Source organism: Convolutriloba macropyga, chromosome 14 (genome assembly GCF_964194025.1).
Source record: "Convolutriloba macropyga chromosome 14, txConMacr16.3, whole genome shotgun sequence".
NCBI classification, from domain to species: Eukaryota; Metazoa; Xenacoelomorpha; order Acoela; family Convolutidae; genus Convolutriloba; species Convolutriloba macropyga.
This window is the reverse complement of record NC_134481.1, coordinates 12,048,083-12,120,171: the sequence shown is the minus strand read 5'-3', so window position 1 is coordinate 12,120,171 and position 72,089 is coordinate 12,048,083. Positions and strand designations below refer to the sequence as shown.

Genomic DNA, 72,089 nt, shown 5'->3' with positions numbered 1-72,089 from the left:
AATCGGTTCAGAGAGCATGTTTATAAATACAATATCGGTGAAGCCGTTTCACGGATTACTGTGACCGGTTCTCCCTAATTAGATATAAATTAGGCTCTAAGCAAAAGTGGAGTTCTTTTTATATAAATACTAGCAAAATTGTGGGTGTGCGGGTATGCGGGTTTAAAGCTTAATTTTGATTTCATTTTTGATAGTGTATATAGTAAGGGATAAAACAGGGGTTCCAGTTGTCAGTTCAATTTGTCTCATTTCTCCGAATGCGGCTAGCGTGAGAGGGATGAGACAAATCGGGCTGGTGACTGGAACCCCTATTTTATCCGCTACTGCTCATTGATACCGTAGTTGTCTATATCTTTAACATTAAGAAAAGGTTGCTTTTTTTAATGTTTGCCGAAAACAGGCGTTTTGAAAAAAAAGTTAAAAGGACATTTTCTGGGAAGAAAACATTTCTCAGATTTGTTTTAGATAGCCTTGTCCTCAATTCCAGGCGGCTATTATAGCGCTCCTAAATTTTTGTTTACAATTCAAAGAATTTGAATTGTATTGGGGCGCTGTGTTTTTTTTAAGATGTGTTCACACTTTTTCAATGACTTTGATCTTTCAAAACGCGATAAACAGGTAAAACCCACAGGGATTTCATTAGAGGCCAAAAAAAGGTTTTAGTCGTCCTTTGAGAGTTTAGAGTGGTGCAGTTGGTGGGATGGCTTTAAATTGGGCCCAAAATGGTGCAATTTTTCATTTTTGTTGTGGTTTTTTTAGTTTTGTGAGTGATTAGTCTTAGGTTGAAGTTTTTAAGAGTTGATGAAGGCCTTTCGCCTGACAAAATTACTTGTTATGACCATTTTATGAGCTATATGTTTTGGTACCACAAACACGCAAAGTGGTACTAATTTTTGTAGTTTTTTGTCAAGTTCTTGAAAATTTTTGACATTTTTTAAGTTTTTTTAGGTTCTGGGGCCAAGGAACCTCCTTAGAGGTTTGGTAATAGAGCACTGAAGATTTCCTAATAGTAATGGATTGGTTTTCCACATTTTAGAGCCTCGAGTTTTAGCATTTTTTCGATAAAATTTGAAATTTGTTTTTAATGTTTTCTTAAGTTTTTGTCAATTTTTGATATTTGTTCATTCTGAAGTGCCAGAAAACTTATTCCTCAGTGGGAAAAAAATTACTGTATGGTTGTTAGTTTCAATAGATTTGTTTTCAACAATTTAACCTTTCGAATTTTAGGAATTGTTTGATAAAATGTTTTCAAGCTTTTTTCAAAATATTTGTATTTTATTGTTTTTTGCCTCAGTTGCCAGGTAGCCTCATCCAGGGTTTGATGGAATGTTATTAAATAGTTTCTCGGGGGCAATGGTTTGGTTTTCAACATTTTAATGGAACAAATTTCTTTTTTTTGAATTTTGAAATTTTTTTAAAATATTGCCTATCGATCTTTGAGCCCATGAATTTTTAGGTCTTGGAATTGGGTTACTGTATAGCCTCTCGAGACACAGAAGTTGTTCTGAAGATATTATTATCACAATTTTCATCAACAATTCATTTAAATTTGCAATTGATTTCACTTTTTTAATGTTTCGGTCATTTTCGGGTTTTAGGGGCCAATGATTTTTTTTCAGGTCATGCAGATATAATACTGGTCCGATTTCGAAAATTAAATTTGGTCGTGAACATATATTTGAAATAAGTATATGTAAAGGGGTCAAATTTTTCCTAAGGAGTAGGAGCTTCAAGAATTTTAGCAATAAGTATATTTTTGCTTAGTTTGTTTGATTTAGTTTCTCAATTTTTGAGATGATTTTGTTTGTTTTGGCTTGCATTGTTCAGTTGATCTGCTGGTCAGGTGGAGTACTTCTAAGTTTTTCATTTTGTTCTTTGAGTTGTATTTCAGGACTTGTCCTGCTATGTTTTTTTTACTTCGTCTAACAGATTTTTGTTTCGGCTTACCCTGACTTCTTGGAATTGACTTTTTCAATGACTTACCACACTCAAAAAAGTGAATTCTGAATTCACTTATGGAACTTTAAATTTTATGAACATTTACTTATTAAAGGTTAATAGTGTGCATCTAAGTAGTGCCAAACATATATGCCCTAATTCTTGATTATTAGAGTGTTGAGTTTTTGATTTCGTAGATTAATATTGGGTTCTTCTCCGTTTGTGCCCCCAGTGCGTTATGCGCCCCCCCCCCCAGTTACAGAGCACGTGATAATTACATAGTGAGTCATTATGTAAAAAAATTGCACGTGCATCTGAGGGGATGCAAATAATATGCGCCCACTAAGCTGAGGGGGTAGAAACGGAAAAAATCCTAATTTTGAAAAGCCCTATTAGGGCTTTCTCCTTATAGGAGCTATGTGTCTCTTAAAAATGACAGACCGATGCTAACCCAAAAAGTCTAGTGGTCTGTTAAAGGACTGGTGGTCGATCTGTCTATCTAATCTCTTTAGTTGTTTCAATTCATAGTGGGCCTCAAGCGTCTATCGCGGCTCTCTTTCGGCAATCTGCCGGCTATGTTTCTTTAGATCAAACGTGGTGCAACAAATTTTTCGTAAAAACGTTTCTGATTGATGTTTCAGATTTTGTAGACAAAAAATAATTAAAAAATGGTTAAAAAGACGGAGATGCGGTTTAGCAAAATTACTTCTAAAACTTTATTAAAAGAATCGGAGTTAACTACTATCAACTTTCCAATTTTCCCAACATTCAAAATCAAAAACGTGCAATAGGTTTATAACAATGATGCTCAAAGATAGAAACAAGGCAATAATGGTATCCTTTGAGTCCAGTGAAAAGTTTCCCTTCGGTGAGTGTAGCGTCAAAAATCAGTCTTCGAGTTTGGTCATCTTTTTTCACAAAAAATTAAAAACTGTCCTTTCTTGATATCTTTCCGATTTCAGATAATAATTTGTCATTAAGTACTTTTTCCCATTTATATATGAACAATGAGAACGTAAAGATGCATTTTTCGTAGATAAAAACTTCTTAAGCGGCCAGGTTTCAAGAATAATTTTAGGGACAGTTTTTCCAAGAAGTTTATTTTGAAGGTACTTATTTTGAAGGTAGTTTTTAAAAAGACGTTGTTTTTAAATCTGAATTATCAAAATCAAATTTACAATAATTGCTCGTTTTTTTCGGATCAAATAAGTGACACAAAAAAAAGTGTTTTGCAACCTTTTAAAGCTGATTTTTAACAAATCTTTGCAAAAACAAATTTAGTTAGAAATGAACTTGTTTTTCAATCAACTTTTTTAGTAAACCAGAAAAAATTTTCTGAAAGAAAAGACCTTTCAGCATAGCAAATAACAAATTCGAAAATATTGATAACAATTAGATTTTGCGACGAAACAACTTTAAACACTTTAATTTGTTATTTGAAAAAATGTCTCATTTGCTCCAAAATTGCATATTTATAAACAAATTTACCGAAAATATAACTAAAAAATCTCTTTTGGGAACTGATCTTTTTTTTATTCAAAAATTTTTGATGAAGAAACAATTTTTATCAAAATCAAAGTGATAAAAAATAATTTTTTTGTTCAATTTTCTTTCTGCTATGCAGTTTTGTGTATGACAATTTCCGACAGAATGTGTCAAAAACGATTGTTTTGAACCACGATTTTGCATAAAGTAGAATTTTACGGATCCTCTATTTTGAAATTTGGTCTTGCTTGCAAAAAATTTGACGGAAAACCCTTTTCGTCAAAATTACACATTTAAAAACAGAATATATATCTGGAAAAATTTAAAGTTTTCAAGTAGTCAATTTCAAGCAATATATGTTTTTTAAAAGTAATTTTATTACATTTTAATAATCAAATTTAGTTTTGAGAAAATTGTTTTTTTTTGCAAAAAGCAGAGTTTTTAGAAGAAAATTCAAAATTGCCCATAAAAAATTTAAGGAGCATCTTTTATTGCAATTCTCTTGGACGAAACATTATTAATAAAGCATATTTCTACAGATATCTGTTTTTGAATAGACTTTAAGTTTTTGAATAGACTTTAAAAGACTTCCAATAAAACGCATTCTTTAAAACAAAAATCTGCAAATTGCACTATTTTACAAAAGTTAAAAGTTGTTTCCAAAATTGTAATTCTTTGCAAAACAAATTGAAGAAAAATAATTTAATGGCAAATATACAACGAATAGTAATATATTTCGAAAAGGAAAATTTAGATGTTACAAAAGAAGCATTTCGCCGCTGTAATTTGTTTTTCAACATGATCTTCTTTTGAAACGCGATTTTGCAGAAAGTAGAGCTTAATCGATACTAAAATTTCGAAATTTTTGTACAAAAGTTTTTTTTATCTACAGTTTTAACGACGTTTTTTTCCGAAGAAGGACAAATTTCAAACATTTCTCTCAATTTCAATATAATCCACTCTCTTCGTTTGTGTCAATATTAGTTCTTTTCTTGACCTTCTTTTGTGTACGGTACGCATTTCGTTGAGATATGATAAAAACTTTTGCCGAACTTTTTTCGCATATCTAAAAAATTTTTATGGACTGGATAATCCTAGTCTCCATTGACTAAGGCAATACCTTAGTTTCTTGATAAAATCTGAGAATTTTAAGAACTAATGCTATCTGTTCCACCTTTTTTAGCTCCATACAATGATAGCAGCAATTTGAGTTAGTCAGTAAAGTGTGCTAAATTGTTGATTGTTTTGCTATCAAGCTCTCGATAAATTTTGTTTTCTTCTTCCTCTATACAATCGTTAGCGCTCTCAACAATTGATTCAATTGACCACTCAACAAAGTATTGTTCACGCCTCAATTCCTGCTCAAAGTCATCCTTGTCAGAAAACCAAAAAGAGAAATTTCAACTCCCTCTTGTCCTCATAGAAAACCAAGCTATTTATACTTTGGTTTACAGGACGCTTAGAAATCCCAGAGCAGAGCACCGAATGAAGCTGCCCTGATACATGTTGTCTAAAACTTGTTGGCTTGCGGTTGCGAAAATAAAACTCCACGGAAAAAAAACCAAACTCTATTTTAGATAGGAAGTAAACCCCCACTTTTCTATTAAAGTGTTGCCCATTTAGCGCGTTTGACCGTGCCTCGCGGGCCATGGCATGCCTCAGCGGCCCGTGGGACTTGATATGAAACTATCACAACCAAACAAACTATCATGACCGAAATTCATTTTTAAAATGGGGGCTTATTTCCGTGGGGGTTTATTTCCGTGGGGGTTATTTTCCGTGGGGGTTTATTTCCTACGAAAAGTTAAGTGGGTTTTTCCGTGGGGTTTATTTCCTAGACCCGTCGGCTTGTGTTTTCCCTCCAATAGTTTGCAAAATTAGCTACCTATAAGATGAGATTTGATATTGGTCTTTCAAAAATGCTTTTCATTCAACAAAACAATAAAGGAAACAGAAAAACTTGAACGGGCGCGCATTTAACATATTGCATCAATTTACTATCAGAAAAACAATATTTTATTGCAAATCAAAAGATAATAATAGTAGCAAATTGTGACCCATTCTGTTAATTTTTGTTAGAGAACCGCATAGACTAGATTTTTTGAAGGGGACCGGATGATAAATATTTTCCATCCGAAGAATTAGAGTGGAGAACATAATTTTTTTTTAGTAAATTCAAGGTTGAAGAAGTCTCGGAATTGCATAGATTCTGGTTGTCTCTTAGTAACTGAATAGATGAATGGGAATGTATTGGGTACATTGGTTGTTGAGAATTGGGCATTTTTATGAAAAAGTTTACGATAAGAATTATTCAGTTTCTGAACGTTGGTTAATTTTGGATAAAAAATGGTAAAATTTAAGAAAATCCTGCTATAATTCATTTATGTTTAGGTTATTGCTTGTAACCTGTGGATGGAATTTGGTAAAACCAGTTTGATCATCCTATTGGGTACAAATTGTGTAAAATCAGTAAAATCTGGACAAAATTGTTTTTCTTTCCCCAAAAATTTGAGTTAAGTTAGAAAACATTACGACTACATTGTGTAATTTTTTTTGTACATTTGAGATCACTTCGGTATATTTGGCGTCTTCTTGATAAAGTTTGAAAAGCTGCGTTGTAGTCTTTTTGTAATTCTGAGCAAAACTGGCAAGCAGCTAGCTTTTTATGACAACTTTTCCACTATAAAAATGTCATCATTGGTTTTTGTGAAAAAAAACACACTAAAAGACATGGTGTAACTTTCAGCTCCAAAAAATTACGGTTCTCCTTTTCAGAGATGAAATCATCAGTAAAACTGTGAACGTTAAGTTTTTCAAAATCAAACACGATTTTGAAATCAGCTATCAGGCGACGGCCATACCATACCTCATTGGGAAAATCTTTTCAAGGCTTTATTTCAACAACAAATTTTTCTACACCAGGATATGAATATGGGTAAAAATGAAACCTTTCGTTCATTTTTCCACGCCGTAGTAGTCGCCATAATAATCTGCATCAAAAAACCCTATAATCGAAGGTTTTAACATTTATATACAAAAAACAATTACGGTGTCAGGTTTCTGCTTCTAGGATTTGCGATTTGTTTTTCTGGCCGTAATTAGAACAGTTGAACTATTCGTTGAATATAACGGAAAATGTCATTTTATTTGAAGTATAGTATTTCTTTTTGAAACTGAAAACACCGAAAAACAATCTTTGTTGTGCACTTTTAAAATATTTCCACAGAATGGTGTCTGAGGAAATTGAAAAGTAAGACTTTTAAATAGTCGATTTTTTCAAAAAAAAATTATATTCTTAATGACATTTTTAAGTCAATTTTAAACAAAGCAAAACCCATTTTTTTGAAAAAACAGGACAAATAAATTGATAATAAAAATTGAAGAAATTACTTTGATTGATTGATTTAAATTCAGATGGTAGACAATACAGAGTATTTTATACAGAATGTTTAGTTTAATCAATTTACCACCTTGGACACCATACGAGTCAAAAGACTTTACAAGAGGTGCCCAGAGAAAAAACGTGCAATACCTAATAAAACATATCGAAAACATCTTTATTATCCAAATAATATGCCCTAAGTTTAGTTCTAATCGAAAAAATTTCTTTTTTTAGCTACTTGTTTAGGTAATAGACTTTCTTTACCAAGGTAGTTGAACATTTTTATTATCGAAAATCTCAAGGATTTCTTCTGAGTCTGTGTTTTGACTTTTGGCAAAGGAATGAGTGACTTAATGGGCACCCGCGTTTTCGGCTTGCTACTGTCAACATCAAGAAAATTCAGAGGAGAAAATTTTGCAATCTGATTCAGTATCTTTTTGACAAGAGCGTCAAAATATAACTCAAAATCTGACAGCACGTTGTAACGCTTGAAAAGATAGCATACATGGTCTTCTTTCTTCTTGAAAAAGATAGTTTTTAAAATGCGTTTTTGTAGACAAAAAATAGAACTGAGTTTTGTTTTTTTTTGCCGACCCGTAAGCTAAACTGCCATACGATATCATTGGTTTGGCATAACTATTATACATTTGTAATAGAAAAGTTTTCGAGAAAAAGTTTCTTGCTCGGAACAGCATTCCGTTGAATTTTTGCTAATTTTTTTCCAACACGTTCAATGTGTAGATCAAAATTGAGATGCTTATCTATGAACACTCCTAGATGTTTGAATGAAACTACTTTTTCAAGCACTTCGCCTAATAGCAGATTTTTTATTTTTGTATATTCCGGCCAAAAACCCACAATTTTACATTTCTTACTGTTACTTATCGAAAAAAAACATGGTCCTTTAAAGGAAACTATATAGCTCCTTTAATTTTAATTTTGCCCAATACCATTTTGATTTCTTAGTTAAGTGTAGGCTGAACTTAAATTATTGGTGCCTAAAACTTCTATTAATTACAGTATACTGGTTTCTGATCAAGCATTTAATCTAATTTGACAAGTATATTGTTTCAACTCTTATTTTCAGATGCTTTTTCTATACCTAGTTAAAACTAGTCGTTGAAAAACCGATGAATATAGGCCAAGGAAAGTCCTCTCTCCTGCCTTGCTCTTCTACTGGTAGTTGTTTCAGAAAATCATAACACTTGAAATAAAGCAAAAAATAAATTGATTGAGTTTCTTCTGAACACAATCGCGGATAACGTTTCATTCTTCGAAAATAGCTACTTTTGAGGAAGTTTCATTTTGCATCCCGCTGAAACCGGAAAAACATGGCAAAAGTTGATCAAACAATCCAAAAAAAGCCTAATAATTATCAGAGTTTTAGTAGGGCTTTTTTTCTTTTCACCACGATTTATTTCGCCCCTATATTTTAATTTTACATCTCGCCCTTGCATCTTTTAACCCTACAAATTTTTCGCCCCAAACCCCATTTTCAAATGTAAATTGTACTAGTGAAGAAGCAAAATATATTTACTGAAAGGAATTTGTTCATTTGATTTTTATCAAGCAATAGTGTTAATCATAACGAAAACAATAATTAATCTACACTCGAGATAAAAAGAAGACAAACAAATTTAAAGCAGAGGAAACAATTAAAGCCCGTTGGATGCGTATATTCGAGATCGTTAATAGCCTGGGTTGTGACACATGTAAGTCAAAGTCATCTTTCACAATTCTGAAGTGTCCTAAATTTTTCAGCCATATCTGGTATGATAGTTGGTTTTAATGGTTTGCCAGCTAATCTGGATAACTTTAATTGCTGCAACTTTTCACACAGTTCACACGAAGCTTTAGCGCCTGTGCGTTCATACCTGTAGTATTTCCTCCACTCGTGGTATTTTTTCATCTTCTTTTCATCTTTCAGTAGGCTTTCTAAGTATTCTGCTAATTGAGACGCATTTGGGAATTCGTTTACGTGAATAAAAGACCCGGGTAAGAGCTCTCTGTAGGTGTCCCACCACCCAACGACAATTGGAATCGCCCCGACTTCGATTGCATTCATAAACTTTTCAGTTACGTAATCAGAACAGTTGGAGTTTTCAAACGCAAAGTAAAACTTACAATCTTTGATATATTTTTGGGCTGTGTCATAATAAACTACACCCGCGCCCGGAACCACTCCGTGATTTACAATGTTGGGATGGCTACGATTTATACACCCACTTTTGTGGTTGATGGCGTTTCCCCAAAGATGCACTTTCCTGCTCAGAGACCGAAACAATGAATCTGCAACTTTAAATCTAGTCCATGAAAAAATACTCCCACAATTCGAAACCATCCAGCAAAAATCTTTCGACTTGTTCTTCAAAAGGGAGTCTATTTGCGGTTGTACAGAAATTTCATCCTCAGTTTTTTTGTAGATGTGAACAAATTTCTTATGAATTGTAGCGTATCTTGATTGAAAAATGGTCCAATTGAATAGTTTGTTAAGAACAGGATCGGCGTCGTAAACTCGAGACGAACGTATGTCACGCGATGCCTCCTCCGAGTAACCAGCCCATATTTGGTCCCTTTTTCGTGTTTGAAGAGTTACCGATCCGTTAATTCTTGAAATGTCACTCCTGAGTAGAAAACGAAACTGTTTCCTGATTGTTTTTGGTTAAATGCAGTTTTTTAAATATTACGATCAATTGCGTTTCAAATTGCTTTCAGAACTCATTTTCCTGATAAATACCTACTGAAATTAACAAAAAATCTTTGGCCCTCAATGGCTATTTGTTCCGACCCCCACTTTAGTGGGGAGGGAGGAACTATATTCTCAAATGGTTTTTTTTTGTTAAGTCAATTTGGGCCGAACGATATAATCATCGTAGAGAGTTGTGAGTGGTATCATTAGAAAGCCAGTCCGGCGTAGAAAAAAGAATTGAAAAGATTTTTTCATTTTTCGCTTTTTAAAGGGAGTTATCGAGGTTTAAAGTTTTGTGAATAATTGCTACTTTTATTCACATTTTCAGTTATTTTGAGCAAATTTTTGTCAATTTTGCTTAAAAAACTGTAAAAATTGTTAACTGTACTGCTTTTTTTCATCTCTAATGATAAAAGAGGGTTGTTGAGTTGTTTGATCCGAGTTTTTTGGCTAGAATTTGTGCTAAATTTTTCAAAAATCAGACTTTTTTCGAGAAAAATAGGACTACATTTGCTTCTTTTTAGCCCACTTGCTTTTAATTCGCTGGAAGTAGACACCTTAAAACTGCGGTCAAAATCTTCTTAAGCTCAGAAAGGCTGCTAGATGTAATCCGTTTGGATATATGAGTCTTCTGGATCAAAATTTTGCGAGCTTTCTGCAAATTTAAACTCGATAATTACAAAAAAAGCATTATTTTTTTTTGACAAACTGAAAATTTTGTTCAAAAATTGATCTATTTCGCAATCATCTGAACAATCGAATGTTTTGTTAGACGCGCAGCAATATCTGGGTTGATATCGATCTTACCGTGGATCCTTACGTTAAAAAGTTTTTTAGATTTGAATGGGGCGCGACCTTTTTCTCAAAGCATTTCCGCTATGTAAATGATTTTATGTAAATTACTGACCTGAATCTCAAATCAGGGCTCAATTAATGACAAATACTATTTGGAAAAAGATTTCCACGAAAATTTAATATGGTTTAAGAGTTAAGTTGATTGTTTTTACGGCTTTGACTAATTGTTTTCGTAAAAATTTTATAGACTTCTTGAGTTTTGCATTTATTTGTTATACTTTTTTAGCCCAACAACTTAGTCTCCCCAATCAAAGATGCAATAAATTTTTTAGGAGGTATAGATGAACCTTGACAATACCTTCAATTGTTATCTAATGTCTCTTATGACTTTGAATAAATTTGTTTTAGGAAAATATCTGTGAATTTTTGAACTCTGCCACTACTTTATCTTATTTCTCTCAACTTCGGGCGCAGCCTCAGTAAAAACAGGCAAATGCGACTTCCGTGTGAGTAATAAATAATTGTTAGAAACGGTTTTTTAATGTTGAACTTATGTTTTCCTTGGTTTGGTATTACGCGTTTTCAAATAATTTTTATTTCATTTTCTTCTTTGAGCATAATTGCAATTTTTATGAGTCCATTCCGTTTCCTTCTCAATTTATCTCATTGCTGGCAAATCTAATTGAAAGAAAGCTTGATAAGAATTTCGAAGAGCGTTGAAAAAGAGCGTTTCTGTATATATTAAGTGTTTTTGTTGAATAATTTATGCTTTATTGGGCTGAGACCAAGTTATCTCGCAAAAATTTGTGTATTTTTGCTGTCTTTTCTATGTTTCTCTTTCCTTGTGATGCTGTGAGCCATATACTTGATAACGATAGGTCTCAATTGCTTCCCCAGGATGTATAATTCCACCTAGATAAAGATTGCAGTTTATAGCTGTTTGTTTCAATGACTTTAAAACTAAATTTTTTAAAACAGTTTTTTTTTCAACTGTCTCTTTTTGCTTTCAATTTGGTCACCATGCAACTCAATTTCACTGATTATAAATCTCATTTCCGTTTGATGATTCAGCCACTCTTATTGCGCTTTGCTAAACATTTTGATTGATTGCTTCGACCAATTATTTTCAAAAAAATTTTTCGAGATTTATATACTGTTCAATTTTCGGGTTTCTTTTTGTTGTCGTGTCTACGTTGTTCTTTTATAGGGAAGGCTCCTTGATGTTCGTATGTGAAGAAAAGGATGATTCAAATTTCTTGCGGGTAACATTTTATAAGTATAGTGCTTTGCATAGAGTGATGTCGTAAAAGTGTTTGAAGTTTTGGCTTCTTTGTGTGTTTGTTATGTATTTGTTATTTTGTGGGTTCGCGGCGTGGTCTCATTATTAACATGCTCAATTGGTTTTCTGGGGTGTTGCAACTGAATTTATCGCTCTTTGTTGAAATCTTAAGTTTGTTCTGACTTTCGGAAATATTTGTTTCCAAAACAAATTTGGGTTTTTGAGCTTTGTCATTTTTTAAAATAGTATTTTGGTCAAATTGTAGTTTAGTTTTTGTAAACACAGGTCACAACTCCTTTGCAGTGAGCTATAAATTAACCTTTTTAACAGTTTTAGCTTCAAACTTTTGTTCCTCGGCTTTTTTACTACTTTTACTACGAGACTTCATAAAATGTTTGAGATATTTATATATTTATACATTTTAGAGGATTTATGTTTTCTTTTTGGTTGATGACAATAATCGTAAGTCCCATTGTCTTAAAGATATTGCGAACTTGAAGATTGGATTCTGGTATGTCTCAGTTGCTTCCTATGGAAATATTAATCAAAATTTTAGTGATTTCAGGTGATATCTTATGACATTAATAACTGTGAAGTTAATTGTTTCTAAAAGTAGACACGCATTTTTTAACTTTGCACCTCTTTGCTATTTTTTTCACTCTTTTTGTCAACCTTTTAACCATTCGCATTGAAAACCGGTCCCATATTTTTTCTAATGAAGTATAGGTTAAACTGTTTAGATTTTATCTGACGCGAGTTTGATTTTGTTATTATTTTTATTGTAGACATCGAGTTGTGGTCGTAAATAATGTTTGTTTTTTGATTTTTTAATGGTACTTTTTAGTAGCTCTATTATCAAGAACTGTCATCGGCCCTCTAGCGTGGCTTTATTATAGTCCATTGGTTGTTTATTGAACGATATCTAAGTTTTTGATCTCTTCATCATTTGGTAGTCAATTAAGTTAAGAATGTGGATGAGCGGGTTCGGAACATTATGTGCGTACGCACATTACCGAGCCTCCTAGTTGAATTTAGCGTTTCGTCTTCAAAATTTGACAAATATTTGTTCATTGTATTTGCAAAAACGATTCAAAACACCATTTTATCAATGGTTTCAAAGGTGGTTTAATAAATCCCACAATGGAACAATAAAAAGACTAAAGAAGTCTATAATTGGAAGTCAAAGTTAAAATTTAACCAAAAAATAACATTACTCAACAGCTTGTTCAAAAGTTTGAGTTGAAATTGGATGCAGAATATAGCAAAGTGAACTATAACTTACTGCTTCGAAATCACATTAACGTACTGAAATGAAGTTGTGAGGGCTGTTTTCCCATTAACAAAACCAAATAATAACAAGAAGCTCAAGCGCAAAAATGGAAACAAAAAGCTCAAGTACAAGTTAAATCATACATTAAACAGACAATATTTTGTCATTTTTTGCTATATTACTTTACGTAGCACATACTTACAGAACATCGGACTCTATTCAGAAAACAAAATAATCATCACCGGGAGTCTCTGGCCTGATTCAAAAACTAATATAGTCAATTGCACGGCTGTTAAAAGAACACTTAGAGAGTCGCTCTCTGAAGTGTTTATGGAAAGAAAAACTGTCATTGACACGAGAATTGGGTCAACTTGTGAAGAAGTGATATGGTGTTCTTTTGGCACAAAACACGGAAAACAATAGATTTCTGTTTGTACAGAAGACCCCTTACTTGTTTTTTTTGGGACATAAAATAAGAATGTTGCATTTTTTGAGGTCCATGGGGATCATTTGAGTATCCACATGTACAATCAACGAAATCAGTTCACCAGAAAACTTTCAAAACAATATTTATCTTGCTTGAAATAGCTTTTTACACAAATTTGGTACGCTGATAACAACAAGTTTGATTGCCTCTGGTATTTTGTTAAAAGTTCCTCAAAACAGTCTGGTATTTTTAAAGAAATTCCTCAAAGCAATCAAGTATAATTCCCTAGTTTATCAAAATGCACCTGTACCCAAAAAACTATCTCATAAAGTGTGGTAATAAAGCAAACTTAAGGCAAAAAATTTGAAAACTGTTTACAGTTTTGCAAACAGTTTCAATTATCTTGCAAGTTTAATTAACTATTCATGTAAATAATTAGTGTGAAACTCTACTTCTGTTCTTTTGTGTTCCTTAACTTTGAGAAACTGAAGAAAGTTTGTGAAGTATTCCGTAGAAAACGTTTTCAATTAGTTGTTTCCGAAATTAATAAAATTTTCCCAAATTAAATTATACTTTATACCTACTTAAAATGTTTCTGAACTTTGAGCAAACTTTGATTTGTTATCATTAGTCAACAGGATGGAAATTAAACCCATCAATAAGCAAGCAGAGACACTTACCTTCAAAAATTTAAATGTGCTGGCAGGTAAAAATTTACCAAAACATTGTGATTTTTCAAAAAATTTCGTTTTGCAGACAATTTTTTTGATCATTTCAAAATCTGAATTGTAAAAAATTCTATACCCATAAAACAAAAATAGATAGAAGTTTCTAGTTAACTAAATCTTTTGTGAAGAAATCTATGTTTTGTTGTTCAATTTAAAAAAATGTTGTGATAAAAAGTCTCCTGTGCAAAATTTTTGAAAATAATTTTTTAAAAAAAACTGCTTTATCAAAATTAACTAAAATTGTTTTCTTTAAAATCTTTTCTGCTGGAAACGTTTTTAAGTTACAAAAAAATAAAAATTTTTTTGCTTTCAAAATTGTTTTTCGACCGCTCAAGAGGGGAATGGGTGGTTTGTTAAGGTAGGACTTGAGAAGCGTTTATAGTCCAGTATCGTTTCATCAAAAGAAAGAAAGCAAGCAGCAGATACTTCTGTTATTTTCTTGAAAAATGTACCAGATATGGTTTTTGTTGTATTTTATCCGGCACGTAGTTATGAAAATAAATAGGGGGGGGGGGGGCTAGCAGTAAAGAGCTAAGCAAGCTAACTCAAAAGAATTGTTCCGTAGAGTGGAGTGAATTTCTAATACTGCCTAAATTATACTGTGAAATTTTACATTGAATGAAGTTTTGCAGCAGCAGCATAAGCTTTAAATGTAGTTTACACACAAAAAATAGGTTCTAAATCAATTTTTTTTCTAGCAAAGTCGTTATTCTATGCTAATGTCAGAGGTCATGATGATATCAACAAAACATTGTTTTGTATAATTTTAGCTTCAATGTAGCACAAGTTTTTATATAATGCGTCGCAGGAAAAGCAATGTTGTCACAGTTTTAGATAATTTGCACACAGTGAATAAATTTTTGACCAAAAACAGCCTTTGTGTCAAATTTCAAAACTTTATCAAGTTGTCGATTGGTGACCTTCAAGAAGCATACTACAAGCTATCGCAAATTAAACATATTTTTACTGGAGTTCTTACTTAGGATATGATGTACAAGTGTTTTCTCGTTAAACTAGTTAGGATAATTATGAAATTCTATTTTGATAATTATGAAAACTTTAAATAATGAAAACTAAAATATGGTGTTAGATATTTTGGAAGGAAACAGTTTCCTTAAAATCGACACAGCTTCGTTGCCAACAACCACTGCGTCCATTGAGTAGAAGAAATCGGCTGTAATTCTATGGTTATGTCTCACTTTGAAATTACAGTCAAAATCAAGGTTGCATTCTTGTCTGAAGTTTCCATCAAACTTTATATCTCGTATACCATCTTTGAAGTTGGTGTTAATTGGGTATGCCAAAACACTGACAGTCACATTGGCGTTTTGTATTGACAATCGGTCATCCAATTTTGGTGGGCCAGACAAAGAGGGCAGATTCGATGATATAATTTGTCTATTTATTGGTCTTATTTCTAAATAGTAGAGGAAATTATTGTCGAAGCTGAGCATATTAAACATATATAACAAACGCAGTTATGAGCGTAATACATAGTATAGTTAAAGTAGCCTAAACAGATAAATTCGTCACTAAAAGCTAATCGAAGGCTGCCTGATTTGTTTTTGATTTTTCAGCTAATTTGACGTCACGGAAATCTGTTCAAAATTTGTCGACGTGCTTATCTGCAAATAATCCAAGTTAAAGTTAAAATAGAACTCACGTGTTAAGCAGTACAGAAACAACTCAAAGACTACCACAAATCTGTTGAAATCTCTGACGTTTGTTCATTAAATTGACACACAGTGCGTAATAAATCGCAAAATCTTGAGCGATAGACTATTCGTTGATGTTTTTTTTTCAGTAAATCAGTCTAGTGATTTTACAATTCTAAAAATATTTTGTATTCTCATAAAAAGAAATAAGTTTGATATTCTCAAAGTTTCTTACCGAGGAACTAATTTAAAAAAAATAATTTATTTGAAGTAAACCACCATTTTCTCTTACTGACTGACAGTAATTAAGCTCAGTTTCATTAATTGCTTTGTGGAGCAGCTGAAAGAAAATTCACAAGTGAATTTCTCAAAACAATTATTGTTTGTGACTTTTTTGAAAAGGTATTTAAAATTATTTACAAATCGGAAAAAAAACAGATAGCCGTTTCTGCACGTCACTGGCTAGAGCGATACGTGGGGGAATCGTGCAAATTTTATTTATAGCCTGAGTTTTAAATAAAAAGTTCCAGCAAATTGTGATTGCTTCACTTCAAGACTTTTCTAATCTTCAGGCAAAATAATGTCAAGCTATCAAAGCCGAACGATTACCTTTTGAGACTAAATGTGTACAAGGCGGCTCTGTAATGTGCGACTGCACATAAGTTTCCGACCCCGCTCATCCACAATTTTGGCATAATTGTCTACCAAATGAGGAACAGATGGAGAAACACAAAAAATTCAGGCATTTTTCAAAAAAAAACTGGTGTATAAACGAAAAGATAGCCTCCAAAGCAAATAACTCAGAATGATGCATTAGATTGATGAGACGCGCAAAATCTTGAGCGATAGACTATTCGTTGATGTTTTTTTCCAGTAAATCAGTCTAGTGATTTTACAATTCTAAAAATATTTTGTATTCTCATAAAAAAAAATAAGTTTGATATTCTCAAAGTTTCTTACCGAGGAACTAATTTCAAAAAAAAATAATTTATTTGAAGTAAACAACCATTTTCTCTTACTGACTGACAGTAGTTAAGCTCAGTTTCATTAATTGCTTTGTGGAGCAGTTGAAAGAAAATTCCCAAGTGAATTTCTCATAACAGTTATTGTTTGTGACTTTTTTGAAAAGGTATTTAAAATTATTTACAAATCGGAAAAAAAACAGATCGCCGTTTCTGCACGTCACTGGCTAGAGCGATACGTGGGGGAATCGTGCAAATTTTATTTATAGCCTGAGTTTTAAATAAAAAGTTCCAGCAAATTGTGATTGCTTCACTTCAAAACTTTTCTAATCTTGAGGGAAAATAATGTCAAGCTATCAAAGCCGAACGATTATTTTTTAAGACTGAATGTGTACAAGGCGGCTCGGTAATGTGCGACCGCACATAAGTTTCCGACCCCGCTCATCCACAATTTTGGCATAATTGTCTACCAAATGAGGAACAGATGGAGAAACAGAAAAAATTCAGGTAATTTTCAAAAAAACTGGTGTATGAACGAAAAGATAACTTCCAAAGCAAAAAACTCAGAATGATGCATTAGATTGAAGAGATATGCCGATATTAAGAAAGCGAGCGAAGACGAACGGCAAAATCAAACAACAACCATAAACATTAATTACATCAAAAAAGTAATGTCCGTTTTAAAATAACAAAGTCAAAATAGCGGCAGACAAAAACTGAAAATAAACCAAAATAACTTGTAATTCACCAGGAAAACAACGATTATTCACCAGTTCATAATAAAGCTTGGTAACAATTAGACAAAAAAGAACAGAAACTTTAAAGTTAGAAAATTTTAAAGTAATGAAAAACAATAGGAATCAACTACAATATCCCATATGGTTTACAATTACCGATGCTTCTATAAAAGAAAATAAGAGCTCTTGGTATTCAATTTTTTATGCAGTTACAAATAGACAACAAACTAAAAATCAATTAAAACTTGCCAGAAAATGCTTTGGAAGCTGTAAAGCCATACTTTGGCCCTCCAAACAATGTTTCATTGCACCTTCGTCGAACACCGATAATGTATAATGTGGCCGCTCAATATTGAAAATAAGCAACAAAACGACAAAAAAGAAAAAAAAATGCAAAATTATGTAATACTTGTTTTTTTTCGAAAAAAAATTTATTTGCAAAGACATAAAAGCCATTAATTAAAAAAAGAAAAACTTGAATAAGTTCAACCAATCTTCCACAGAAAACCCTCGAGACCTGCAATTATCCAGAATATGTCTTACGTCTACAAAAAGAACGTCAAATAAGACAAAAATTAAAAATTCATTTACTTTTTCTTGTGAAAAACCGGTGTGGAAGCCAGTAAAGTCATAACGAATTCTCTTAAAACATTAGATTTTGTGACACCAATCCGCTTTGACAACTTCCCTTCAAATGTATTATTTGACTTCTCATTAATGAAACTAGGTAATAAATAGACCAAAAAAAAGCAAGATTATGTAATACTTGTTTTTATCGAAAAAAAATTATTTCCAAGGACATGAAAGCCATTAATTAATGAAAAAATTTTACAGTTTCGTTTATTCTTCCAAAGGAAGCTCTCGAGACCTGCAGTTATCCAGAACGAGTCTTACCTCCACAAAAAGAATGTCAAATATGACAAAATTCAAAAATTAATTTACTTTTTTTTGTGAAAAACTCGTGTCGAAGCCAGTAAAGTCATAAAGAATTCTTTAAAAAGATTAGATTTTGTGACACCAACCCCTTTTGACACCTTCCCTCTACAAAAATAATATCATTTTTAACCTTTAATTAACGAGACTAGGCAACAAACAGACAATAAAAGGAACAAAATTGCGAAGTTGAAATGTTTTTTTTTTCATTTTGGAAAACAATTGTTTTCAAAGTCATGAAAGCCATTATCTATCTTCTAATATCAGAAAATTGGCTCATCCAGGCTTCCAGGAAAAGCCAATCAAACCGGATCATTGTACAGGAAATTAAATACGACTAAAAAGACAAAGTAAAAGCGACAGTAAAAACAAAATTAAAAAGTTCAATTAAATTCTTCGAGAAAGTACTGTCGAAGCAGCAAAGAACCACAATCTATATATTTAAGGATTTAAATAATATCAACTGTGCGTTATTTTGAACGCGAAAAATGTGATATATGAACTGACAATAACGTGATGATTTGACAAAACTAGAAAACATGAAAAATGGCAAATACATAAAAAATAAAAAAAAATTGTGAAATCTAGTAGTATCAAAGCCAGAACACAATAACTTAAGGCATAAAACCGCAATAAAGACCAAATTTGAATTCAGCAGAAAGAGGGAGCACTTTTTGATTGCTGACACTAAGCTACAAAATGACTAAATTAGGAGAAAATGGAGGAAAACTTCAACAGGCCATTTTTTATTTAAAAATCAAATATTTTAAAAGTCAAACCATAAGCTTTCAACCACTCAACTCGATAAATTAATTTCGAGCTAATTAGGAAACCAATAGGACCTATCACTAGTGAGCTTTGATATGAAATGTTCTGTTATTTAATTAATATAAAAAAGGTCGAATTTTTTTTATGAAAAACCGACTGACGACAATCCTAATTATTTTTTGGATTGTAACGGTCCAAGGTTGGTACAGAACTAGTCCTGCTAATGCTGACTTTCATTGTACCTTAGGAATATTTAATTTTTGGAATGTCATTGATATAGATATTTTGTTAGTTAAAAAATCAAAAGTAAATGCTTCGTTTTTTGATATTCAACGAATAAATTAGCAAAAAACGGCAAAGTTTTATTTACAGAGCACTCTCAACGGAAGTTGAAGTGGAATTAGCCCCCTTTTCAGTCTACAAAGATTGTGTTAGTGGTGTTTGGGTGTGCACTTCCTGCAAATTTAATCAGAGTGGGCTAAAGAAACTTATTTCGTGCTGTTTTTGATGAAAAAGTCTGAATTTTGTGAAATGTTTATCCAGAATTCGTGACAAAAAAATCAATGAAAATAGCCGACAATTTATTTTGTCTCTAAACGTAAAATCAAAAACCTTTCTTGAAAAATTTTGTTAAATTTTATCAAAATTGGGGAAATTTTAGTCAAAAATTCCAAAAAAAGGTGAATGAAATCAACGGAATTCACTCTATTTTCTCGAAAGTTTGAACCTCGATATCTCCCTGTCAAAAACGAAAATCAAAAAAATCTTTTTAATTCCATATTCTACGCTGGACAAGCTTTCTAATGATACCAGTCTCAACTCTCTACGATGAATATACCGATCGGCCAAAATTGCCTGAACAAAAAAACCCATTTGAGTATATAGTTCCTCCCCCCCCCCTCAAGAGGGGTCGGAACAATTAAGCAGAGCAATAACACTTGATAATGGATAAAATAGTGCACGAAATCTAACTGAAAAAACGTAAAATCCAGGGAGGTTTGATATTGCTAAGATTAACTTGGCGGCATGAAGCTTCGTTTCTCGTTATTAGTGGGAGGTCAGCCTTTACATTTGTTCCACCAACATTGGCTGCTGAATACACACTGCCGTGCTATCTGATACGGAAAAATTTTCCGGAAATATCTTCAGCAAAATCAAGACACGAAGACGCCTTTTATTTCTGCGCCCGAAATTACATGGTTTGGTCAGCCTCAGAACGACGGAGGGTGTGAACAGACATGGAATTCATTGCAGGTGTTTCTGATCACACGGGGTTTTGAACTCTTTGGAAATCGGTCAGAGACGGATTGAGCGCACTTAGGGCTCGTCGAAGACGGTTTCGAGCGCAATTCACTTGTATCACACAATATCATGTGCAACTGGATCTGATAAAAAAATTTCCTGCGCCCTTGGTCTAATTGGAAAACACTTCGTGCTGAAAAACATTTTTTTTCGGTTTTTGCGCTAGAGTGACTTAGAGCCGTTGGCTCTGCCAAGAGTTAAAATTACAGCCATTTCGTCATCAGAAACTCATCTAAAGTTTGATACCCGAGTCGAGAAATTTTCCGAAAGTTATGTAAGATATGCGCTGAAATGCGCTGATTTTTCAAAAAGTTCAGCGCAAAAACCTTACATAATAATGCGCTGAGATGTGCTGAAATGCTCTAAAATTTTGTAAGAAGTACGTTGAATGCATTGAAATTATGTAAGAAGTGCACTTAATTGGCGCTGAAATTTTGAATTTTCAGCGCCTTTTCAAAGATTCAGCTCATTTCAGCGCGTTCAGCGCATTTCTTACATAGTTTCAGCGCATTTAGCGCACTTCTTACAAAAAATGCGCTGAAACAGCGCTGTGATACACATGATTATCTATATTTATCGAAATCTCTACGTGTACTAAATTATCAGTTATCCTCTATTTTAATATTTATATCATGCAATTTATAACTAAGGTCATGACTTCTTATTATTCACGTATAAATATATTCCCGCTAGTCTATTAAATTAATTCATATTTTGTTCACAGTATTTTATTATAAGTAATCATAATTTCGATAAGCATTCTGAATTCAAGTTATCATTGTAAACGCTCTTCATTCTCAGAGACAATTTCTAGATTGGATTCGCACCGCGATTCTATTAAAAAAAGTAATACGTTCCGCGTAAATTCGGATTCGCACCGCAATTCCAATATAATTCTAAGACAACGCATTCTCAGTGCTAAGACAACTCTAATTGCTAAACGCAGCTACAACATGGCAGAGTCAGCATTAAAGGACAGTGGAAAATCTCCACTCGGAATTCAACCCTTCTGGGAAAAAGCAACTCTAGAGCCTCCACTTCGATGGGAATACTGGAGGACACAACTCAAACTCGCAATTCTTGCCCTTGAAGGCATTGTAGTGAACATTCTCCTGGCTGACCCTCCAGATCATGTCATTTTGCCCCCCGAACCGGCATAAGGAGATGCAGTCGAAAACCCTACTGCACAATCCGAACGAGATCGACGCACTCGTAATGAGCAGGCAAAGACTGCGTGGAAAAATCACTGCCAACGTGTTGCGGCGGTAGGCATCCTATGCGGAGATAAACCACGGCAACTTTGCGATCGAAAAGCATCTTCACTGATGTATTTGAGTTTGGGAACGGAAGGGCGACGAGTATTTAACTCTAAAAACTCGACTGTTAATCTTGACGAAATTTCAACACGGAATCTTTGGGATGTCCTGAATAAAACATTTATTCGAATCCATAATATAACGTTCGACCGATATCTCTTTCTTACACGGAAACAGCAAAAGGGGGAACCGATCGAAAAATTCTACGGCCAACTTATAGAACTCTCTGAGAATTGTGATCTCGGTGAAAAAGGGGATACAATTATTAGAGACGTTTTCATCGCAAATATGCAAAATAAAGACATCCAAAAAGAACTTCTCAAAGAAACGGTAGAACCTGATAAAGCTTTAGCGATAGCAATCAATATTGAAATGGGTACTCTTAATCAACTTAAACTTAATGCAAACAAAACTGAACTCAATTCAACAGTTAATCAAGTACAACGGATGCGCATCGCGAATACTACTCCCTTTTCTTCTATGAATACTACTGCACGGAAAAAGCCCACAACCTATCACTTCTGTGGAATGAGTTGGACCCCAGAACACCGCAATAGAAGCCCACCACGCGGGAAGAAATGCAACAACTGTGGTATTGAAAACCATTTCGCAAAGGTCTGCCGGAAACCTAAAAATCCCAACTCTTACCCAAAACCGAAGCCAAGAGTTAATAATGTTGAATAAGATGATCAAACTGATGATGTTAATCATATCTCGGCTGATTTTGATCCTGATTTGGAATCAAACTACTCATCGGATGAAGACAATTGTGTAGCTTCAATATCTTCGGCAGACTCTACAACTTCTGTAGAAGCAATTAATCTCCCTGTAGTGTTTGGAAACACAGCAACAAACGTTCTGGTGGATTCGGGTAGTGTATATACACTAATAAATGAGTCATTGGCGGACTCAATCATCTCCCAAGATCTAAACTCGAAGTGGATACGCGAAGCGAATCCCGAACAATTGAAAACTTTCTCTAACGAACCCATTCAAACGCTAGGCATCCTTCAAACGTCTATTCGAAGCAACAATTGAAATGCGAATCCTATAGAAATTCAAGTAGTGACGGATGGTCATCGTCCTCTATTGGGTAGAGATCTCTTTCCTGCTCTTGGTCTTTCTATCCAACAATCTAATAATCAAAAGACAGTTAATCAGGTAGATCACGAATACTGCCCAATCAAAAAGCAAATCGCAACTGATTTTCCTGATCTAATCTCACGATTGGTAAGTCCAAAGTGCATACAGTTCGTTCAAAATTTCATCGAAATTATACCTCATCACACCAAAAAGGCCGTCGTGTCCCCATAAATTTATTAGACAAAGTATCTGATGAATTGAAAAAACTTTCAGAACAAGGACATATCGAGAAATTGCAGGAATGCTCTGACAAGAACTTTGTTTCCCCGATTGTAATCACAGTTTAAAAATACCAGTCCGTAAAGTTAGCTCTTGATTCTAAAGTTCTGAACAAAGCTATTCATAAAAATAAGTACCAAATGCCCAACATAGATAGTCTTATTGATTCGATTTCACAACATATTAACAATTCTAATCATGGTGATAATGTTTTTTTTCAACGATTGATTTAAAATATGCATATAGTCAAATCTATTTGAATCCGGATACCGCACGCCATTGTAACTTTGATATTATTTGTCGCGACGCAACAGGTACGTATCGCTTTAAAACGGGATTTTATGGTCTTACGGATATGCCAGCAGAATTCCAGAAAGCGATGGATTACACACTGGTTGGTTTGTCTAATACTTACTGTTCTCTCGATGACATAATTGTAGTCAGCAAAGGCACTAAGGAATCGCACCTCAAATACGTTTACAAATGTTTGCAGAAACTCGATGCTGATAATCTCAGAATTAAATTAAGCAAATGTCACTTCGCAAAACATCAAAAAAATTGGCTTGGTTTCACATTTCCGCAAAACGGCGTTAAACCTGTAGAATCAAAAACCGCAGCAATTGCAGGAATTAAAGTACCTAAAACACTAAAACAATTACAAGCATTCTTAGGCAGTGTTCATCATTTAAGCAAATTTATTCCCAATCTTGCTAAAATTTGTCACCCTCTCCGACCCCTTTTGAAGAAAAGTGAAAAATTTATTTGGACTGATATTCACCGAAAACATTTTGAGTATACTAAAACCGTAATCGCAAACGCTACAGAGAATACTCATTTTAATCCAAATTTGGAAACGCGAATCAAATGCGATGCATCTCGCCAAGGACTAGGCGCTGCGCTTGAGCAATTGGATTGTGACGGGTGGAAAACGGTGGCTTTTGCATCTCGCTTTCTTAATAATACTGAAGAACGTTACAGTATAAATGAATTGGAATTGCTTGGTGTGGTTTGGGCCATCGAATATTTTAATTATTGTCTTTTTGGAAAAAATTTCACAGTTTTGACAGATCATAGAGCACTTCTGTCGATTCTTAAATCTCATCGTTGAAATAAATCCTATAATAGCCGGTTAACACGATGGATTGATCGTTTGTTACCTTTCGACTTTAATATAGAAGATATTCCTGGTACTAGAATGGGTTTAGTCGATTATATTTCGCGCCAACCAAATCAAAGAGCAAAAAGCATCACTTAATATGATGAGGAATTCATGGTAGCAACAATTTCCCGCATTCGCGACCCAATTACATAATTTTTTTGTCACCCACATTAAATTCCTTTCCATAGGCAGCACACTACCAGCACACGCAATTTACAACTAAACACGCCGCGCGTCCACTCTTGCAAACCTGCTAAAAAAAGCACGCATATTTCAAATGCCTCAAATAATTCATTCACTACTCGAGCAAAAGTAAACAATTACAATTCTAAATTCATTTCTGCTTTTAATTGCCACGCAAATCACTTGCTTCAAAATAATACTAAACCCGCAGCGCAAATCCACTCACAAAATTTCAATTGTCGTTCTATCACAAATCCTGATCAGCAAATACATCACATAACAAGGTCTGCAAATGAGTCGCCGCAAAACAGCCCCACAGGATCCCCACAGACTCCCCGAGTGACGTTCCGCACTCAGTCAACCCCCATAGCAACTACTAGTACAAGTCACAGTAACACCCAGGCCTCATCATCACCCGACAATCAGGATATCGAACATTCTTGGGAGGAGATTTTCGAAAACAACCCTAATCAGTTGTTTACCAAGTCCTTCCTTGCGATCCTCACTAGCAAGGATGCGGTGTTAAAAGAGATCCGAGATTGTGTCATTCAAGACGACGAGGCTCGATGTAAGGAAGTCAGTCCTTATGTCCACTCCTTTTGGAAAGACCATCATGTAAAGTCTGGCTGTTTGTGTGTCGACCAACGCGTCGCCATTCCCAACTCCATTAAGGAAGCTGTATTGGAATCAATAAATATGACACACCCAGGTAGTTGGGGAATGATCTCTCTCTCTCTCAATATGCATGGTGGCCATACATGCATAGGGAGATTTTGGCCAAAACTTCAGATTGTGTTCCGTGTACGGATATTGGGAAGAATCTCAAACCTATTATCCCAAAATGTAAATGGTATCCACATAAGACTTGTCAAGAACCTAATGAAGAAATTCAGATTGACTTTGGGGGTCCGATACTAAATGATCAATATAAAAATATATATTTCCTAACTTGTATCGACCGTTAATCAAAGTATCCGACAGTTAGAATTTTTGAAAAAGCTAATGGCGCAAATGTAGTGAAACTCCTTCGAGACTATGCATATACTCACGGCATACCACGACACATACGTTTAGATCAAGCAACTTAATGGTTGGTAAACAAGTTACGAATTACTGTAATGAAAATAATATTAACATTATTGACGCTCCGGTTGGCGATCATAGAGCTATTGGATTAGTGGAGCGAATGATCCAAACAATAAAACGCCGTTTATCTTGCATGAAAGCTGAAAATAAAGACACATTTTCAACATCTAAAGCCATTAAACAAATAATTTCTGCTTTACGTTTAACAAGGCAGAAAACTACACAGATAAGACCGTTTGAAGCTCATTTCGGTCGTCCTGCAAATACTCCTTTACTGAATATTAGTACTACTCCGTCAAGTCTAAATCTCACTTACGAAAAAATCATTAATCACTATTTAGATGCTGATACAGTTCCCGCCGACGAATTCCTGGACGCAGCTGAATGGGTCAACCCGAACCGAAGTGACACTGAGATTGAAAAGAAAATGTGTCAGGCATCACTAGACGCGGGCTCCCGTTATCGAGATTCAGATGATAAGGAATCTCGATTCATTACCCACCCAAAACTCACAGACCCCATTCCCCGGACAGAGAAGTCTCTCAGCGTCAAATTAGCTCGGAAACTCCCGAACAAAAGGAGAGCGAAGAGGCAATTAGCTGGCCTCTATGAGGTCCTTAAACCAGGATCATTCGTAACGAAATCATCACCTACGACGACGATAATTAACGAACCTGGACGATCTCCAGTAAAAGTTTGCGATAGCGATGTGGCCAAATTTGGAACCAAAGCAGAGCGATCAACCAATCTCTGGATGTACGCGCAACGACGTCCCGCACCTTATGAACAGACGACTGAGAAAAAGATCGCGAAACACAGTAACGATTTGAAAAGACAGAAGAGGGGATAGATAAAGATTCGCCACCGCCACCGTGACACTAATTCTGTAGTTTCCTCAGTAAATTCAAATGTTTCGCGCGCTCTGACAGTCCGAAAACCCGTTAAGCCACAACCTAAACGTCGTCGTCAAACAAATTTAATTAAGCCAAGCGATACTGCAACGACCTCTCCACAACAATTAATTTCCATTGTACCTGCTCCACCGGCGCCTACTACACGAAACTATCAGGAGCCACCCATGTCTTTCACCTCCCAAGATCAGACTGAAGGTCGTAAAAGAAAACAGACTCAATTTTACGGCTTCACAGACGCAGATATCTCCCCAACAAGTTCTTTGGCTTCAACTAGTTCGTATAAACGAAAGAAACGCAAAACCAAAAAGGGGAAGAAGACTGAAAACTCTGTAGTAGCGCTTATTCAGGATGCCGAACATTCAAGAGTCCCCTCACCACCACGGCCGGACATTCAAATTTGACAGACCTCACCACCAGATCCTCGAATCAGGTACTACGAGTACGAGCAGGAACGTGAGTTATCAGTCTGGGACGCTGAAAATGAAATTTAGTGAAACAATTAAAACTTTGCAAACTCCTTTAAACTCCTTCATGTCAATTTTATTATGTATTCGCTTTGCCAATCCAATGTTAAATGTGTACGTTAAATTTAATTTATTTCATTTGTTTCTCAATTTCTCATTTAAATTTGTTCCTGTATTTGCTCCGCGAATTCACTTTCTCATGTGTGTGTGATGTTATTGTACTTACTCCAATTTGGTTCATTTGCATGTTACAATTATACACTGTATTCGCTTTGCGAATCCACTGTTATTAGTCTTTTTGTTCATTTAACTTAACTTTTGCGGCACCTTTCCATTCATTGTTTCTGCTTATGCACTCATCATTTCATCTCTTCTTTTTGTTAATTCTTAAATTGTAAATAAATTTTCAATTTTTCTGTCATGGGGGAAATGTGATACATATGATTATATATATTTATCGAAATTTCTATGCGTACTAAATTATCAGTTATCCTCTACTTTAATTTTTATATCATGCAATTTATAACTAAGGTCATGACTTCTTATTCTTCACGTATAAATATATTCCCGCTAGTCTACTAAATTATTTCATATTTTGTTCACAGTTTTTTCTTATAAGTAATCATAATTTCGATAAGCATTCTGAAATCGAGTTATCATTGTAAACGCTCTTCATTCTCAGAGACATTTTCTAGATTGGATTCGCACCGCGATTCCATTAAATAAAAATAATACGTTCCGCGTAAATTCGGATTCGAACCGCAATTCCATTATAATTCTAAGACAACGCATTCGCAGTGCTAAGACAACTCTAATTGCTAAACGCAGCTACAACAGGCGCTGACATCTCGACCCGGGTAGCTTTGATGAGAATCAGTTGGTACAATGAAAAAGAAGTTTTTTTAAATGAAAAACAGTCTGAGTGTAGTCTTCGGGTCAAAAACATGCACAAATGGCTTATAATACAAATTGTTGTTTCAACATTTTTGTTTTTTTTCCAGTAGAAGAACTCTGAAAATAAGAGTTCACTGAGTTGTAACTTTTATTTAAAACTTAAAGTTTGCGAATTGTTTTGGTTATAGCCATATTAATTGATTTGTTCACGTTAACCGCTATACAGGCTTAGACCTCAAATTATGCAAAAACAGTCTAATTCTAGCAGAGCGGTCCAATATTGACCAGGTCTAATGAAAGGATCAAACAAAATTACACGGGCCCGCACAATTTTAACGGCTTTTTTTCATGGCCGAACAAAAGGGTTGACAAAACTCGTGGAAATCATTTATTTGAGATTTTTGTTCTGTGGATGCGCAAGCATTTACGCGCAAAAGCAACATTGCACTGCAAGAAGCAGTCAAGAGAAATAATGCATGACTTATGCCAAAAAATTTTACGAAAAAATGAATACTTAAGATAAATTAGGTGTCACAAGAAGTAGGCATTATTATAATTTTGTTCGGTGGAACTGAATTAGTTGGTATGTCTCTTACGTGGATCATTTCCTAGACAAAGTCTTTACCCTTATTTTTCAGTCAATTTGATTACAACAAATTTAAACTTTTGATTTATATAAAAACAGTGTTCCTTGAAAATAGCGCAATTGCTATAAAAACTTCAAAATTATTCAAAATTATGAAAAAGTCGTGCCTGTTGCCTACGTTACATGCAACAAGAAACTCTTAAGGTGCATGAAAATTTTTATTACCAGTATAAAAAACCATGGGTTCAGCTAGTCCTTTATTACCATTGGGCCGAGCTAAAATCCAGCAGCAATAACTTGGGCCGAACTAAATCTCAGCAGCAAAAACTTGGGTCAAGCTCTTATCTAGAATATAGCTAAAGTTTTTTCATGATCAAGCATGGTCTTTTCATAAACCGAGGCCCTAAATTTGAGCAGGTGTAATCTCTGATTATACTATTTCGAGCGTCGGATCTCATTGGAGTCAATTATGAGCTCATTTGAGACAATTAGTTACCTGAGTCTGATTGGGTACGGTTTCGAGCTCACTCAAGTAAGATCAGAGTCGGTTTGAGCGCAACTGTGTCTAATCAGCGACAGTTAAAAGCGCACTTGAGTTTGATCCGAGACCATTTTGAGCTCACTTGAGTCTGATCAGAGACAGCTTTGAGCAAATGAACTCAACTGAGATTTTTTTGGTCTGGAACAGTCTGATCAGAGATGATTTTTGTCCGGGAGCTCAGCCTGCTCATGAAAAGGTCATGCACGACTGATAAAAATGTTTAATTCAATTTCAACTGGGATATGTTTGTTGGACAGTTAATTTTTTGTCAATGAAATTTTGACCCCCCTCCCCCCACGAGACTTGTCAATTCTTTTGACACGTAGAAGTCCAGTCTAAGGTAGCGTGATCACAAGTCGTTTCTGTTTCCGGGATTTCATTCTTTCCAATTAGGGCCAGCTGATCTGCATGATTGCAGGAAAATAACTGCAGGAAAATACTTACCTTTAGGCCTGTGCAGTTGGAGTAAAAAAATAAACGCGGAGAGAACAAGTAGAAGGAAAATAGCCCGAAACAAATTCAATCGAATAAATCGCAAACTTAGAGGGAACCTCATCTAATTTTGCATCTTTGTTTGAAACTAATTTCACAACCAAATGAACACAAGATTAGTTCAATTCGTTTGATATTTCGCCTGAATAGATTAAAAGATTCGAGATGTGAAAATGTATCCGTCGGATATTTCGAACCCCCTCCCGCCCCGCGCCTTTAATGTGAACAAAAGTTTTTCCCTTAGCCATGCGGACTACCAAACTACAGTGTTACTTTGCAATAATGCTAATTTGTAGAGCATTATAAGAGGTGCCATTAGCCCTTTCCATTATTTTACACCGCCAAAAAACAAGACAAAAGCAGCAGTTTTTCGACAACGACAAAAATTTTGCTTTTCATCGCCAGGTGGTCGGAGCTGTGAATTCAACAAAAAGTCAGTCAAGCATCTAATCGTATGACTTTTCCTTTTATAGAAACTTTGCAAATTTGAAAATATTGCGTGGCCATAGTAGTATGTAGTATACGTACTCAATCTTGTCGGACGTTTGCACGACTCTTGTTTTAAGATTTGAGTTGTAGGTTGTGTGGAAACAATTGACACTAGGCCAATGTAATTCAATTTTGCTTGAAATTACACCTTTTCCACCAAAACACAATCTAATTAACAAAATGAAAGAAGTTCTAATTGATCTTTTCTTTCAGAAATATCCCTATTGATGCTAATAAGGATAAAAAAGGCAATTAATAGTTTTGAATTTACACACCGCACTGTTCAGTTATTGCGAAAAAAATTCGGACAACAAGCCTAATTAATTACTCCATTTGATTTTTTTCCCACAGAACGCAAACTTTATTGAAATTTAGACCGCAAATTTAGATCACACTGACGACAGTCATCTATCCAAAAAACAACAATTGCCTTTGGCCAGTACCATCCAATTTACAATTACCTATGAGTTAATCTTGAATCCTGGTAATACTAAATCAATTCTTTTCCAGAATCGATATTCAAACGATGTTATAATTTTGTATCTAACAAATATGCATGCCTCTTTCGGCCCTATATCAATAGTTTTTTCTATTTTTATCATTTCAAATAAAATTAAGCTTTGCATCTCATAAAAAAGATGGTGCATTAGGGACAAGTGCAGCTGTCAAATTTGGAAGGAACATTTGGACTATCTCTCGCATCGTTCCCACAAAATACATTTTGAAAAATGTGAAATTGTTTTTAAATGTAAAATATAGTCAAAAATATACTAAAAAACTGTCCATTTTAAAAATAGTTAAAACAAATTGTTATTTTGTGGTCTTTGTACTACAATATTTCACACTTTGGGGTATTCAATTATCATCACTTAGAATCCACAATTAAGATAAGCATTTTTTACTCTTCGTTTATGTAGCTACTAATCCAACTTCAAAGACGCTTGGACAACAACAAAGGGAGCGGACAAAATCGGAATCTTCAAACTACATAGTGCAAAAGTTATAAAAACTAGATCTGAAGAGTTTGTGTTTTCTTATTTTGATTATATAATATACATTTTTATATATATTAAAGCTTATCTATTTGGTGATTTTTGTTGTTGAAGTCTGAGAAGAACTGTGAAACTGCATCATATCAAAATGAAATTTTTCCAATGTAATTGATATATATATATATATATATATATATATATATATATATATATATATATATAAATACGACAAAATACGACCTACTTTATGATGCTTCATAATTGACATACATACAAAGCAATTCAAACCTAATTTGGATGAGTTTGACTTGAGTTAATAATAGTTTGGAGAGGTTTGATACCATTTTATGCAAACTCTAATTATTACATAAATAAACAAACAAATTAATTTTACTTCATATACACCGAAGCCTGGATTTTTAATATAAGGTCGGGTCCACAGACTAAATGAATTTATAAAGTATGATTTATTGAATATTCGTAATTTGATTAATTAGTAAAATTTTTTACAGTTTAACATAAAAACAATCTCATCATCCGAAATCAAATTTGACAGATTTGGGCAGCAAACACAGCTAGCTTTTAAGATGGATTAGTACCGCTTTAACAAAATCAAAGCTAACCTCATAAATCTGATTTCCCAAAATCCTGCTCACATGACCTATTGTGGAATTTGGTGGCTTCATTTTTTGAACAAATTCCACAGTCTTAAGTTGTCGTCTACCACAAAACACGTAATATACTTTGTATAATAAATATCAGATAGCGCCTTAGATGGAAATTCTTCGTTTTTTAAATTGCTATTAACTTGGGGATTTTTTTAGCTTCTATTTTATCTAACTTCTAGCAATGTAATAATCAAAATATCCATTCAACTATAAGTCAATTACAAAAAGCTTTTTTCAAAACGGAGAAGAACTTGTTCAGCGTTGTTGGAAATCAACCACCAATAGCTTCCAGTTACCAGCTGCCGGCTAGTATTTGAAATTCTGGTCATTTGCTATTTAGTGCCTTAAAGCAAAATCTTGCATTTATAAGTGCTGCCGTTGGTGATCGACTTAATCAACTTACACCGGTTGCAGTTTGAAATAAACAGGCAAGATGTTGGTTGCAAATGGATGGGAAGGGACAGGGCTTTCTTAGTCCACCTTGTTAAATAACGTTACAAGAGTAGAGAACAGGTCTCAATAGCCCGAATTCGTAGATCCGACAGTTTTTCCAGGTTGAAATCCCAGACCAAAACTACTTCTGCTCTGACCATCTCAGATTAAACTTGGATATTATCAGGCTGTCCAGGAATGCAATGACCTCTGATCAGACTTTCATGAATCAACTCTTTTTAGAATAGTACATATAAATTTTCTTATTACCAGTAGGGCTAATTTCTTAATTTATGCTTCTATTCGTCCCTTTTGACACAGTTCGCGATGCCTAGGATTCATTGATAGTTTATTCAGAATGACTTAATACAAGAAACGATTTGATTTTCTATTATTTAGAATGTTTTTGGCCATTTGACCAATAATGTCGCGTCATTGACATTTTAAAATATGGGTATTCTATAGAGTGGAAAAATAACAGGAACGCTCGGTAATGTGCGATCGCACATAAGGTTCCGACCCCACTCATCTACAATTTTGGCATAATGTTCTACCAAATGACGAACAGATAGAAAAACCTAAAAATTCAAGTATACAAAAAAATTGGTGTATGAACGGAAAACATAGCCTCCAAAGTAAATAACTCAGTGAAGTAAAAAGTGCTGCATTAGATTGATGAGATATGCCAATAATAAGAAAGCGAGTCAAGACGAACAGCAAAATCAAACAAAAACAAACATTAATTACATCAAAGACTTTATGTCCGTTTTGAAAACAAATCTTAATAACAAAGTCGAAATAGCGTCAAAAAAACTGAAACTAAACAAAATAAATTGTATTTCACCAGAAAAGGTATGGGACCATTCCAAAATGAGGCTTGGTAACAATTAGACAAATAAGAACACAAACAGTAAATTGAAAAAAATTTGAAATTACTTGTTTTTAAAAAACAAGTAATTTCAAAGTAATGAAAACCATTAGAAATCGACTAAAATATCCCATATATTTACGATTAACAATGCCTCCATAGAGGAGAATTAAAAACTGTCGGTATAAAGCCATCAGCTATCTACTTAAATAATATTATCGGCTCAGGTGTTCTTCAATGAAAAACCAAAAAAACCCGGTCATTGTACAAGAAAATTCATATGACTAAAAACACAAAGGGAAAACGACTGTTAATGACACAAAGGGAAAACGACTGTTAACGACTAAAAACACAAAGGGAAAACGACTGTTAATGACAAAATATAAAATAAAAAAATTAACTAAAAACTTTGACAAACTTGTGTCAAAGCCGTTAAAACCATAATCTATATCTCCAAGAATTTTGCTATTATCAATTGTGTTGTATTTGAAACACCAAGAATTTGATATATGAACTGTCAATAACGTGATAAGGTGACAAAACTAGAAAAAATGAAAAATGGGCAAATACCTAAAAGAAATATAGTAGTATCATAGCCAGAAAATCATAACCTCAGGCGTAAAACCGCAATAGAGGATAAATTTTAAATCAGTCGATAGAAAAAACATTCTTTCTTTGCTGACACTAAGCTAAAAATTGACCAAATTAAGAAAAAAATATCAAATTTCAAGAAGCCATTTTTTATTTAAAAATCAAATATTTTTGGAAGTCAAAACGACCATAAGCTTTCAATTAAAACAATAGAGGCATTAATTTGGAGTTGATAAGGAAGCCAATTGGACCTATCACTACTGAAATTGGAATTGAAATGTTCTGTTCTTTAATTAATGTAAAAAAATCGACTACTTTATTTTAAAAAAGACCGATTGACTAATATCCGAATTTTTTTTGGATTGTAAAACTAGCCCTGCTAATGCTGCTGGTCCAATAGGAAGACTTATTTTTCGTATGTGACAGATATAGATAATTTGTTATTAAAAAAACAAAAATAAATGCTGCGTTTTTGATAATCACCGAGTAAAGGTAGCAAAAAAACAGCAATTTGTTTTCATACAGAGCACTCTCAGCGGAATTTGAAGAAAAGATAGCCCTTTTGATCCTGCATAGATTGTATTAGTGGTGTTTTGGTGTTTACTTCCTGTAAATTAAATCAAAATGGATTAAAGAAACTTATTTCGAGCTGTTTTTGTTAAAAAAAGTCTGAATTTTGAATTATTTAGCCAGAGATTTTGACAAAAAAATTAAATAAAAACAGTCGACAATATTTTTTGTCTTCAGAAAATCAGCAAAACTTTTTTAAAAAAAATTCACAAATTTTTGCAAAATTGACGAAATTTGAGTCAAAAATTCCGAAAAATGTGAAAAAAATCAACGGAATTCACTCTTTTTTATCAAAAGTTTAAACCTCGATAACTCCCTGTAAAAAACGAAGATCAATAAAATCTTTTTGATTCCATCTTCTACGCTGGACGAACTTTCTAATGATACCAGTCTCAACTCTGGACGATGAATATATCGATCGGCGAAAATTGTCTGAACAAAAAAACTTATTTGAGTACATAGTTCCTCCCCCCTCAAGAGGGGTTGGAACAAATATTTTGGTAGTAATTTTTGATTAAAATCTCATGCGTTCGAAAATGTTTTTGGTCACACTTTTGTGCTTTCAATACCAACCGGATTACACTTTCATGCGTTTATTTGCCCAGCTTCAGGTGATTGGACCCTCCCCACAACAAAACGACGCCTGATTTCAAACGCTTGTCCAGATTCTAATGGGCTTCTAAATTTGTTCAAACAATTAGATTCGAGTACACGATGCGCAGGTGTTTCCTCAGAGATTGTTTCTATGATCAGAGGTCATTTCTGTCTGTCTGGAATCTCAACGTGGCTTTACCTATCCCAGGTTGAGGTCCAGACCCAAACTGGTTTATGATCAGACCCAGTCGAGCGCACACCCATGTGTTCCCAGACCGAAATTACAGGGTCTGGAAGGAAGGTCGAGCGCACTACAGTCTGGACGATGGTCTGGAGATGGTCTGATCAGAGGTCGAATTGGTCTGAAGAGTCTGATCATAGGCGGATTCGAGCGCACTTGGGTCTGATCAGGGGCGACTTCGAGCGCAATTGGGGCTGATCATAATCTCTTCGAGCGCATTTGGGTCTGATCAGAAATGTTTTCGAACTCAATTGGGTCTGATCAGGGACCCTATATTTTTTGCATTTTTTACGGAGAGATGTTGGCTCTGCCAAGAGGCAGTCATAAAGTAGCGTTCCGATCAGAGACTCATCTAAAGTCTGATAGCTCTGATCAGAAAAAAGGAGTCCAGCTGATAGCAGAGGCCGGTCCCCTTCAGAAGAAATTTTGATCAACTGGAGACCACGATGCTTCTTATGGAAAGCTGTCTAAGCTCATCCATCGAGTCAGAAATGTACACTAAACGGTACACTAAATGAATTTTGTTCTCAACAGTTGGGTTTCGTTTACTTTAGCAATACTTTTATAACTGATTTCTCCGTAGATGATTTAAATACTGCAAACTTCATTTTTTTGAAATGAATGTATTATAGCAAAATTAGAAGATTTTTCATAAGTAAAATCTTTCTCTGATCAGACTATCTCGAGCGCACTTGAATCTGATCATAGTCTGATTAAGGTCTGGGCATTGGTCTGAATTTGAGTCTGGACCATGGTCTGAAGATGGCCTGATCAGAACACCTTCGTTCTGAAAAGTCTAATCAGAGACCCTTTGTGTCTGGAAAGTCTGATCAGAGGTAACTTGGATCTGGAAAGTCTGATAAGGGTGACATTCCGTCTGAAAAATTTGATCAGAGATAATTTCGGTCTGGAAAGTCTGATCAGACGCAAATTTGGTCTGGACCTCAACCTGGGATGTAATGTTACATAATTAATACATAATATTACATAATATATTACATAAATAACATAATTATTTCACTTATTTAGTACAAAAAATCTCTCCTATAAATTAATATTCGCAAAATGGAACATTTTTAAGCCTTAGGAATCGCATCTTGGATGGGCCAATTCGACCCTGATGACGTAAAGTAATGTCACCCCCTCACCACTATTTGTCAACAAAGATGCAAAAATTGAATACTTCGTTTGCACAAAACAGTTATAAATAATAATAAAAATTTAAAAAACTTGTGACGTATATTTGGAAGCGAGATACACTGGAAACGTTTCCGGCTGAAGTTACCCTGTCATTATTGGAAATTTACAAAAAAAATAACAGACCAACTTCAGATATATAGCGTACAACGAAAAATGTTGACACACATTGTGCATGCAATGTTTAATAAATTGAATAAATAATAATAATGTTGAGAAAATAAACAATACAAAATTAAGAGGCAAAAGGTGTTACAGTCATTAAACTGGTCAGCTCTGGCAGATCATAAAAAATGTATAGTTCAATTCTGAGTCATTAATATGAAAATGTACCAACTTGATTGTGAACAGAAGCTGTCCCGCGTTATGAGAGAGTTGTTCAATGCGTCTGAGCGCATGTTCACAACTTATTGAGATTTTATCAAAAGTTCACGTCTTATCATAAACATTTGTAACGATTAAAATAAAACCAAACAAGAAAACGATATAATAATAATAATTGATTTCAACGTGAAAAGTAAACATCTAGCACGAGAACATGGCCGAGAAAAACTTGATGGGACACAAACTTGTGAAAAGCAGTTCTAATGATGTAACAAGAATTGTGATAAACATTTCATTCATTCACTTGATAAACAATACATAAAATCAACAAATTATAACTTATCCTCGATGTTAAGTATTCCTTAAAATCAAATCCCTGCTGAAATGGTCGCTTGACAAGGATCTGTAAACTAATGTGTAGAATTGCAAAACGTTTATCAAATTGACCCAAATTCAGCGTTCTTTTTCTGTTGTGAAAATGGTGATAAACACAAAAAATTGCAATTGCGATCAATTTTTTCGAATTAGAGTTAAAATTTATATCACTTGAAGCTAAAATTGTTTTTTTTTTCGACTACAAAATACAAACACTATTCAAGAAAAATCAAAAATATGTAAAAGCTGTTGGCCCAAAACAATGAATTTATTTCTATTAAAAAAATTAATCATTTTTCAAATAATATATTTCGTAGAGGTTCTTATAGATGTGAGTTGCCATAAGAACTTAATGCAGAAATAAAGTGCAAAAGACATTGTTACGCACTGACTTTTAGTGTCTTTCTCGTGGCGTTATTGAGGTTAATATTACGAGTAATTAACTTGAATATTTGGCTTTTTTAAGGACTTTTTTAGATGTTTCACAGTGGGATTTTTAGCAGATATATTTTGAATAGAGTTAGCTAGTAAAAGCCTTTTTTGAGCGGTTCGAATGCGTGATATATCCACTAATTTGCCATGTATTTTCAAAGACCTAATCTGTCGTGATTAGCTCTAATTAGGCCTGATTTACCTTGGTATTTTATAAAAACATTCCAGTTCAATCTTTTATTATTTCGCCAAGAACTAATCAATAATTATTATTAAGGAGTTTCCAAGTTCTATCAAGTTTTTAGAGGTATTGATCAACTGATTGTCAGGCTGATTCTCCGGTGTTCTGGTGATCATGGGTTCCGTAGGGCTGTACCTTGAGTTGTATTGGTCCTTCTTAAATATTTACTGATCTACAAGTTGGGCAATTTCCGGCTTTTGTACGTCTCTTGATGTTTGTTAAGTACACAGTTACGATACAAGTTCCGTATTAGCAACTATTTGATCAGATTAATTACTTTACCAAGTACATAATCTCTCATGAAATTATTTACTAATTATGCGAAATCATCATCAGGGAACTCAAAAAGGTAGATATTGAGGCTTTTAGGCACTCAAAATTTTTATCAGTCAACTGTCAATCTGCTGTTTTTTTTTAATAAACATAAAAAAATTAGGGGTTACAGGCCTAGATGGAAATACTAGCTATATATGGCCTTGAGATCTATCTGAATGTGAACTAATTTTTAGCTCTTATATATAGATATTTAAAGTTAAATCATCTCGTAACTATGGGGGACGAAATAGGGGCGTGACACTACCGGACTTAATGAAAATTTTCCATAAAAATTTTGAGAAGGAACTGGGTTTTACAATTTTTCTATGAAACATGTAATCTGCACGAATATAAGGATATACACATGTTTTTGTTGGTGCCGCCCAATTTAGGTCTTCTTAGAAAAGAGTTTTGAACGAAAGGTTTAAAGTTAAAGACAATTAAAAGATTTAAAGGTGATAAAGTTTAAGTTAAGACAAATTAAAATAAATGTTAAGATGAACAAAGTTAAGAGAAGATGTGAGGCTGTTAAGGGACAATAAAGAGGTTAAGATGCGGTAATGCATAGTGAGTGAGAACGTAAATTTAAGTTAATGTCGAGAGAAAGCATTGAGACTAGCACTCAAAATAAGAATGTTTATTTCACTGAAAAAAGGCTCTAAGATTTGAATAGGGTAACACACATGTGAACTGGCTGAATGACTGGTTGAAAACACTGGTTAATTTTGTGGATCGAGACAATAGTTTGGTGTTATAAAGCACTTATGAGTAGAACTTAATGAGTGAAGGGATACTTAATCGGTTCAAAGATTAATACTTGTCGAACTATTTAAGACTTTCAAGAACTCAAAGCATACTATCCTCTCGGGGTTTTACAGTTTGTCTTCTATATCAAGGCGCTTAATTGTACTAAGTGACATTGTGGAGGTTGCTGGCATTGAGTTTCGTCGATGTTGTCTTTTGAGGGTTCCCATGTCTTCTGGTGAGATAACTGTTGGAGGTTTCTTTAGTTGTTTTGTACGGTTTGCCAATACACCTGCTTTCAGATGTTTTGGCACGGAAACTACTGGGTTGAGGGGTACATTTTTACTATTAAGCTGCATGAAGTTTGGCACCATTTGTCGTACAAAGGGTACTTTATGGTATAAATATATGAAGAGGATTTGTAAGGCTAAGTTTCCAATAAAGACAATGATTGTTAAAGAGAGAGAAAGCTTGATTGGTACGTAAGATTCGGGTTTATCAATTAATACTGGCTTGAATGACTTCATTTCGGTGGTAATTGGCTTTACTATGTCTTCTAGTGATTCGGTTGATAACTTTCGATTTGAATAAATGAATTCTGTTTTAACTTTCTTCAATAAATCAAGATTTGCTTCAGTGCTAGTTTCATATTTCGGTAGTTCGTCGATGTTGGGTACTGAGTCAATTAAATGTGCAATAGGGTCACGTAATTTAACGTTTATTCTCTTTGCTGGGAGGTACTGTCAACTTTGTAAATCAGCTCTAATTTTAAATTTGTCACTGAACATTGTGTGTCCACATTTTAATGTCATTAAACAGATTATACAACCATTATGAGAAATGTTGGATTGTCGACCATTCTCGTCCGTATCAATCTCACTAAAGGTAAAATCACTTGAGGCTGATGTTAGTAGTCAATTTCCGTCACCAAGGTTCTGTGATCGTTCTGGGTTTGATAGCACAACCTTCTCTGTGTCACGTACTTTCAATGCTGTAATATCACGATGAAACTTGAGGGTTGCTAGACACGAGGAGAATTCAAGGTGGGTTTTGATCCTCTCATGACAGTTTCGGTATCGTGGCGATCCAAGGCAGTTGTTGTACTGAGATCTCGTCAGTACTAATGTTTCCATCCTACCTTCTGAGGTTGCTAGGTATTCCCCCTCAATTACCAATTGTAACGCACCAACTGAATCCTTCTGGGGCATAGGGACTATTTTTACACAATAAACTTCAAAAGTTGTCTGGCTAGAGGCTAGGGGAATGAGTAGTATCAGTAAAAGTCCGTCTTCTACTGTTGAAATTTCTTGTACAAGTTTCGCATGGTAATACGAAAGTATGCCAGTAATGGGTATTGCCAAAGTTAGACAATCCGGGGCGTTCTTTTGGCTATCATGAACTGTATCAAGGATGTTTATCAAAGATTTACGCAGTACCAAAGAGATTGGAAGGCGTTTATCAGGTAAAGTTGGAATAGAATTGTTAACATTAATTCAAAAGAATATAAGACTGCTCGATAACTTTTTATGTCCGGATAAGTTGTAAGAAGTAATGAAGCTGCTGTGTCAAAAATGAAGGTAAGTTGTTGTTGCGTTGCTTGCATTTCCATACAGGTTCCTTTTCCGTTCAGATTATGATCTACAATTGCAAATTGTTCCTCAACTATGTTCCAGTTTCTGTTCTGGTTTTCTTGCGTTTCGTTTTGAACTTTATAAACTTTTGCAAGTTCGTCAGCAACTAGAAAGAATTTCTCATATGTTTGGTTTTTGTATCTAATTTTTGGGGCTTTGTATGTAGTATTACAAAACGCTGATTGAGTAATCCATTTTGTTGAGAGTTCGTGAAGTAGAGTCTCTTTTTGGTGTCGTAGTGTAAAGTTATAGCGGGGAAACGGAACTAAAAACTCAGCATTTATGAACTTCTCAGTGATAACGATCTTTTCCTCCTTGTGAAAAATTTTACCTGGGGCCAGTGCTTCTTCTGTGTTAATCGGAGTCACAAAAGTGGGCCAGAAAACTGCGAGATTTATGACAAGTGTAAGTAACGTTTTCGTGTTTCAATAAAAACAACTGTGTTTCAGGAACATCTTCTGATGATGTGCCTCTTCTGGGTGTTCAACTGGTTTCTATTTGGCTTTCCGCTGTTCATTTGCTCTTTTATTTAATGTATCCGAGCTTCGGGTTCTAATTCTCTCAAAATTGCAATTGTTTATGTGAGTAATAATATAGTGAGCTACCCTCCCCCCGGGGGGGTGGGGTGAGGTTCGCATGTATTAAGATAGGGTATAGCGTTGTTCCAGGATTGAGGGACCTCTCACCTGTATTAAGATAGGGTATAGATTGCATGTATTAAGATTATGTATTAGCCGGCGACATGTATTAAGAATAATTATAGCCGCCGACATGTATTAAGATTAGTTATAGCCGCCGACATGTATTAAGATTATTTATAGCCGCGGACATGTATTAAGATAAGTTATAGCCGCGGACATGTATTCAGATTAGTTATAGGTGCCGTCATGTATTAAGATAGGGTATAGGTTTTGTGCATGTAATTGTGAATGCACATATGCTAGTAGTATAGTCGGTGCAAATGTGAGGGGTAGGTTCGGAGACGCTCCTGATTGGCTGAAATTTTGAGAGGAAAATATCAATTTTCGTGTAGTTTTTAAGTGTTTACTTGAGAACAATAGAATTGGCGTGGGTAATTATTTGCTGTAATTATCTGAGGGGTAAATATGTGACATGTTGAATTTTTGTTTACAAATTTTAGGTCATATTAAATTATGATATTATTTGGCGTGGGTTTCCAATTAGCCTAAATATCTGAGGGGTAATTATCTGACATGTTGAGTTTTGGTTATTAAGCTTTTGGGCAATTGGAAGGATTGTTCCCCTAATTGTTTGAATCAATTCCGTAACAGTTGTCTTTTGCGCGCTCATTAATTTGAAAAAGTTCAATGATAGAAAAAAAACAAGAATTAAAATATTATATAATTACAGACACAATATAAATGCCATTGTGAATATTAAAGAACTGTGATATAGCAAAACTATTTCAGTTATATGTTGAGTGGTGCTGTATGAATACCGTCAGACTGAACAATGCGCTTAGGGTAGAAATAGGACAGTCCCTTCTTTGTATGCTCATACGTAGTAACACAGTGGTTTATTGTTCTGAACCCTGTATTTGTTGAAGTAAGGTTGATAATTTCATCCATCACACGTCAATATTTCTCCATTGGTTTATCTCCGTTCTCTTCTAGTGTTCTTCTCTTGACACCTTTACAACTGAACTTGTATTTGTCAGACTGTGCATCGTAGCAAAAGTAGTTTTGCTACAAAGACAAATCATATCAGTACATCAAAATTCTTCCTTGAAAAGACCTGGTTCTCGTTTATAATGCTTCTTATGCTTAGAACAACACGTTCTAGGGAAGAAGTTTTCAACAGCATCTGCTTGGAAAGAGTCATTAAAGTCCTGCTGTCTCAATGCTTCCCATTCTTGTTTTTAGCAGGTTGAACACAATCATACAATTTTTCATGAGCTCAGGCTAAATAGAGAGAATCTGTATCCATCTCTAACTCCTCTTATTTATCCACATGGCAAAATCTGTCAAAGAAGATATAGTAGAGCTCCAACATACGTATTTTAGCGTACTCAAGTATAAAGAATCCAAAAATTATAGGTTCGCAGTATTCATTTTTTGAATTTGCTAACTCAACTTGCTAGAGCTCTTCGGAGACATTGTTCAACCGCTTAAACATTTTCCCATTGATTGCTTTGTGCGTCTTCTCATCGTTCTAATAATTCAGTTATAAGTTGAGTGGTGCTGTATGGATACCGTCAGACTGAACAATGCGCTTAGGGTTGAAATAGTATAGTCCCTTCTTTGTATGCTCATACGTAGTAACACAATTGTTTATTGTTCTGATCCCTCTAATTTTTGAAGTAAGATTGATAATTTCATCCATGACACGTCAATATTTCTCCATTGGTTCATCTCCGTTCTTTTCTAGTGTTCTTCTCTTGAGACCTTTACTACTGAACTTGTATTTGTCAGACTGTGCATCGTAGCAAAAGTAGTTTTGCTACAAAGACAAATCATATCCGTACATTTGAATTCTTCCTTGAAAAGACCTGTTTCTCGTTTATAATGCTTCTTATGCTTAGAACAACACGTTCTAGGGAAGAAGTTTTCAACAGCATCTGCTTGGAAAGAGTCATTAAAGTCCTGCTGTCTCAATGCTTCCCATTCTTGTTTTTAGCAGGTTGAACACAATCATACAATTTTTCATGAGCTCAGGCTAAATAGAGAGAATCTGTATCCATCTCTAACTCCTCTTATTTATCCACATGGCAAAATCTGTCAAAGAAGATATAGTAGAGCTCCAACATACGTATTTTAGCGTACTCAAGTATAAAGAATCCAAAAATTATAGGTTCGCAGTATTCATTTTTTGAATTTGCTAACTCAACTTGCTAGAGCTCTTCGGAGACATTGTTCAACCGCTTAAACATTTTCCCATTGATTGCTTTGTGCGTCTTCTCATCGTTCTAATAATTCAGTTATATGTTGAGTGGTGCTGTATGAATACCGTCAGACTGAACAATGCGCTTAGGGTTGAAATAGTACAGTCCCTTCTTTGTACGCTCATACGTAGTAACACAATTGTTTATTGTTCTGATCCCTCTAATTTTTGAAGTAAGATTGATAATTTCATCCATGACACGTCAATATTTCTCCCTTGGTTCATCTCCGTTCTCTTCTAGTGTTCTTCTCTTGAGACCTTTACTACTGAACTTGTATTTGTCAGACTGTGCATCGTAGCAAAAGTAGTTTTGCTACAAAGACAAATCATATCCGTACGTTTGAATTCTTCCTTGAAAAGACCTGTTTCTCGTTTATAATGCTTCTTATGCTTAGAACAACACGTTCTAGGGAAGAAGTTTTCAACAGCATCTGCTTGGAAAGAATCATTAAAGTCCTGCTGTCTCAATGCTTCCCATTCTTGTTTTTAGCAGGTTGAACACAATCATACAATTTCTCATGAGCTCAGGCTAAATAGAGAGAATCTGTATCCATCTCTAACTCCTCTAATTTATCCACATGGCAAAATCTGTCAGAGAAGATATAGTAGAGCTCCAACATACGTATTTTAGCGTACTGAAGTATGAAATATGAAAAGTATTATAGGTTCGCGATGTTCAATTATTGATTTTGCTAACTCAACTTCCTAGAGCTCTTCGGAGACATTTTTCAACCGCTTAAACATTTTCCCATTGATTGCTTTGTGCGTCTTCTCATCGTTCTAATATTTGGTCTCTGTATGATTGCTTTTGTTCATAATCTGATAACCATAAGAGCTGTTACCCAATAATTTCTTAGTCTCAGCAACAACGCTGGAATCAGGATTTTCTTCTCCACCACTTCTAGCGTCTACCACTGACCGTACAAAGGTGTTGAAACAATTTCTCGGCGTGTACTGTGCAAATCTACTATTTCTTGTACATTTCAGACCGAGATTGATGTAGAAATTTAGTAGGGGAGAAACAATTACTCCATTTTCCATATTGAAACTTGAAATTAGCATTCGCTGAGGTTGCTTCAGTAAGTTGTTTTCAACAGCTTGAACTCTCATATAATCCCCAATATCTGCTCGATTAACGTTGAAACTTTTAAAAATAGGAGGGAATTTCAAAAACTTGTACTTCAAGCCTGCGGGAACTTCCAAATCACATTGTACGTATCCAAACATCTCTCCATCTCTTATTTTAGCTATCAAAGACTATTGCTTCAAAGGAAGTTTGAAAGGAAAGTTTTTTCTCACGTGATTTCTGACATTTTCTTCTTCTTTAACACTTTCCCACCAGATACACTCCCAGATTTCAAAAATCTTATATCCTAATTTTTTAAGTAATATCTTTTCACTTCGTCATGTTCTTTTTTTCTAATGCCTCCGTGGGTTTCCTTTTCCGAGAGATTCGCTTTAGCTTCCTGACAAGGAGAGAAACGAAAGTAACAACCCATGCCTTCAAACACCGAATTACAATATGCGCAAAATCCGTCTACGCTAAAAAATCAATCTTCTTCTGTTTTCCGGTTGTGTATTAGCTCTCAGTTTTTTATACGGAACGTTGTGAATCAAGATATGACATAACCATGTTTCTCAAATGTTCGAGATCTGCATTTTTGAGAATCTGTATCAAGTTCCAATCAAGTGTACAGTCCAGTGGGCATTTTTTGACACATTGAAAAGGGATAGAGTTGGCTAGCGTCAATACCTACCATGGACTTGCAGTGTTTCGTATGAAGGTCTGATCAACTACTGCTTTTCTGGTAAAATCAATAGACGGACAACCAGTCATATCCTCACATACATTGTCATGTAAATCTTTGTCAGCTTCAACAAATGGAAAACATTTGTGGTTTGTTGACTCGTGAAGACAGACATTAGCCAAGTTTGGAAGTGTACATCCGGGTTTTAACATATCGATACCCTTGTTGTGATAAAACTCCATCATTTTTTGCATTGCTTCCAGTGTTGGAACAACATCCTTGTTGTGGTACCACTTGACAAAATCTCTGAATGTAGCCGTTTGTTCTTGCTCCCAGACCACTTTCAGGTAATTGTAATTGTCAATTCCAGTTGGAGGAAGATTTTTCAACCTCAAGTTTTTTAATGACTTTTGTTGAGAAAATCCTTCATCTTCACACTCAAATGCTGAAGCGTTTTGATCCTTTCTTTTATTTAAATTTTCGCAAATTGCGTTAACTCGTACTCTCATTATCGGTTCAATAGAGGAGAACTTTGTCCGCATTTCAGTTTTACTTTTGTTTGCTAAGACTTCAATAGGTTCAACAAAAGATATAATGAGAGCTTTCTGATCTTTATCGCATAGGAAGATAGATTCATCTATTAAATTGGAGGAAATAGAAACAGAGATTGGTTCATGCTTTAAAATCAAAGTGGTGATGTTTGTATCTTTTAATTGCTCGGAGGGTACACATGTCGATTCAAAGTCAACAGTAGCCATGTTTTTGAACAATTTTTGATCATGGTTTTAAGAAATTCCAAATCCGTCAAGTTTATCAAATATGGTCTCGCGCATTGTATACAAACTCTTTGGTAAATATGCTGTACTCTATCTTTACACGTTTTAACATGGCGCTTGACATTTCCCGCTTTCTGAACAATCGTATCTCAACCGGGACAACGGAATCGTTTAAAGAGTGTGTTAGTATCATCCACATAGCATATGTGGTTGTCGTAACGTAATAATTTAATATTTTTCTCATACATTTCAACACTTCTCCTCGCAAGTTCACCAACAAAATCTCCACCTACAATGTCAATATCGTAAATAAATATGTTGTGCTTTATCGCATTTCAACAAATACAAAATGATTGATCGATAACCCTCTTAAATTGATCGCGTCATGTCCAGATTCATGGAGGAATGCACTAAACCAATATTTTGAGATGATCTCAAGCCCCGATGATCCATATAACTGAACAGCTATAGCTTGGAATAAGCAAAGATAACCTTTGTAAGTCTCACCATAGTCATTCGATAAAAGACAATTCACATCCGATCGTCTGAGTAACTGTTCAGGAAGAACAGTATCGATACATCCCATGGGAATGGTTTTTATGAGAGCGCAGAATATTGTCACATTTGTAGTCAGAGAAAATCGCCATTTTGTATTCTCCCGCTAGTGAGCACACATCTCCACTAAATCCATCTTTTCAATCCTGTCCTGAAGAGAGACTAAGTCTCCTTTGGAACAGAGTAGATGAGATTTCTCGAAGAAAGTGTTGTTCTCGTCAGCGTAGAAGTATCGATAATCGTCCGTATCCACATTTCTGGTATGAATCGTAGAGCCAAGTTAACTTTGGCTGCACAGTTGAGTTTTTCGAATAATTCTTTCAACTTTTTATTAATTTCATGAGGATCGAGCTTGGACAGCTTGAAATTGAACACTTGATGTCTCCCATTTTCCATCTCAGTATTGTCAAAAAAGTGCTGACAAGCACTAAGTTCTTGTTGTAGCTGCTCGTTGTTTTCTTCAAGTTCCTCTGAGTCTAGAACTTTTTCAAGCTTTTCCCTCAATTTTGCTCCAACTTTTGTTGAAATTTCATGCTTTCTCCTCTTGTGTTGTTGAAGAGAATAAAATCTCGGAAACTCCTCCAATCATACAGTACACATAGTACTTAGCTTTGTATCCTTAGGAGCGTGATGCTTAGCAATGTGGTAATTCATGTCTTCTCTCTTCTTTGTACAGAAATGTGGACATTTGGGACAAAATAAAGTCCCACTATCACAAGACTTATTGTGTCTTGCCATATTCATTTTCACCACCAATTTGTTGCACTTTTTGCATTTCACTGGGATATTTCTATCGAGAGTAGGCATTGTTTTGTTAGAAGATGAAACAAATTTGGGTATTGTGACGAGCAACTAATTGTGAAAATAACCAAGTGAGAAGGAAAGAAATTACTTTATACGATTAGGGAGCGCAGCAATGATGCATTACTTCATGTATGGAAATTTATCATTTCCACTTTAGGAAGCTTGTTGTCATAACCGAACATTCTGGAACATAATGAATAAACAAATCAGATTCTTTCATTTACAAATACCTTAAATATTTATGAACATTCAGTTTAAATGTGTGAATTCATTCCTTGGCGTAGAATTCATTCCACTCAGAAATCTCAATTCAATCTTATATATCTTCTTAATCCTTTCGGTTACGTTTCATTTTTCATCCAGATATAATTCAAAAACAGACTCACAACATATTCAAACAATTTGTTCTAATCTTTACAAACTCTGCGATTAAAATTTGTGTCTATCCGCAATTGACAGAATTCGGTGGTTGCAAACAAATCTAGTTGTATTGAAAATTGAAAATAGCACATGAATGTGCTTTTACAACAATATTAAAGATTTCAACATTTTCCCATTGATTGCTTTGTGCGTCTTCTCATCGTTCAAATTCTTGGTCTCTGTATGTTTGCTTCTCTCCATAATCTGATAACCGTAATATCTATTACCCAATGATTTCATAGTATCAGCAACATCGCTGGAATCAGGATTTTCATCTTCACCTCTTCTAGCGTCTACCACTGACTGCAAAAAAGGTGTTGAAATATTTTCTAGGCGTGTACTGTACGAATCTATAAATCCTTGTACATTTCAGACCGAGACTGATGTAAAAATTTAGTAGGGGAGTAATAATTGTTCCATTTTCCAGATTGAAACTTGAAATTAGCAATCGCTGAGTTGGCTTCAGTAAGTTGTTTTCAACAGCGTAATCTCTCATATAATCCCCAATATCCGCTCGACTAACGTTGAAACTTTTAAAAATAGGAGGGAATTTCAAAAACTTGTACTTCAAGCCTGCGGGAACTTCCAAATCACATTGTACGTATCCAAACATCTCTCCGTCTCTTATTTTAGCTAGTAAAGACTCTTGCTTCAAAGGAAGTTTGAAAGGAAAGTTCTTTCTCAAGTGATTTCTGGCATTTTCTTCTTCTTTAACAATTTCCCACCATTTACACTGTAGATTTCAACAATCTTATATCTTTACTTTTTAAGTAATCTCTTTTGAATTGGTCATGTTCTCTTTTGCTAAAGCCTCCGTGTGTTTCCTTTTCCGAGAGAATTGCTTTAGCTTCCTGACAAGGACAGAAACGAAAGTAACAACCCATGCCTTCAAACACCGTATTACAATATGCGCAAAATCCGTCTACGCTAAAAAAAATCAATCTTCTTCTGTTTTCCGGTTGTGTATTAGCTCTCAGTTTTTTATACGGAACGTTGTGAATCAAGATATGACATAACCATGTTCTCAAATGTTCGAGATCTGCATTTTTGAGAATCTGTATCAAGTTCCCATCAAGTGTACAGTCCAGTGGGCATTTTTTGACACATTGAAAAGGGATAGAGTTGGCTAGCGTCAATACCTACCATGGACTTGCAGTGTTTCGTATGAAGGTCTGATCAACTACTGCTTTTCTGGTAAAATCAATAGACGGACAACCAGTCATATCCTCACATACATTGTCATGTAAATCTTTGTCAGCTTCAACAAATGGAAAACATTTGTGGTTTGTTGACTCGTGAAGACAGACATTAGCCAAGTTTGGAAGTGTACATCCGAGTTTTAACATATCGATACCCTTGTTGTGATAAAATTCCATCATTTTTTGCATTGCTTCCAGTGTTGGAACAACATCCTTGTTGTGGTACCACTTGACAAAATCTCTGAATGTAGCCATTTGTTCTTGCTCCCAGACCACTTTCAGGTAATTGTAATTGTCAATTCCAGTTGGAGGAAGATTTTTCAACCTCAACTTTTTTAATGACTCTTGTTGAGAAAATCCACTGTTAAGTATTTAGTGAAATTGTTAAATTTCATCTCCATTGGATTATAATTTCTCAGTTTGCTGAAAAACAGCCGTAAGGAGGAAGAAAATTTGCATCGAGCTTTTCTGGAGAGTCAAACCACTCATAGGGAAGAATCCTTTAGTCTCACTTGTCTTGTATGCTTTAAGGAAAAATCAAGTGAGGTAGCTCCACCGAGCTAATTGTACATCACCAAACTTAAAAGAAACAGAGTGATTTCCTCTTATAATAACAGTAGGTTGAATGTCGCGCTTATGAATAAGATAGGGCAGGAGATAGGACTTAAGGAGATTTAAATCATATTTTCCTCTATTGAATCCGGACACAGGTAAAGAACTCACGTAACGCTCAAAGTGATGCTGTAAGTCCAAAAGCTGGTTTTTCTGCATTTGGAGAAATTGCGTAGACATATCAGCTTGATCATCTTTTTCGGTACCTTCATCTTCACACTCAAATGCTGAAGCGTTTTGATCCTTTCTTTTAATTAAATTTTCGCAAATTGCGTTAACTCGTACTCTCATTATCGGTTCAATAGAGGAGAACTTTGTCCGCGTTTCAGTTTTGCTTTTGTTTGCTAAGACTTCAATACGTTCAACAAAAGATATAATGAGAGGTTTCTGATCTTTATCGCATAGGAAGATAGATTCATCTACTAAATTGGAGGAAATAGAAACAGAGATTGGATCATGCTTTCCAATCCAAGTGGTTGTGTTTGTATCTTTTAATTGCTCGGTGGGTACATATATCGATTCAAAGTCAAAAACTGCCAAGTTTCTGTACAGTTTTTGATCATCGTTGTAAATTCCAAATTCGCCAAGTTTATCAAATAAGGTCTCGTGCAATGTATACACACGCTTTGGGTAACTATGAAGGGGTAAAATTTCTGAAGGGTTTCAAAAATTCAATTTGAAATTTGGCTCCCAAATATATATATATATATATATATATATATTTATGTGTATATATATATATATACATATATATATATATATATATATATATATATATATATATATATATATATATATATATATATATATATATATATACATACAAAAGTTCTAAAAGTTCTGTTCCAAATATGCAACACGTTGCAAGATTGATTTAGAATTTAACGAAGTTGAACAAATTTATCAGAGCTTGACATTTTTGGTAAATTATGTCAATTCGTTCCCACTCAACTATCCTTATTTAGTAAACAAATATTCATATCATCTGTTATATGTATTAGTCAGAAACCATATTTTGTTTCTATTCACGCATTGAAGTTCATTTTTTGTTTACGAGCATCACTTTTGTAACCAGTTCTTCCATATTTGGTTACGTTAAAAACCTTCCATTTCCTATTTTGGTTACTAACGTCACCTTTTCTACAAAATGTTTCCTTCTTTGGTTACTTCGCTCTTAATGGACGGAGTTCACTATAAATAGGAGCGACATAGTTAGACATTATCATTCTCTTTCACTTCTCAAAATTAATTTCACCTCTGTTCCTCATCATCCTGCTAAATATTTCATCATAACCTTATCCTCTCCAATTGGCTTCCGACATTCACAATCCTCTTATCTATAGAGCCTACTTCATTTCTAACGTTTGTCTGTCTCTTACTTAGATGTTCTTTTTTTTCCTACTATAAAGTGAAATTTGTTGTTTTCTAACTTACTCTATACTTGACAGTTTTCAACACGTTCACTTACAAACTGTTTTTGTTTCTGAAAAATCCACTTCTATCAAATCATTTGAACAAAATGGAGTTTACTGTGCAAAACAACAGTCTTCTGTACTCATTTTCATCCACTGAGGAGACTGCTCGGATAAGTATTACAGGTTTATCAAACGGATTATATGAGTCTTTAATCACTTTACCCATCACTGTGTGGCATATTATTGGACACAAGCGACAACAGTTCGACACCTATCATCAGGGTCATATTCCAATAACGGAGAATCAGCTTGGAACTCAAGCGATGGGACACGAAGTCGCTGTTATTAGTATGCACCACTATCTTCAAGTTGCGGGAACAGAATTTCCGTCGAATTACGTCGCTGGCAACATTCAATATACTTTCATTCCGGAAGAAGGACAAATTCCTAACTCTTGGTTCTCCAGCGCGGATGTAATTCAGGTTTTGAGTTCAGTGGAGGAGTCAGGGAAATTGGTTTTGCTTCAAACTGTGTCAAGCGTTGATGGAAGCGAGCTAACTGTTGATACTATGTTCTACTGATATGTCGTATAGTTCATCAATGACAACACCTTCCACAGAGGATGAAACTGCCCACAATCTAGTTTTGCTGACTGATGAAAATTCAACAACTTCAATCAGCGTTCAATCAACTGATCCTTCAGTAATATTTGAACGTTCTAGACCTTTTGGGAATGAGATTGAAAACTTGCAAGGGTATGTTGTGGGAACTACATTTGAAAACATTCGAGTTAGTACAATTTTCTAGCTTCAATTGTACTTGATCTTAACGGAAAAGTTGTATGTTGATTTATACCTTTTCCTGGTGATGTATTGAAAATTTCTTTATAATATAATTTTTCTTATGTGAGCATTCTTTTCTAAACCAGTTCATAAAGAAATCATCAAATAAAACTTTGATTCTTAAAACTTTGTTAAAAAACTTGATATTTAATGGAAAGAGCGTTATCAAAACACGACATTTAACAAAAAAACTTGGTCAAAAATTTGATATTTAAGAAAAAAATGAGCAGAAAATTGAGTTCTAAGAGAAAAACCTGTATGAAAACTCAATTTTTAAGCTGTTATAGTAAAGGAAATTTTGTTATTTTAAAAATTAAAAATTGTCTTCATTTTTTGCGTTAAATTATACCGTACACTAGTGAAAATCAGAAAAAAAATTTGCGCTATATTGTATCGAATTGGAATCTGTTTTTTTGTTGTTATTTGAACAAAGAACTTGAATAAAAACTTGACATTTAGCAAAATTTTTGTCGAGAAAACGCGATTTTATTAAAATCAATTGCTTCAAAACCGAACATTTAACAAAAATTTCCGTGAGAAAACTCGACTTTTAAAAGAATAATGTGTTACAAAACTCGACATTTAACAGATTAGAGGCATCAATTTAAACATTTAAGAGAAAGATTGTATAAAATGAGAAATTAAATTTTTTTGGCTTTTAAACCGAAAAAAAACTGATACAATTTAAATTTTTTACTTTCTAATTTCAAGATATAACAGAGAGTTATCAATTAAGCCATGACCGTCTAACAAACAGTCAACAATTTTTATGAAATCGCTCTCATATTTTGAGTTTTTAGGAGATCGAATTCTGTCCAGAAATGAAGATCCCATCGTTTGTGTGCTTACATTTCTTTTTTTCAGCTCACAGTAGATGTCTCTTGAACTTCTTTCTACTCAATCTTTTTTTGGACACACTAGGTAACTTCTCAACAAATTTCTTCTCATAATTGTGTTGTACTTCTCTGTCTAACTGAGTAAAGACAAGTCCCGATTCTTCCAAAATATTGCCAAAAAATTGATGTTTATGTAATGTAAAAAAACAATCGACTGTCTGATATAAAATGAGAAATCTTCCAGTTTTTGAGGCAAAAACTGTTTCTTCGGTGGAGGAAGAAATGAGAACAATGTGATATCGAGAGATTTTCATGGGACAGAAACTGTTGTGTGAAGCAACAACATATTCACTTGTAACAACATATGGTCAATAATCTTTGACAGATACAGAAATAAACAACGCTTTTTCACAAAATTTTTAAAAAAGTGTGATAAAACCTGACACATAACTGCTGCCATTCTCTAAAATTTTTTAGTACGTTCAAATAAGGAAATCAATTTCTTTAGAAGTTATTTTCCAAATAAAGAAACTAAATTATTCAGTATAATTAAAACCAAATTCCAAATAAATAAACTAATTTATTTATTATAAACGAATTCAAAACGAATCAAATTCAAAATAAGAAAACCAATTAAATTGTCATGTGCAATTTAAAGTCTCATTTGAATTATGAATCAATTCAAGAAGCAGCGGATTAAGAAATTTCGATGTTTTACTTAATCAAAATATTTTCTTCGCTACTTCTCTCTAATGCAACACAGACGTTATAAACAAAAAGACTATTTTTCTGTTTCTGTAATGATTCAAAAGTTTTTTTCTATTGAAAATTTCTGATAAGAAATCCTTTTAAGGAAAAGTATAAATAGACATATTTTTTAAATACAAAATTATAAATAGGCATCATCAATATTTTCAGATTCACAACCCAAATTGGGTACTGATTCCGTCCCATTTTATTTTGATTTTGGCTCTCATCCAAACAGATTTGGGAGATTTACTGTGTCCCAAATAATTAGAAATGGGCAACATTACTCTGAACCAACTTTTCCGGTCTTCAAAAAAAGATAAATGTGGAACAATTGAAAAGTACCAACAACTGAGAATAGGAGGTTACGAATTCAAGAATGTTTGTCTCCTGAAGAATGATATGCTGTATGGAGACTGGGAAATGCGTGAAATTCCAGCTCAATTTGAGAAAAACCCAAAAATGGAAGATTTGCTGCAATAAGGTCACAAATCTCTACATTAAAGTTTGTCATCCTCATACTTTTATAATACTATATTGTTAATCATTTGTCAAGTATCTCATCTAAAAAGAGAATGTTTTTCGTTGCGTGTGATATTGAGTGCTTGGAGGGAACAGTTGTCAAAGAGCTGGGAATTCTCAAGGACGGAATTGTGTTGGGATATACATTTTCGCTCTCATCCAAACAGATTTGGGAGATTTACTGTGTCCCAAATATTTAGAAATGGGCAACATTACTCTGATCCAACTTTTCCGGTCTTTAAAAAAAGATAAATGTGGAACATTTGAAAAGTACCAACAACTGAGAATTGGAGATTACGAATTCAAGAATTTTTGTCTCCTGAAGAATGATATGCTGTATGGAGACTGGGAAATGCGTGAAAATCCAGCTCAATTTGAGAAGAACCCAAAAACGGAAAATTTGCTGCAATAAGGTCACAAATCAAGAGAGATCAGCATTGGAAAATACCGAAGACTCTACGTTACCTTTATACAGTACGTTCAGGACAGTCCAGCTTCACTTTAAGTCCATATCTGACTATTTTGTCGCAAAGAGAGCAATGAGTTCAAGCAATTGACTTACGTCAAAAATAAAATGGAAGAATTCAAGGAACTGATTGAAAATCATAAAGTATTCTCTAACATTGAACAAAGTACATTGGATAACTACTGATGCGCAATATTATAGTGTGTTTTTTATATTGAATGATGAATAATTGGTGATTATATGTATTTGTTGTTCAGTAAACCTTTTCTCATTTGAAGCTTTCTTCCTCTTAGAATGAGTTGAGATATTGGATGCTCTAGAAACATTTTTTTTAGTCTCAGAGACGAAGCAGAAGTTCTTCACATCAGGTTACATTACGAGCTTAAAAAGTATTCATATACAGTTCTTGAAGCGCAAAATTTTCCCAATTTGGATAATTTAGACGTAGTGTCCCAAAATTCTAAATTCAAGTGGGTTATTCATAATGGACTGCGAAGAACAACTCTAACCTATCGTTCCGACAAACAAGAAATTTCCATTTCTCAACATCGCTGGAACGGATATCAGTGGAGTTTTCTTACAAAGATTTATTTTAAAAGAGGAGTATAAAAATCTAGTAGATCATCTACCAACCCTTCTTTCCTATAAAAAAAATAACAAAAAGACTTGCATTATTTTGGACGAAACAACTCAGAGTTAATTAATATTGTTACTCTGGTAAACATTTTCAATTAATACGGAAGCATAATTTCAATGTTCCCTACGAACGAAAAACGTAAAATTGTTTTCTCTCAGCTTGTAAAACATGGGACCGAAATATCGATTTGGACAAAATTGATCGAAAGTTTCCGAGCACGGAGGAAGAATTGGATATGGAAACTCTCTTTTGGATTTTTTCTTAGCTAGATCAAAAAATTTTCGTCTGCATGCAATTTTACATGATTCTGGTGGAGCTATAAAAACAACAACAGACGAAGGACCAGGTTATGGTTACATGCTACCGCAATTACCCAGCTCCTCTCTTCTACGTCATATAACTGGATTATTCTTTTGTCTCTACATTAAAGTTTGTCATCCTCATACTTTTATAATACTATATTGTTAATCATTTGTCAATTATCTCATCTAAAAAGAGAATGACTCTCGTTGCGTTTGATATTGAGCGCTTGGAGGGAACAGTTGTCAAAGAGCTGGGAATTTTCAAGGACGGATTTGTGCTGGGATATACATTCCTCCCACCGAATGACTACAAGTCAACATTTCAAGCAAAGTGGAACACAAAGAATTTACAAGGAATCAACTGGATAATGCAAAAGTTGATTACTCAGATCTTCCAACGGTATTTCATCAACATTGTTCTCTTACAACCAAATACTTTAGAAAAGGATTGGAAAAATGTAAAATCCCATCCAAGTACTTGTGTAAGGATGTGGAAAAATTGGACGATTTTGGATGTCCAAAAGCCTCTAAGTTGATTTCCAACGAAGATACTATCTGGGAATGTAATAACTACCTGCACTGTGCATAGAAGAAAGCTTATGCTTATGGAACTTGGGTTCTTAATTTTTTTGACAAAAAATTGTATTTGTAGAAATTTTTATGTACTTTGATTGTAATGTATCATATTGTCTTTTAATTAATTATTAAAATCATTTTATTTTTTCACAAAACTTAGAAAAGTTGTTTCAAAAACGACAAAGTTGAACAAATTTTTTCCTAGCGTTACACAGTTATTCTTCATTTCAATTCTGTCGTTTTTCTTAATTTTGAATTTATTTTCCGTTTTTATGTTTTCTGTTATTAATTCTTGTGAAGAGACATGGTTTTCGCTCTTGCTGTTGTTTGTTTCTTTTTTATGTTTAGAAGCTTATCTCATTTTTTTTATTTGTTTACATCGCAATTCAGTTGGAACACTTTTTATATCGTCTCAATGATAACGTTTAAATGACTGAGCATACTGGTAAAGGATTAAATTTGGGTAACTTTGTCTTTGATGATGATAACCAAAAACGACAATTACGGAAATGTTTTGGACAGACTTGTAATAGATCGCTAGTCGTTTTTAAGTCCCAATTTTTTGTTTTACTCGTATTTCTGGCGTGTTGTATATCATAAATAACATTGGCTACAACGTGTGAAGAAACAAACCGTTTGTATTGCAATCCTTTCTAGTACAATTGGTTACATTTTACCTTCACCTAAGTTATGAACAAGATAATTTCCACAAAAGAAAGAATTTTTGTTTCATTGGTTGATCCGTGCGGGTCTAGGAAAATTCGTCTCATTCATGAATGGTTAACAATTGGAAATTTTCAGCAAATGTTCGACATAATTTACTACTTCTATCAACAATATCAATCTCTTTATGGTTTAATGTCTATAGATGTTAAAAAAATTGAGTTTACAGAAGGAGTTGACTTTGAGTTTATTCAAAACCTCAAGAATAACAGAAAAAAGTATCTGTTAATTTTTGACCACTCTTGTGAGGAGATTTCCTGCTCTATAGATTTTGTTAAAAATGCAACAGCTGGAAGACATAAAGGACTCAGCACAATATATATCAAACACAATTTATTTCATCAGAGTAGATTAGGAAGAGATGTAGAGTTACAAAATACTCATATTGTCTTGTTCAAATCTCCTAGAGATGTACTGCAAAAAAACACACTGAGCCAGCAGTTGTGATTAGGTTCACAACAAAGATTGGTATACCAAAGCAACTTCTATTCATTGTGGTCATTTACTTATTGATTTAACTCCCAAAACAGTAGACTATTTTCGATTTTGTACAAATAGTGGATCGATTCCTTCAATTATTTTCCTTTCACGACATAAACAGCAGACCACATTTTTGAGCAATGAGCACACAACATTTCTCTACTCTGACAACGTTCTAAAGTTATTCCCGGAACTTCAAAAGAACTTACCTAAAAAATTGTCCGAAAGAATTTGTTCAGTTTCTAGACGAGTGCATCGTAAACCTGCTCAGAGGAGAACTGCACGATATTCAAAAACGGGACATAATGAAGTATCAAGACAAAATTCATCAGCATATTCTAAAAATAACTGGAATAAATAAAAGGAGAGCGATTTTAAGTTCAAGGAAAGGGATAGTACTTATATCAATTTTAACTCCGTCTATCATTAACCGTTTTTGTTGAAACGGAACAGTTAGTTTTGATTCCTCAGCTGCTTTACGAACCAAAATTCATATTAAATGTGTACAAACTGGACAAGAGTGTGAGTACAAAATTAACTTCGTCACACAAAATTTAGATTCTTTTCACAAAGACAACACCAATAACGCAAAATCAATCAAAAATGAGTCAGTTGTAGATCAAATACTCAAATATCCTCAAATCAAGTTGTCCCTCAGTGACTCCATTTTACTGGATGGAAGAGATACAAATGTAGCATTTACCGATGTTATTAACGCATTGAAGAGAAAAACTATTGAATTTCCTGATATCTATTACACAATACTTGATGCTACAGGGATAAGTCCGAACAAAATTGTAATCAGAAATGTCAAAAGCAAAGACAGAATGAGTTGGATCCCTTTCAAAGTCCCAAAAAAGCGAAACTTCAACGATTATACAAAGAAGGAAAAGCTGCATTTGGTTCGGTTAGAAACCTTCAGAAAGCGAGCGGTTGATCAAGAAGCAAAGTTATTTCTTTTCTCCACGCTAAAAATTCCTATACAAAATTCCGTCAAGTAGCTCGACATTATAGACGATTACCTGCATTTGCAAAGGAGATAAACGAAATTGGGTGTCTTGATTTAATTTTTGTGGACAAATTGTCAAAGTTTGATAACGGAGTAAATTATTTATTAATCTGCGTTGATGTATTTTCTGGTTTTGTCCGTGTTATACTAATGAAATCAAAGTATTCTACAGATGCTGTAGCAGATTTCAAAAAATGCTACGAAAAAACAACATCTTAAAAAGTATAGGTTGATCAAGGAAGAGAGTTTGGTGGCGAATTTCGGAAATTTTGTGGACAAAAGAAAATTATATGTTATCAACGAGAAGTGAAACAAAAGCTGCCGTAGCTGAGAGAGCTATCAGATCTTTGAAAAACATTATTTATCGCTTCATTGAAGAAAACGGGCACAAGTACCTTGTAAAAATGAGCTCTTTTCTAAATACAATGAATAGTAGAGTAAGAATATCTACAGGTAAAGCTCCAAAGGAGGTAAAAAATGAAGAGTTTTTATCATTTTTTGCGACCAGGCAATACAAAATCTTCGGTATAAAGTGGGGGATAAAGTACGAATTCCGAAATACGATATTCCTTTTAAAAAAGGATACAAGTCACAGTTCACGAGTGAAATCTTTGAAACTGTTAAGATTGCTGCTTACAAACCTCCAACATACAACCTCAAGGGAGAGCAGGGTGATGAAATACTAGGAAAATTTTATGAACAAGAGCTCCCAAAGTGTACCATTTAGTGATGAACTCTTTTACGGTAGAATTGGTTTCCAACGCATCTTTCGATTGTTATCAAAATAATGCATTGAGTTCTTTTACCAATTCCCTTCCAGAACAGATTAACCTTGAAGAAGAATGAGAGGTGGCAATAACCGAACTATCATATCCATCTTTGTACCAGAATTTTACAGATGGAAAATTTTTCTATCTCGATGATGCAACTCCAGATACAAAACCTTCTGATTATTATACAAATGATGCAGGACTATATCCATCAATATCTGATATTGTGAACGAAATGAACAAAAAAATTTAGTAAACAAGTATGAGAAAAGTATGAGGTAAAAAGCGACAGAATTGCACATAGAATATACCTAAGTCTTCCTATTGAAAACTCGTTACTAGTTATTATCAGTACAGGTCTCTGTCACGTATTTGGGTGTGAGCGAGCTGTTTACGGAATGGCAGTTTTTATGAGTGGTGCTTGACCGCATTTTCCTAAATTTCCCTACGATATTGTTCGATTTCATACTCTGATGATATACAGTGATATTGTTGAATACAATATTGTAAGTGATAAAAAAGCCGCGCTTTTGAGATGTATTCCGTTTATTTCTAAAATTAAAAATTGAGACATAATATATACTGGACAATATATGAATTATCAAAACTTCCCAAATCTACAATTTAAAAAAAATTCTAAAAATTTTTCCCACAGCGTTAAACTTGAGCTCCGCGACTCATACGGTGAAAAAGTTCCGTTCAATTCAGTTGATGTAACTAGAGCTGTTTGATGTTCAGAAAAGCTTCAGACAATCATTTTTAAATTAATGTTCACAAAAAATGGTTGCTGATAGTGATTTACCGTATTTTTGTGGTTATTCATGACAAAGGGGAGAGGATTTGGAGCTTTAGCACGAACAATTGGGAGGACTGCAAATCCTAATTTGAGATGATACGTTGTACCAGCAGCAAAAAGGGTTGGTGCTGACATGATTGAATTAGCCGCGCGAGAAATCGGAAATGTATTAGCTGGAAGGAAAAAGTTCAAATCTGCAGCTACAGATGTTGGAAAGAAAACTTTACGTAAACAGTTAGGAAGTGGAAAACCTAGAGAACGACGTATTTTTCGAATACGCTCGCAAAAAGTCAGTCGACCTCGTCGAACTAGGAGGGATATTTTTTCCAAACTAAAATGAATACCAGATCATTAAATGATTACTAACAAATGATTACTATCATAGTATCCGTTATGGACACTTTACAAATTCTTGCTTGGAGATTTTTGACAAAACTCCGGTTTGGGAACCAATTGAATCCTCCCATTTTCAAGAAGTTTATCCCAGTACTTCATTGATTGAAGGCAGCATTGAATTTGAATTTGAAACAGACAGAAGTATTCATCTCGACATGAGAGATATTCAATTACAAATTAAAGTTGGATTACACAAGGGGCGATTATTTGAAGATTTCATGAAAAAAGAGGAGCATGGAAAACCAGATATGGGTATGACTTTCACTGATGATGATTTACAATATTTGGCTCATGTCAACAACTTGTTACATTCTCTTTTCTCCAACTGCAAAGTGTATTTAAACAATCAACAAGTTTACAACTCTTACGGACTCTATGGCCACAAAGCTCTGATATCCAATGATTGCAATGCTTCTACAAAGAATAATGAAGGAATTTTGGCTTGTCATGGGTACGATCTTATATGGTAAACTTGACATCGACCTATTCCAATGTGAAAAATTATGACTTCCAAATACAAAAATTAGATGCAAATTGATTCGAGTGAGACCAAATTTTTACATGATTTCCTATATTCTCCATGTTTCTCTTAGAGTTCTTGACTGTTCACTTTTTACGGGATGTGTTGTCATTAATGAAGTCTATCACCAGACAATCAAGTATCAACTAACACATCAACCAGCTTGCTATAATTTTATGGAGACAATTGCGCAAAAATTTATTATTCCTTCTGGACAAAATCAATTTATTCAGGAAAATGTTTTCAATAATGCCCCAATCAGACGAATTGCAACAGCAATGAACACTAATTCAGCATTCACCGGACATTTTCAAGAAAATCTTTATCATTATCGAAAATTTGGACTGCGGGAGCTGAGAATTGTTCGAGGGGGTAGAGCTGTTGTCTCAAATGATACAACCAACAATTTTAGAGCTTATGTTACAAAAATGAAGGCAATGAATTTCAACGAAGAAATTCCTGCGTTACCTGTGTGATTTCTTTACAGATCATTATGTGCTTGTTTTTGATCTCACCTCACTCCAAGATGCTGGTGAAAATTTTCACTATCCTGATCTCAGTGGGGAAAGTCTTCGTTTATAAATGTTCTTTGAACGTCCGCTAACCATTGAAACTGAGCTAATTGTTCTCGGAGAACGAATCTCAACAGTTAAAGTTGATCAGTTTGGAACAGTTGCTAAAAATGTCTGAAGAACTCTGGATTATTCAAGATTATTTATTTTTCTTTTCAATTTTTTCTGGTTTTTATATTATTGCCTTCTGCGTTGGAACATTTGCTGGATATGTACTTTCATCACCCAGTTGCAATCCTTTTCATACTATAATATCAAGATAGGGAATGGATGAAAATTGGGGTAGACCTATTCCAAACTTAAATGTATACCTCATTTGCGCAGTTTTCCTGGTATTTTTAATCATCATTATTATCTTTCATCCCGATGTCACCAGAAACAGTGAAGACAGAGTAAGTAAATCTACATAAGATCTGATACGTACAATTCCCCAATCTAAGTATTGTTGCTTTTTTGAAAAGAACGAATCATTTCAAGCTGATTGTATTGTGAGAAATCCCTGTTCCAAAGGGGCTTGTGAATTGAAACAGAAAATTATTTGTCATGGATAATTAATCTTTTCAACAATTTTTTGAACGCTTGTCTGAGCTAAAATGCAAATACATTGGATCGTTTCCAGCAGATTTCATTCCAAGTTTACCAAATTCAGAATTACAATCATTAGCGCTTGTTAGAGTAAAGAAGTCGGTGAACATTGGATATTGATTAATCGACTCAACAACACTACTATTATGCGGATTCTCTGGCTCGATCGAATAATACATTACAAACTTTTATGTAAAAAAATACCAAAAAATAATACATCGACCAATTCAGAAGATGCAAAGATTGTTTGGATTCTACGCAATTTTTTCAGCATTGCAACCAATTAAATTTTTCCAAACCAACTTGAACAATATTCATGATGTGCACGTGTTAAACTTTGTAAGTAACTGTATGTAGTAGTATTCATTTTGGTATTTAATAAGCTGAATTTAATAAAGTCGATAGCATATGCTTCTCGTAACTGTTTCTCGTGAGTTTTCTAAACTTTTTTATCGAAATTTATTAAGCACTTGGCTAAGTGTACCTTAAAGTTCATTTAAATTTATACAATTTATTGTTACTGATTGAATAATTTTGTGTTTTGATGCTCATAATTTTGCAGTGTTTACATGTTTTTTCGAGTTTTTCAGATTCCTTGTTATCAATATGTGTTTTAATATCACTGTCGACCCACATCATAATATCACTCTGGGTTGTTGCAACAACGGAACCAGGTATGTGTCGAGGAATTGGGTTCACTGGTCCCTTTTATTTTACCCAGAGTGTAGTTTTCCCAGTAGAACAGTTATAGTTAATAGTGTAGAAGATGGAGGAAATGGTTGGGACTGGACATAATATTATTATTAGTATTCCTATTATTATTGATATTATTCCGGACTATTGGGATGTGGAGAAGGAGAATATGAGGAAGATGTGTGGAAAGAAATGATGATAGGGAAGAGAATGAGATGGAAGATGAAGGAGGAGTTGAGGTGGAGGAGACGACAGTATAACTAGTTATTTATATTTTAAAATTTTTTTAACTCATTGACTGACGTTAGTTGTACCTACTTAGCTGAAGTTTGGGAAAGTTTGCCTTAATATACTCACTAATATACTTGTTCTATTAATATTTAATATGGTGCTACTAATATCGTAGTTATTAGTATACATCAAAATTGTTTTTTGGAGGGAATGAGGACGTAGGTAGGGGATAAAGGTAAGAATTAGTGAGGCGTAATGTGTAAGTAAATATCAGTGAAGGGTGTAATTGTGTGTTCACGGTGTTGTTGTGCGTTTTACAGCATATGTTTGAACAATTATTGGTCGTTATATCATGGTATTTAAACGTCCTTGGCATTAATTGCTTTATTGCGTTCAATTTGTGTGATTTCATTCATCGTGCACTTTGCACGGTTCACTTTAATTTTTAGCTTGCTTGCATACTAGTTTAACTCAATTTTTGAATTTTCAGATATTTGTTGTTAATCAAGGATGTTGCTCAGTATGAAGATTTTCTGTCTTCCTTGCGAAGTACATCTTTGCCTCAGGCTAAATGGACGTATCCAGCGTTTGTTAAATCGTCTGAGGGCCGAAATGCTTATTGAGCAAGTGCAGAACACTTGATACTGGGGACAAAGAATGTGGGGACCTCAGAGTTGACCGTGAATTGTGAGGTCTTGTTGTATAGGGTGGAAGTGAAGGTGGACGGTGTTATGCAGGTTCAGGACAAGTAAATTCCAATTCAGCAGATGGTAACTCACGATTGGGCTCCTCTTGATGTCGTGTCGGGTTCAGTGCTTCAGCAGAGCACACGAATCGTGTGTGGACTCAAGTCGATCGCCTGAAAGCTGTTTGCGAGGGTTCTTCTTTCCTCGCTCACAGGGTGGTCTGCAGGCCGTTGTTTAAAATTAAATGCATATGTGTATAATATTTATATTTTTTTTGTGTATTTTAGTACTTAATGTGTTTGTGATTAATTGCATAGGAGTTTTTACTTGTTATTTAGATCAAATTGTGAGTGTGAGTCATGTTTCGTGGAGAAGATGAGCGGCAAAGAGGTGCATTGTACCTTTTTCCGTGCGAATCTTAGCTCAAATGTGTGTACCTTGTTGAAGTACGAGTTTTACAATGACATTTACGCTAAGTATGTGCACGCGGTGTCATTTAAAACTCAAATGCGGCTTGGTGTGGCTGGTGTGAGGGCAAAAGTTGATGGTCTGTGTGCTTTCAATGCTCTCTACTGCGTTTTAACTGGTCGAGAGTCAGGTAATGGTCCTGTTTTATCGCAGTTTTTCTTTGTATCTGAGCTCTGACTCATGTTTATTTGTTTCCCTGCATAATGTTCGTGCGTTGCGCTTGGCTATTGCGGCCACGATACGTTCGCCTGGGTTCTCTGATCTGGTGAAAAACCCGTTAGGATACTCTGTGTCTGAGTATGAGATTGTTGAGAGTGAATACAATGGTTTATTGGCCGAGTTATGGGTAAATTGTACTTTTAATACATGGTGATTCTGGTACATTCATGTGTAGCTAGATGTTATCTGAAATTTTGCTGCTTAGTTTGTCGGTATGGCGTATTTCTTCGGATGCAACTTTTATTGGTAGTTTAATGAGGAAATGGGGGGCGGCTGGGTATGCTACAAGCATTCTGTCAATGCTAAGGTCCTAGTATGCTGATACAGTGCATCAGAAAGTTCGTCTAAAAAGAGTATCGCTAACATTTTTAGCCGATTGTGGACTTTCCTAAGTGAGTATTTATCTGTTTTCGTGCAAAATTAGTCGCAATTCAGTGCAATTTTGAAACAAATTATTAAATTATTTGACAATGATTCAGGTTGGAGGAAGCTGAGGGGTACGTGGCTCGTTCTAGCCGAGTACCAGTGGTGGTGGTACTGTGGCTGAGGATAACGCCGATAAGGATTGACTAGTGTCGGTGCAATTGTTATATCATGTAATTTAATTCTGTTTATATGTGAGTTTTACTTATTATCTTTGATTGTAACAATTTTGATTGGTTTTGACTGGTGGAACTAATAGCTAGGATGCATGTGAGTCTGTGGTAATAATTTTCTAACACTGTGTATCCATCTAACAACAAATCTGTGAGTGAACAATAATGGTGATATAGAGACTTTTTTCGTTTTTGAGAATTAATTTTACTTTGCTAGTGACATACTGGTTCTAAACTCGTTCTAAGAATTCTAGACACTTGCCCTGGTTGGAAGTAACAGTTGTGTGTGATATGGAATGGTTTTTTCATGTATGAGAAATCGAAAATTACGAAATTACGGGCAGCCCGTCACGCGATTTTTGAATTGCTCAAATCGGGCTCAAAATTTTCAAATCGCTTCAGCGGCTCAAAAAAATCTGCAGCGCAAAAATTTGGCGTTATTTGAGCACATTTCGCAAAGTTATGACTATTTTTGTGATCTGAACCTGGTTATTTTTGAATCGTCAAATTTTGAGTTGATTAAGTCTTCACTGTTCATACAATATCGATACTGGATGGTTAAAATGATACTGTCTGTGCCTGGTACTAAAGTATTTTGCTGAATTATGGTGTTTGGAACGATTTATCGGGTCAGAATAATAATTTTTTGGCCAAAAATCTAACTTTCAAGCATAATTTTTCAGTTAATCGAAGATTTTCAAGACATGTGTTAGTCTGGTGATTCTCTAGTGGTCTAAATTGGGTGCTATCAACTGGTACTGATATTTGTAGCTGTCAGAAGTAGCAATTTGGTAACTTTGAAGATGATTAACATGTAATTTTATCCATTTTTTGGAGAAATTTGCTAGATTTTTGCTTATGCTACGTCATGTTTGATGCATAAGTTGATATGGGTTGAAGAAACTTGATTTTTAACAGTACTTGAGGTTCATACTAGTAACTTCTATGTTGGTGTATTGTCATTATGTTGAGTTTTTCTTTTTAGAAATTAGGACTGAAACTGGACAAATATATGCAGATTTCCTTTTTTTCACTTTTTTCAATATTTATGCATTTCTGTGCAATTGTATGGGTTTATTATGCTAGGACAGTTTTAGAGAGACTTAATATTGGAGATGGGCTCATAAATCGGCTATTTGATAATATTTTTCTGGTCTAAATCTGGCTCTATTTTGAATAAAATGAGAAGAGTTTGGTAGGCTTCAGTTTTTTTCTATTATATCAAAATTTTACTTAACAATTTTAAGCATGCGGATATTTTAGGCTAATAATTTCAGGTTTTTGGTCGGTAACTCAGATTTTATGAACATGTTCGTGAATTTTCAATAATTCGTCAAAAATGGGCAGCCCGAAAGATTTTTAAAATGGTTGGATCATGTTAAAAATTTGGTAATCAATTTATCGACTCAAAAAACCCAGCAGCGCAAAAGTTTGGGCGGTTTCAACTATTTTTTTACGAGTTATAGCGTTTTTGCTGCAGTGAACCTGGGTTTTTTTGAAAAGGCTCAGGTAGAGGATAGGTTATTGGCTATGAGGATATGTTAAACTTGTTCAAATTGGTTCGTATGGCTATGGTTGGACCGCTCATGTGTAGGGCTAACTGAATCAACAATAATATTTGGCATAATCATGTATTAAGATGCATTTTTCATCACTTTTTCCGAGAATTACATTCAATTTTCTGTTATTTTTGTTACTTTGGCAGTCTTTTCTCAGCTTGTATTGGCACTAGGGGGCTGGGAGAGCATAATCTAAGAAGTATGGATGTGGGAGTGCAGATGGTATGGTTAATTTTTGTCAGAAGTCATTATTTTTGATTCTAGTGGGAAAAAACTGAATTTTTCTGGCAAAATTTTGACAGCTTTAGAGCTTGTTTGGGTTAAAGTCTTCTTGATTGGTACTAGGGTGAACTGGGGCTTGTTTTTTATGGTACTACTCGACTAATGGGAGTTGCACTAGTTTTGTAGGGGGTGAAGGTGGTATCAATCGGGTCAAGTGGGGAAAAAAAGGACTAAACTTTTGAAGCAGAGAATTGTAGCAGAAGCGCGATTTTCATTTTTTCATCATTTTGCAACATATACTGGGAATTAATGGGTTTTAATGATTGTTTGAGATGTTACCAAGTAAGTGGCAGCTGGGAGTAACTGCTGGGGGCATTTGGGTTAGTTTTTTGCATATTTCTGTGGAATTATTTACCATGCATTTTGATCAATTTTAACACAATTTGGTAGGGTTCAGTATAATCGGCATAACTCAACATTTATGATTTTTGACGGAATTTTTGAGTACTGGGGTGTCAAACCTGAGCAGTAGGATGGTCTAGGTCTATAAAAAGAGTCGATTGGGGAGTTTTGTAGGAGTTATCAGTGAATTCTAGCGGATTCGAAAAGTGTCAAATTTTAGGCAGCCCAGCGTCACACGATTTTGAAAATGCTCTATATTGCTTCAAAATTTTGAGCTGAACGTGGCTTTTTTGACAATTTTATAACTGTTTTTCTGAAGAGTGAGAAATTGGTCGATTATATCTGGGACTGCTTCTACTACCCAAGTGTTTTTCAGAACACTAGAATAATCCAGGTTGGAACAAGTCGTTCTTGAGATATATCAAATTAACTAGATTTTAAGTTAGAAATTTTCCGAATTTTGGGCGATTTTTGGAATTTAGGACCATGTTGCTCGATTTTGTTGCTGTTTTGGGGCAGATGGAGGGCATTGCTAGTCAGTACTGTGTCTGTGGGTTCTAAGGAATGTAAATAGTTTTGTAGTTTGGGGTAGAGGTTCGAAGATTTGACATATAAGCTCAAAAACTATGTTAAAATCTAAGTTATCATAGCCACTGGAGAGATTTGGAGGACTTAAGTGTTGAACTCCTGCATGTGTTACTATTTCTCTCAACTCATGAAGACTTGCTAATACCGATTCGTATGTGGGCTTGTGGTGAAATTGATTTTTGGTAGCTGGACTAAATACATAACGCTCAAGTTGTTGGTCAAAGTATACTAAAACTGAGCCAATATTTGTTGGAAATCTATACTTGTTGTAACTTTGTGCTGCTGGGTACCAGCTTTTGACTTGTCTAGCTAATCCTTGTGCCATTACAAGGTCTGCTGATATACAGTGTGCAAAAGAGTTTGGAGATTGTAAGATATCTGGTGGTGAACTAAGATATGTTGCAATTATTTCTGCGTTGAGGTGATTTAAGTTTTGATTAGATAAGCCTGGTGACGAGTTTTTTTCTGTGTGATCTAGTGACTGGTCTATTTACTGGGCTACTGGGCTTTTCCATGAATAATTTGCTATACTTGATCTTACTTGGTCTACTTTCGTTTCTCGACTTGGTGTATTTGATTGTTTTGGTGCTTGTGCACATGCTTTTACTGCTTGACGTTTTTCTTCTTGCTCAAATCTGGCTTGTGCATTTTTCGGTCTAGGACTGCCTGATCTTGTAACCCGATTGGTTAGTTGTGGATTTGTTTTGTCTTCTGTATGCAGTATTATTTCTCTTTCTATTTCAAAGCCACGTATATTTTTCTGTTGATGATAACTTTCTGGCGATTTAAAAGCACTTTTTTCTGGTTTTTGTTTTGGGTGATAAAGTTGGGCTCTTAATTTCCTCTCGGTTAATGCATATTGTTCTTCACGTGTTGCTGGAGGTGATTCGATTTCTAATGGCACTATTGCTGGTTGAGGCTTTGGAGAGGTGGAAACATTTCATCATCTGATGAGGATGATGCAAGTGGGACACGAACTTCTGGTTGTTGTTGTCTAATTTCGTCAGCAATCAACGGATCAACCGTTGTTCTAGATATTTGCTCAGCATCTAGGTTCAGGTCAGCTGGGTTTTTATCTGATTTGCTATTTTCTTCAAATAAGTTTGGGATTGCTTCATCTGAGCTTGAAGAATCAAATAACGGAAGGTGTACTGGGGTTTTTCGTGGTCTAGCTGCTGGTGCTGCTACCATGGGTGGGGCCGGGGGTGTTTCTAGTGGTCCTTCTGCTGCTGGTCTTGCTAATGGTCCACCTATGGGGACGTTTATGGTTACTCTGACTGGTTCTTGTTTCACTGTTCTTGCTTGATGTGTTTCCGTTTCTCGTTCATTAATTAATTCCGGAATATAATTATCAAAAAGAGCCGGTTCCATGTGTTGTCGTCTGGATGGATCAGGTTGAATAATTGTAGGACTCATGACTTCGAGGTCTTTATGGACACATTGTGTATAGTTTGTGTTTATTTTAGAATGATATAATTAGAATCAGTAAGGACTTTTTCCACTTTATACATCGGTAGCCATTTCCGAACTTGAGAAGCAATTACTGTTGATTGTTCTAGCAGCCTAGTGTTCAAAAGTGGACAGAATGATTTCTCTGGAATGGGTTTTGCTGACGCTTTTTGGTCATAATACTTTTTATACTTCAAGTATGCAGTTGTAAGTTTCTCCTTGTTTTCTCCGAACTTTTGCATCATGGCGTCTTGCAGTTCATTTACAAAATCCGAATTTAATGCTACTGCATTCATTGCCTTTCTGGAGAATCTAATATTAGGAGGTTTTATTGGTTCACTGCCATGGAATAAAGTTGAGGGACAACAATCTGTTGCAGAGTGATATGAAGTATTATGAATGAACGTTACTAGAGGAACATATTTGTGCCAGTCTTTCCTTTGTTCCTCGGTATTGAGCTTCAAAATTTGTTGTAGTGGTCCATGAGATCTCTCTACTGCTCCAATAGCCTGAGGGTGCTTTAGTGAGGCATGCTTCAACTTTACTTCTAACAAACTGGCTAAGTCTGACTTTAATTCCGAAGTAAAGTTTGTTCCTAAGTCACTAAGTGTTGTTTGAGGAATGTTGCTGTGTTTGAAGAACACCTTTTTTGTTCTCGAGCTAGTGTGTGAGCGTATCTTTTGGTTAATGGAACTTCGAATAGGTATTTTGTAAAAACATCTATTCTACTCAAAACATACTTAATTTGCGTGGACTTTAGGGGGCCTACTAAGTCGGTTCGGAGCATGTCTACAGAACATGATTGTATTGAACTGACTGGTTGCAACTTTGGTGTGATGTGGTATGATATGGATAAATTATTCTGTTTTTTTATAGACTTCGTAGAACCGGAGCTTTTTATTGACGTCAATTTTGTCAATAATAATTTCATCTCGAAAACTTTCAGTATCAAAAAACACATTTAGTTCAACGTCAGGATTCTGGGCTTCTGTGTTTATTTCTATTTCTCTAACAGGTAATCTATCTGTTAATTTTAAGTACATTGTTGCTTTTTTGTCATTCTCCATTCTAGAGAAGAAATCTGCTGCGTAATTATCACGTCCAGGAATGTGAGCAATTACTATGTCAAAGGCAAGTATTCTGTCTAAACAGTTCCAAAGAGATGGGGGTATTATTTTTAATTTAAAGAAATGTCAGTGAGTATAATTACTTGTTTGCTTGAGCCCCAAATGTAGTGTGAAAAGTAGTCCTGAGCGTAGTATAAAGCTAGCAAATATCTGTAGTGGATTTAATTGCGTTGCGTTAAACGAATGCGATCCAAACGATACAGGAGCGTATGTTTTCTTTTCTTTCTTTCCAATTTCATTTACGTAGTCTTCCACCATTAGTAAAAAACCTACACCGTGGTAACTAACATCACAAAGAATTACGTACTGTAAACTGGTTTTGGTAGTCGAAACGTTACATTTGTAGCTTCCATTAGATACTTCTCTATTACTTCTAATGTTTTTACATGTTTTTCTGTGGTTTTCATTACTGCATCCTTCTCCAGGAGCTTGTAAAATGACATTAGAGTCTCACCTATGTTAGGGATGTAATTACGGAAGAATTGTGTGAAGCCGATTAATCGCTTTACTTGCTTTATTGTTTTCGGCATTTTGAATTTATCAAGGAATTTAAATATTTTTGACTTTTCAGGTGACATTCTTTCTGCTCTGGTGTCATTTCTAAGAAATTTCACTGTATTTGTTGCTATTTTACACTTTTTGGGTGAGAGTTTTAGTCCTGATTGATGTATACAGATAAATATTTCTCGTAAAGAGGGTATTGTTCAACGTTTGTTACTGCATTTCCAATATCATCCATAAACTGGGTAAAATTTTCTAAGGCTTAGCATGGGTCCAATTAATTTCTACCGGTTACTGACTTGTTTAATCCGTGGGCAAGACATTTATAAGCATAAGTTCTCGAAGCAAAGCTAAATGCTAGCAGTTACACTTATACATCTTCTGCCATTTGCACACAGTGATATATGCTTGAGAACAATCAAGTTTCGTAAACAACTTTTTCCCGGCAAAGTAGTTTATTGCATCGCTCAAATTCGAAAATCGAAACTTTTTTTCACATAGTCATTTTTCAGCGAATGATTTACTTTTCTCAAGTCAATTAAAGTTTTCCTGAATTTTTTCGTTGTGCGAAAAGGGGACTACTATATCTTGATTGAGACAAAGTTGTTATCAGTCTTTAGTAATGCATTAATGTTAGTTTTACTTGCAGCTCATTTCTCAAATGGATAGGCGTTAGAGGGCCCAGCTCATAAATTGGTATACTTTTTTCTGGAGTTAACTTTATTTTTAAATCTGTATTATATCCGACGTGAAATCTGTGTTTCGCAAATATAATTCCTGAATTCAACTAATAATTCAATTACTACAGTTTTTTGTTTGTCATTAAGGGCCAATATTTCCCACGGGAATTTGCTGAAAATAGTGATTTTGTGCTGATGGTTACCCTTTTGTTCCAATATTTCCATTTCCTGCAATTTTAACAGTTGCTCAAAATTTCTCTCTGCAAGGGCGACAAGTTTGTCGGGTCAGGGCACATTTCAGGCGTTGGGAACCACAATTTTTTAAATTCTGGAGCTGGTTTTGCTGGTTGGGTTTCTCTCCTCGGGGTATCTGTGACTTGAATTAGCTGATTTATTTCTGTTAAGTAATTTTCGCTCATTTTTGCAACATTAATTAACTGAGGATCTACTTCGAACAGGTTTCCAGCTTGATCTGATGTTAAGAACGAGAATATGGCTATCTCATCGCCTTTATTTATAGTAACCGGTTGTTCAGTAATGTTCAGGACGTAGATGTAAAGGATGTTGTTTTCAGCAACTTTACTTAAAGAGGACGTTAATATTATTTCTCTATCTTCTTCAGAGATTTCATTCGGAATTATTACTTTACAAAGATCATTGAGTGATTCTAATTTGTACTGAAGCTTCCATTCAAGAATTGCTTGCTGATTTGATTGTAATACTTGCTTTTTATGTGTATAAACTCCGAATTTTTTACTACCCTTTTGGGTTGCTTTTCTGGCTTTATTTTGTTATTTGCAGAGTTTGATCAGGGAATTTAATGTAGCTTTGCCGTTGGCAGATGCTAACTTTATATTTAACAAAAAATTGGGTGCCTAATTTTATAGGAGTTTTGACAATTAAAACAAGGAAGTTCTCAGTGAATGCTTGTGTGGCCAATCTAAACTTAACTTTAATTGCTTTATCAATTTTAACTATATTTCCGTCTGCCATATTGACTTCATCTATATCTGGCTTTTCTATTTTTCTTATTGAATTTGTATTGGTGTTTATATGTTCCTTGTAAAACCCGCGGTTGACCACATTTGCAAATGCTCCTGTATAAATTAGTGCGCGTCGATCTAATTCTTCATTAAATTTAATTTTAATATAGGACAATGTTCTGTCTAAAAGTGTGACAGTGCTGAACAGTTGCTGAACATGTGTTACTGGCTTTGATGCAGGTTGAGGTAATTGGGTTGGGAATTGCCCAGATTAATTCACTTTACTTTTTTTTACTATTTCTCTTGCGTTGTCTACGCTTTTTGTTATTTTCATTATAAACTGGTTCTATTACTTTATATAAACTAGGACTGGACGTGCTTTCGTTAAAATAATTAACTGAGTTTTTAAAATTTTTCCTTTGGCT

At 34.6% G+C, this 72,089-nt stretch overlaps 1 long non-coding RNA gene across 1 annotated transcript; it reads right to left on the bottom strand.

The window, feature by feature from the left end:
* Positions 1-15,110: 15,110 nt before the first annotated feature.
* On the bottom strand, positions 15,111-36,311 carry LOC142353134 (uncharacterized). Its single transcript, XR_012761028.1, has 3 exons — positions 35,976-36,311; positions 29,300-29,411; positions 15,111-15,410 (listed from the first exon to the last, which is right to left on the bottom strand). It is a non-coding gene; the product is annotated as an uncharacterized LOC142353134 (long non-coding RNA).
* Between the last annotated feature and the right edge of the window lie 35,778 nt (positions 36,312-72,089).